At 45.0% G+C, this 68,425-nt stretch overlaps 1 long non-coding RNA gene across 1 annotated transcript; it reads right to left on the bottom strand.

Annotated features, from left to right (window-relative positions):
- Positions 1-51,260: 51,260 nt before the first annotated feature.
- On the bottom strand, positions 51,261-63,707 carry LOC131407067 (uncharacterized). Its single transcript, XR_009220442.1, has 5 exons — positions 63,453-63,707; positions 62,381-62,569; positions 60,828-60,884; positions 54,680-54,720; positions 51,261-51,991 (listed from the first exon to the last, which is right to left on the bottom strand). It is a non-coding gene; the product is annotated as an uncharacterized LOC131407067 (long non-coding RNA).
- Positions 63,708-68,425: the final 4,718 nt, after the last annotated feature.

The following is a 68,425-nucleotide window of genomic DNA, read 5'->3' as shown; positions in this document are numbered from 1 at the left end:
CTCTTTTCTTATTAGGCGGCAGCTCGTTAATAATGTATAATCAGCCCCCTCCGCCCGGACGCCCCCGCGCCAGCCCTCCTCCCCTGGCTGCGCTCGGCTCCCGCTCGTCGACCCCGTGCGCGCCGGGCCGCGGCAGGTTCGCCGCGTCCGGCTCCCTGGCCGCCGCCGCCGCCGCTAGCCCACGCTCCCGGGATCCCTGAGCCGCGTCGCCACGCCGCTGAGCCTCCTCGGCCTCCGCTCTCGTTCTTCCTCCTCGCCTCCTCCGGCTCCTCCTCGTCCTGGTCCTCGCCGCCCGAGCCTCTCCGGCGCGCGCCCCACGCTCCCCGCAGCCGCCAGCAGCAGCAGCTGCAGCAACTGGAGCGGGCGCGGGCTCAGGCCAGCCGGGCGGGAGGGGAGGAGGCTCGCCACGCTGGCTCGCCTCTCCTCGGTGCTGGGCAGGGAGCAGGCAGACCCCTTGGCGGCGGCCTGGCACACACCCCTGACCCCCAGTGCGCCAGGTAGAGCGCCCCAAGCCCAGGCGCGGGACCTGGCACCTCTCTCCAAGGTGCTGCGCCCCCAGCCGAGCGCCCTGAGGGACCCGAGGAGGATAGCGGGGCGCCCGTGGCAGGCCGTTTTTCCCAAAGGAGTCCCCAGTGGGGAGGGGAGGAGTGCCCAGCTGTAGACTCGATTCCACTGGCCAGACACCCCACGATCCTTGGGCTTCCTGAGTAAGGAGGACCCTTCTTCAGGATCTACACCCCTTTAGGATCAACCCCTACTGACCCCTAATTCGCTCTTCCCTCTCCCTTTCCTAGGTGCCCCAGTGCCCCTTGCATGGCTGGAAGGCAGGACCACCCGGGAGGCTGGCAGGTGGTCTGTGACTTTTGACAGCAGCAGGTGACTTCTCTTCCTTTTCCTTATGAAGCACAGAGGCTACCTAAGAGAACAGGCAGAGATGGGCAGGAGGGACCTGGCCTCAGGAAGGGACAATAAAGTTCCCTTAAGCCTCCTCTTTTATCTAGCCTCAGACTCCATTGTGTGAGGAGGGCGGCTGGGAGAAGGGAGGCTCCATTCAAGCCCGCCTTTCCCCATTTAGGGTCTTCCCTCCTCCCCCGTTAAATATGAGGGAGGAGTCTGGGTTTGTTCTGCAGCCTCTATCCCTACACCACCAGGGGAATCCCCCTTCTGATACTCAGAAACTTTGCTCCCTCTGGACGCTGTCCACCCTCCTACTACCAGCTGGACCACAAGCTTTTCCAATGCAAATTAAAAGGAAGATGAGCACACTCTCCCCTCATTGCCCACAGTGGTTTCCCCGAAGTTTCCAGCTCATTAGTTTAAGCCTAATTGGAATTCTCAGGCTCCTCTCAGCCCTTCCAGTGGTGACAGCCAAGTTAGCATCCTCCACTGTACAGGCCCGTTGCTCTTTCTGCCTGAGGGGCAGCTCAGCCCTTCCCTTCACCCTCAGAGGCCCTAGGATGCAGGGGAGGACCTGGCAAAGGAGGCGGAGCTGGGCAGAAAGGCGGAAGGGGATGTTTGCGTCCTTGATTCGTGCTTGATTCAGAAGACATTCACTGGGCTCAGGACACACATCCATTAGAAAAGAGTCAAGGCCAATGGAATGAGGCAAGAGTTCCTTGAGTATTTGGTACTTAAAAAGCAGTATGTAAAAGGGAGCTACAAACAGTATTTTCCAGAAAGTGAAATTATCTGTCACTAGGATGGTATCGCCTGCCTCTATCTTCCATGTTCAGCAGCCACTCTGAACACCTCCCTGTTGAATCAGTCCCATGTATGCAAAAGCCCTGGGTCCTTTCTGCCATCTTGAGGTTCCCTGACTTATTAGCCTTCTAAATGGCTATGTTTTGCTGCCTTTGGGCCTCTGCCTATGCCAGGAAAGTTAAGGACTTTCCTTAAATCAAGTCCAAGATTTGAAATTTAAAAACAAAACACCCATAACATACAAAGAGCAGCAAAGGATAGGACTGTCTCCCAGTAGGATGTGAAACCCCCAGGATGGATTCCCTCCCCCACGAAATTGAGCTTTGCAAACCAATAAATCCCCTCCAGGCCTTCCTGGACTTCCCCCACAGCCTGGGTTCCTCTGAAACGCCGGTCTGGGGCTAGTAGCAAGAGGCCACTGGTTGATTTCCCAATTGCAGAATCCCCAGCTGTGTTTCTCCTCCACCATCACCTTTATCATCTCACCAGAGGGTGCTGGGCGACCCCAGACATCACCTCCTTCTGCCTTCTTTATTACCCAGCCTTTGCTGATTGAAACCTTTAGCAACTTCCGTGTTATCCAAAACCTCAGCTTAGTTGGGATTCGTCAGAGACCCTCATTGTCAAAGTCGAGAGCGTACCGTTCCTGCAATCCCCAATCCCTCACCACCTCCCCGAATGGCCTGACTGGTAGGCACTGAATGAGACAGTGCCATCACCCACCACCACCCACCAGAAATAGGCCTCATCGGGCCTTTGCCCAGCTCTCTCCTGGAACTTCCTTATCATCCACCGACTTCTACAACAGGTTCAGAACACCTGGCATGTGGCCTTATCAATCGAGGAAGAGATTCTACACACATAGGACGGAACCTCAAACTTAAAAGGAACCCTAGATATCTTTCATTCATTGTGTTTCCTCATTTGTAAATTGGAATAAAAACAGGAATTGCCCTGCCTACTTCAAAGTGCTATTTGTAAGGATGAAAAAGAAGGCATACAGATCTTATTTGTAATGACTGTGACCCAGAAACAGACAGCCAAACTAGGACGAGATCTTCTGACCCCAAGCCAGTACTCATGTGTGTGCACGCACGTGAGGTGAGTGAGGGAGGCGAGTGCAGACAGGATTGTTGCTCCCTGTCCCCACTTCACTGTTCTGCACCCCACAAGGCCCCTCACTAGAATGAGAACAGAGGCAAGTTGCCCCAGCCCTCTGCTGCAGCCGTTACACTACAGCCCACAGACAGCCCGATATGGACAGTCCCCAGGGCCTGGCAGAGCCGCTCCAGCCTGAATGGGCTATCTCAACCCTGACACGCACGTCCACTCATTGCCTCCCTGGGACAGCCTTGGAAATGTGAGGAGTGTAGAGAAGCACCTACGAATAGCCCTGGTGCATTTCAGCTCCTGTCGCTGTGTCTGCAGGCCAGGAATTGAGGGCTATTGCACAAGAATGGAAAGCCTCAACAAAAATAGAAATTTCAACCTCCTCTGTTCTGAAAACAATATGGGCCACTTATTTATTTCCAAATACATTTACAAGCTTCTCAGAGAGGAAGTCAGCCTATTTATCATGTGAACACGTGCCTGTGGCGGCTTTCAAAGTCAACCAGGGTTTCAGATTTCTAAAGAATTCTAATCTGAACAATCTCGACTGATTTAAGAGAAATAAATAAAAGTAAGTGCATAAACATACAAACCAAAAAAGTAAAGCAACTAAAGTAATAGCCAAGGAGAACAGTTAAACATATTTACTTAAATGTTGGCTCAACATCGTAATCAATGTACAATGGATTTCATTTTTCTGGGTCCTGGACCCAGGTCCAGTATTCTTGACATAATCTTGGTGCTTTTGCTGTGGAGGAGCCAGGTGGCTTCTATCAGTGATCTAGCGCCCTCTGGTGACTCTTTCTGGTACATAATATTATTTTGTGACTGTTCGGAAAAGGGGCTTATTAAAACAGTCAGAAATTTGAGATAGGAAAATTCCAAAGTCGTGCTGCAAAAATATGCAACCACAATAATATTAATTACCCACTTGCCAGTCCTACCAGCTATTGTGATAAAGGTAGCTAACATGGTTCAGATTGTTACCATGATTTCATGTCAGATCTTCCAAGCTATAACTGCTGTTGGTAACCTACCACTCCTTAAATTACCACTGTGTTCTCTTCTAACAAGCTAATAGTACTCTCCCCTTCCTTATTTTCTTTTGTCTTTATATGTAATCTCTTTATTGTGTAAGAAAGAGCAGTAGGTATTCTCCCACTTTACAAGTAAGGGAGCTGAGGCTTGGATCTGCTGAGTTACATGGCATGACAAGAGAGCCTGTACCTTTGGAGTAATTTATCTCTTTGTGCTTTATAGTGAAGGAGGAAGACCACAGTAGCCCAGCCCTTGAAATCATGCCCAAGGGCCTTTGAGTCCCAGAAGGGAGTACTGGTCTCCAGAATGGAGAAAGGGACTCAGAGCAAGCTTTAAGGAGTTTTTTTTATTATAAATATTAATTTTATATTTATTTCTGTTTATAAGAATAATTCAGACTCGTAAAGAATTTAGGAAAGTTTTGTAAAAGAACATAAAATCCCACTACCCACAGATAAACCATTATTAATATTTTAATATATTTCTTTCACACTTTTTTCTTGGGTGTGTATTTTTGCAAAATTGGGGTTAGATTGAACATCTAATTTTTATCCTATTTTCCCTTTCCGTTAAATTGTAAGCATTTTTCTCCATGTCATTAAATATCATGAAAAACACTTTTTAAAAAATAATTGAATAATATCCCATTAGATGGGGTAGTACTGATATCTAGGTTATTCCAAAATTTAATGTGTTTTAAATTAGTCTTAAAACTGTGTGTAAGTGATTCATGGTAGTCAAAAAGATGTCCTGAAGAAGATTTCCACTGATATTCTGACGTCCTAGACCCAGGCCTGTCTACCACGGAGGGTGCCTGTGAGAGCTTTCCCCGCATCACTGGCTTCTGTCAGACAATTCCGAGTGAAGAATTAGTGGGCCAGGACAAGGCACCTACAGAAAAATTCTCCCCTTTTCTAACACATTAAAGCCAGTGCCTTTGGGGAAAATGATATCGTCCCCCATCATTGTCCCCAGTGCCAGGATACACTTGCAGAGACATAGTCTTCATTACCCTAAACTACATCCATGGCTGGGTCAAATGAGACCCAACTCATGGACCGTGCCTGGTTAGAACTCATCCCCCACTTCTCTATTCTGAATAACAGTTCTGCAAATTCCCACCTCCCTTTCATCTCAGTGATCACTGTCGTCCCACCAGAACACCAGTACTGTGGACCTTGCCTCTGGGAAGTAGGTGGGGCAAAAATGAGTCCACCCATTTTTACTTTTGGGAAAAGGAGGTGCCAAAGGGAAAGAGATTCTTCTCAGTACTCCCCACTTGTTCTTCTGACTTCCAGACCAACAGACCTCCTAACCCTTTTCTGAGAGGGCCCCTGATTTGATCTTTGCAAAAACTCTGGTTCAAGATCTGGGCAGTCTAGGACTCAACTCCTCCCTCATGCTCCAAGGTGCTCTAATGACTCCATCACAAAAGACACTGTGCAGATGAGCCAAAATCCCGCCCCTGCCTAGTAGTTCTTGCCACATTAGCAAATAAAGACAACGCTGAGCTCACCCTTCCCACTTATTAACCCACTAGAGAATAAGACTAGACGAGTCAAAAGTCAGACATCTCTGTGGGTTTCATCACCTTCTGACTCCAGCTTGCTCCCTTGGTGTCTGCTTTTGGCACAATGTCGTCCAAAGCAGGATCCCTTTATTTCACACTGACAGCTGGGCTCCCTGAAGTCGCGTCCCTTCTTCAATTTTAGTATCTATTCCCACAGTTGCCAAGCTTCCTGCTTCCCAAAGATGAGGTCATAATTTAATGGCTTAAAAAATTATAAACCATGGTATTCTTGTGAGAGGTAAAGCTCTCTATGTGAAACCAAGAAATTCTGCTTTTTCAATATTTTTGCAAAAACAAACAAGAGAAGGCAAACCGCAATCTGGCAATGTCCTGGGAATTTCAGAAGAATAAGCCGTAAAGGAATCATGGCCCAATAAACTGGCCACCGAGTTCAAGAGACAAGTTCATTGAAAGTCTTTAAGAAGGGGCTTGCCATGTTTCAGCAGAAGGTCACTGTTAGATTTCCAGAATGTATGAAACAGCATTCTAGGAATACTTCCTGAGGACAAGAAGGAGCAGTAGATCCTTACCGTTGGCCAGGACCTGAGTCCTTAAGTCTACCACCAAGGGGATTTTTCCCTGTGGACTTTGCATGGCTGTCCTACCAATCCACAAGGAGAGCTGTGCCAATTGCCCGGCCATTCTAGCAAGTCCAAACACAGAGAAGGGCGACCTCTGGTTTCTCTAGGTGCCAAAGCCACTGCTGTTTGGGGACATCCACTGAGTGCCTCACCAGCTCTTCCTCCCTGGGAACTTCTCACATGGGCTTATATGACCACAAACTCTAGATATGTTAGACGCTTCCAGAAAGACACCTTGCACTATGCAGCTGGGACAGAGCAGACTGTTTGAGGCAGACACTGTGGGGCACGTGGCTGAGTCTTCACTTTCAGAATTCCTCCAGGAGCCCCAGGACACTGTGCTAAGTGCATCTTCTGCAAGCTGCTGCACTGGATTGGAGGCTTGCAAAAAACATCCTCTTAGTTATCTATTTTGTTCTTCCCTCCTTAGAACAAAATTAAAAGCTGTAAGTTGAGCAAAGTAACCCACAAGCTGCCCTTAACAGTCCTGAGAACTCCCTGGTGATGATAGTCATGGACTTGAAGATTTTATGTGACTTGCTCTTGGCTCTTCCGTCAAGATCTTTCTTGGTGACACTATACTGAGATAGATTGGTTGGTATGTATAAGTGGCTTTTATTTCAGAAGGTAATACATATTCTGTTTAAAATACAATGGCTCAGATGGGGACTCCAGCCCCTTTATCATTAGTGTAGAAATTCAGTGGTTCATAATGTGGCGGCCATTGCAACGACTGTCCATTAAATTCAATGGGGGAGACCATTGGAGCCAGAACCAATGTAAAGACTGAACAGAACTTATCCCCATGTTGCACTGCCCAGAAGGCTGGCTCTGCTCTCTCACTCCTGGATCCTCCAGGGAGACTGGTGGCATCAGCACCACCAGAGTTGAGGTGACAGGCAGAGAAATGGCATGCAGGCAGCACATGCCCTTCCTCCCAGGGCAGATATAGTCATGATTACCCACTGAAGAGCTCGGGGACCAGAGAGGGCACTTTACTTGTCCCCAAATTTAGTGCAAACATTTCCCCAATTCTTAGACTGCCTTCACAGTTTTTACCAGATGGTCATGCTGCCTTTACTGTTACTTGCTTAATATTTGTCTCCAGTTGACTTCTTTTATTTACTCAAATTTGTCTCAGAAGGAGATTTGGTAACACTACCTTCATGGAAAACCAGCATCGCCATAAATAGAAGGTAAATAAATGATAATAAATAAAATCAAAATAAATAAGGTAACAATATGAATAAATAAATAATAAATAGAAGGAAATTGTAAAAATAGACATTATGAATAAAAATTGATGTTATTAAATCAGAGCTTGGTGTTGTCAACTGAAGGCCCTTACCCTAAGGCCTGACTCCCTTTGCTAAAAGGAGAAATTGGTAAGTGTTATAGAGGCGTCAGAGGCCACACCAGCTGTCTCCGTGGCAGTCGGGGTGGAGAAAGAATTGCACAGGGCACGACCTTCTCAGTGAGTTCCTGGATCAAGTATGAGTTAAAATCGTCGTTGAAATCAAGCTATGCTTTTCTACATGGTTTAGTTCTCATAGGGTCCCATAGAGTATGTATTACTTGCACTAGACAGGTGTGGAAACTGAGGCTCAGATAGGTCAAGTATCCGGTCCAAAGTCACACACAGAGCTGGTGTTTGTTCTGAGGCTTTCCCACAGGCCAGTGGACAACAGTCACCCAGCCTCTGCCCCCTCCCTGGACCATCATAATTCTAGGGCTGGGAGGACTTTAGAGATCATTTTGTCTGACTTTTTCTCTTGAGCGGGGAGGGAGGTAAGGCTTAGAGATGATAAGTAACCTGCCCAAACTGCTCGCCGGTGTCTGAGCTGAAGTTAGAATCCACCTCTCCCCCTTCCTTTTCTGGTGCCTATCTGCCCTGTCGAATGCCACCTGGTCAGCAGATGGGCCTGTTGGGAGCCTGGGGGTGGTGAACTTTCCTCACCATCATGCCTTCTGCTCCCGGCAGGTCTCAGAAATCCTTTCTTGCTGACCTTTCTTTAAAATGCTAATCTGGGTCTCTGAGCCCCATGGTGCTCGTTGCCCCATTGGGAGCCCACTGCCAGGTCAGCACAAAGGACCTCAGAAGTCCCCCAGGCTGACAGCAGGCACCCAGGGAGTTCGCCCCCACAGCGTCTGTGCCTCTGTGCACCCTGCAGGGGCCCGGTGTCCCAGTTGGCCCAGGAAATGCACCCGGAGTAGGGGACTTTAAACTCAGCAGGTGCATCTGGCAGCCCAGCTCCTCGGCCTCTCTCCGGAACCCAGGCGCAGTCTGAGGCAGGACGGGGGCTTTGAAGAACCTCTGTGGGATGAGCCCTGGGGGTGCAGGCAAGCCAGGACCTTTTCAGGCCTGGTGGGGGTGAGGGAGAATGACAGGACTGGGGGTCGTGCTGCGCCTTTGGAGAGAAGGAAGGCATTGGGAGGTGGGTAGAGCTGTGGAAAAGTACACACAAACAGAGGTGTGAGGCGTGGGAGAGGAGTTGTGGGGGCAGAGAAGGAGAGGGAAGAAAGGCAATGAAAAGTTAAAGCGAGAAAGGAAGGAAGGAAGAAAAAGAAAGAAAGAAAGAAAGAGAGAGAGAGAGAGAGAGGGAGGGAGGGAGGGAGGGAGGGGGAGAGAGAGAGAGAGAGAGAGAGAGAAAGAGAAAGAAAGAAAGAAAGAAAGAAAGAAAGAAAGAAAGAAAGAAAGAAAGAAAGAAAGAAAGAAAGAAAGAAAGAAAGAAAGAAAGAAAGAAAGAAAGAAAGGAAAGAAAAAAGAAAGAAAAAGACAGAGAAACAAGGAGACCCAAGACACAAGGAAGGCAAAGAGACACACAGCTGTCGCAGTTGATGGCCTCTTCTGGGAGCTCCACTTCCCTGGCAAACACAGACAGGTTGCAGCTGTAATATAAGGAGGTTCCAAAGCTTCAGCAGTAAGAAACAAGTCATTTCCCTTACAAAGGAAGGATAGGAATCGTGGTGGCAAATTCCTGGCAGGTGAACTTTCCCCCCACCCCCCACCCCCCCAAATTCCCGTCACTCTGGGCTGTATCCTTTCTCAGGGAGAATAGATACTTGAGATGCTGGGTCTGCCTGCACAGCACATGTCGGGGGAGACCCTACAGCATGGACATTCCAGCCCTATAAAGTCTTGGGGTTTGCACTGGCTGGGGGTGAGCCTGGGCTGTGTGTGCAGAAGGTGGGACAAGGGAGGAATCCCTTCATTATGTATTCTGTTCTCATCACCAAGATGAGGATTGACAATAACAGAGCTCAGAAGGACCAGTACCTAGAAATTGCCACCCAGCCAGGAAAGGATCCAAACAGCCAGGCAGTGACTCCTAGTCACTGTTATCAGCCTACAGTGTGACATGCCTCTTGAGAATCCCACTCGCCCAGCGTCCTTGCCAGGGAAAGTGACCAGGACATTGGTCTCTCCATCTGACTGTGCAGTTCTTTAAACCCAAGGGAAGAATAGGAAGGAAAGTCCTAAAATGTCCTAGTCTACTTCTCCAGGACTCAGCTCCTCAACTCTACAAAGGAAAAAACATTTATTTATTAGGCAAATATTTATTAAGCACTCACCATGTGCCATGTGCTTTGTACTATTAACAATTTCAATAAATGGAGTCTTCCCATCCGCAGCAGCTCTCCCCACCACCATGTGAGGAGTCCCTGGAGCAGCTACCACATGCATTAAAGTGTTTTACATCATAACCCAGTGGAAGAGCTAGTTCAGCCCTGAACTGGCTACATGTTCCTGCTCTGGAGTTCGACAGAGCTGGGTTCAAATCTTAGCTCTACTCCTCTCTCTGGCTGTGGGGTATGGTTAAGTTTCTTAGCTTCTCAAATTTCAGTTTTCTCATCTGTATATTAGGGAGAATGAAAGTGCTTCCTCAATGAGTTGTATGAAGATCAAATGAAAGAATCCAAATAAAGCTCTTACCACAGTACCTGGCACATGGCAAGTCTTGGCCTTTTACTGTCCTTTGCTATTATTAATAAAAGCAGAAAAGCGGTTATATAAACTTGTTTCCACTTTCCTGGAGTCTCCATCCTCTGAAGCACACAATGAGATACCTCCCTCCACCTCTTTGGTCCATTGCCATGTTATTCTTGTCTTTGCTCCCCTAGCTCAACTCAGGCATGATAGTATTCTTGTTTACTCATCTTTGTTTGCTGTTCAGTGTTGTCATTCCTCCTGTGACTGAAGCATTGTTCCATTCTCTTTTCCTCCTTTCCAGAACCTTTGCTCATTTCTCTTCTCCCAAGGTCAGCTGCATTCTCTTGTCCCAAGAATGTATGTCTCAACAACAATGAAAATCTCACAGACTCAAGCAAAAACGCTTAGACGGAATGTGGTAGAGAGATAGGTCTCCTTCCAATAAAGGGAGTAAGGAGATTTAGTTATCTTTTTGTAGGTTGCCCATATCATGAACAAGAGCTTATTGGGCATCTAAGATGCACATGAAAGTATATTAATTGCCAAGAATAAAAAAATTTTAAAAAAGAAGATACACATCCTCAACTCAAGATGGGAAAGATTCCCAAGGATAAAGCCTCATTGAATATGAATTCACAATTGAAAATTGAAAAATCCATGAAAAACAATCTCATCATGAGCAAATGTCAATAGATAGAAGGAAAGCAAGAACAAATCAGACTGCCAAGAACTTCACGTAAATGAATAATACGAGTGAGAACATAAAATTAGCAACTTTAAATTATTAAAGGTGTAAAAGAAGGAAATGGAAAAAAAAACACAATAGAACAAAAAACAAGCAGATTTGGAAAAGAACCAAAAAGAACTTATGGAAGAAAATTCTTAATGGACACTGAAAATTTAAAACTCAGTGAGTAGGATAAATAGCAGATTAGACTTGATTGGACTATAAGAATTAGGCAAATAAAAATAGATCTGAGAAATATGCCCGGAACGTAGTATACAAAAGGAAAAATAAATAAGACCATTGACACAGAGGGACAGCAGATAGAATGAGAATGTCTATCATATAGTATATCTAATGGGAGTTCCAGTAAAAGATCATAGACAATAGGGAGAGATAATATTCAAAGAGATAATGGCTGAGAATTGATGAAAAATAAGAATTCATAAATTCAGAAAGCACAAGTTCTAAGCAGGATAATAAAAACCACCTATAGATGCCTTGTAGAGAAACTGAAATTCACCAAAGTCAGAGTGAAATATTAAAAGCAACACGAGAGAAAAGAGAAATTACCTACAGAGGAAGGGCAATTAGCAGACTTCTCAACAGCAAAACTGAAGCCAGGGACGCTGGAACAAAATCTTCAAAGAACTGAATGAAAATAACTGTCAGCCTAGAATTCTGTGCTGAGCTACATTGTGACTCACTGTGAGGCTGAAATAAAATGTTTTTAGACAAACAAAAACAGAGAATCTGTCACCAACAGACTTCCTGAAAGAATTTCTGAAGGATAAACTTCAGGGGATAGAAAGTGAACCCAGAAGGGAGGCATGAGGAAGCACTGACCAGCAAAGATACCCATTACCAAATGGGTACCACTAAACAAGCATTGATTTCTGAAACAACAGCCATAATATTCATGATAAATTTGGGCAGTTCCAAACAAGATGGAACCAAAATACTAGACACAATAGCATGTTAGACAGAGACAGTGCATCAGGGCATCTCAAGAGCCTTTGTTTGTAAGAGGGTAGAGGTATGAACTAACTTGATATTGTTAAGTCTAGTAAACATGTTAAAATTTTAGGGGTAACCACTGAAAGAATGAAAACGGAATGAATGGATAGCTCCCAAATCAAAGAGGGATAAAAAGGGAAACAAAGATGCCAGAAAAGAGGAGGGTGGGGGGGAAGCAGCTAAAGTAAACAGAAATAATAAAATAAAATGTCAGAATGTACTTAAACATATCTAAAATTACAGTAAGTGTAAATAGATTCAACCCACCAATTAAAAGAAAGTACTTATTGGATTTAAATTGTTTAGGAATGTGTGATTTCCCAGAAACACATATATAATTTAAGAAGCCAGAAAAGTTGAAAGTAAAGGACTGGGGAAAGATGCACCAGACAAATCTAACCCAACAAAAGCTGTTTAGCTGTTTTATTATCAGACAAAATAGACTTGAGAATAAGAATAAGCAGAACTGACATAGTGTAATGGCAAGTGGAGAGGGGAGCCATTGCAAGCAGAGAAACCTGCATGAGCAAAGACACGAAGGGAGGGTGTGCCTAACACATTTCAGTAGCCCAAATTCAAATATGGGGTAAATAGCAATCCTTCTTAATTGTAACATTTTGTTCTGTTATTTTTTAAAATGTATGTTTTCAAGCATCTAGGTGCCAGGCACCACACTAACTATTCTATATACATTATTTATACTTCTTCAATAAATCTCACAATGAAGGTGCTTTGTTAGTCACTACAATTTTGGTTGCAGAAAACAGCCCCAATTTAAACCACTCTAACCTAAAAGTAAGGACAGAGATGGATCTCCCACTAGAAAAACCCCAAGAAAGGCTCTGACTGGCCAAGTTTGAATCACAGCCCCACTCCCAGCCCATCAGTGGCCCTGGAGAATAGGCCATTGTGATTGGACAAGTGCCAATCAAGTGTGTCTATCCAGCCTGGAGTATGGGGTATTATAATCAAAACCCCCAACTGGAACCTCATGATGGAGGTAGGGAAGGAGTACTTCTCCAACACAAGGGAACTGACAAAACGATCAGTTCCACAAGAGTAGATTTTATTATCATCATTTCACAAATGAGGTTCTGAGACTCCGAGGCTGAGTGACTTGTCCAAGCCCCAAGCTCCTACATGGCAGAGCTGATGGGAAACCAGGCTTTTTTTCCCTCTAAAAGGCTGCACTTTTTCTTCAAGCAATGGACACAGAACTTCGGATAGAGCAGGTTTTCAAGATATACACTAATTGATTTTAAAGAAGGTATTGTATATAGTGACAATTGACTGCTTTTCTTCATAGTCACTGAAAGTTTTAGACCAAAGAACCTGAGAGCCAACAACCCTAAAGCACATGGGCCCTCCCAGAACCTGGCATCGTAACTGATCCTCCTGTTTAGAACCCCTTTGCACTGATCATTTGTACTGTGCAGTCCAGCTCTGAAACCAATCTTTAATTGTTTCATAGCTAGTCTGAGTCTAACACCTCCCTGTCTCCCCCACAGCACTCAGCTGAGCCAGCAGTAGGTGTTTAGACTGTAGGCTCTAGGTTATTCAACTAAAGCAATTATTCTTAACAGCTTTTAACTCATGGATCCATTTGGAAAATTGATGAAATCTGGGGGATCTGACCCCACCCCCCCCCCAGGGGTCAAGAAATCAACGCCTGTTTGCACATATATACAAAACTTTCAGCGATGTTGCAGACCCCCTGAAGTGCATCCACGAATCCCTGGGGATTGAGAACTGCCTCAGTGAGAGTAGAAAAGAACTTATTACCCCCAAGAGATAGTACTGGCAGGCTATTTAAGCAACTTGAAAAGATTGGGGCCAATTCACGAGTGACCATCTTAAGTGGCCAGGATGTTCCAGCCCTCAAGAGAGGACACACCTCATAGTCTGCTGTTGGCTGCGTGGATCCCACTCAGCTGAGTGCCTGCTATGTGCCAGGTACGCTACAACCTAGAGTAAGATCCTGTCCTGGATCCCTAGGAGCTCAAGAGAGATGCATAAGCAATGACCACTCCAACGTGGTCAAAGCTATGGCAGAGGCACGCAGAGGTCCTCTGAGAACACTGGCAAGAGGGGGAGGTAACGGAAGGTTTCCCGGAGAGAAAGTCTCAGTGGAAAGAGGATCAGGTGTTTGCTGGCAAAGAACTGGGGAGGAGGGAAGCATCCCTGATGGTAGGAATATGAGCAAACACCCAAATGCATGTGGAGTGACACGTGCAGGGAACTCTAAGCAGGTTGGTATCGCTAGAGCAGTGGTTCTCAATCAGGGTGACTTTGCCACCCCACTCCCGACCCCCCCCCCAGCGACATTTGGCAATGTCTGGAGACGTTTTTGGTTGTCAATTCTAGGGGAGAGGGGTTTTGCTACTGGCATCTATTAGCTGGAATCCAGGACTGCTGCTATACATACTTCAATGCACAGAACAGCCTCCGACAACAAAGAATTATGTGGTCCAAAATGCCAATAGTGTTGAGAAAGCCTGCATTAGAGGATTGAGTGTGAATGGTGGAGTGGTTGCCTTTGTGGGAAACCAATATTCCTATATCCGTGGAGCTACTACCATCAGGGCCTGCCTTCCCTAAAGCAGAGATACAAGACCTACACCACTTCAGCAGAAGGGTGGGAGAGGTCTGCCTGTGTACAGTGAACATATAAATAAATTCTTGGAGCCAGCTTGACGTCTCCACTCATACCTCACTTGTGTTTGTGGAACAAGACTCTCCTGTACCCGACCCCAGCTGAAAGTAACCTCGGGGTCACGTTGGAGATGATTTGCATGACCATCCCAAGGAGCAGCAGGAACCCCAGTTATAGGGTTCCCTATAGGATTTGGTTTTCCAGGTTAGCCCACAGTGGGACACAGGAAGGAGAATTTGGAGCTGTCACCAATGGCCATCTGAGGTCAGAGACGACCACCAAGGACTAGTGAATTCTTTCTGCAATCCCAGGAACATTTCTTTAGGGAGTAAGAAACTCCAGGTGTAACTATGTCTCTACAGTGACTTTCCAACTCCAGGAATATGGGAACAAGTTCCTTAGAAGAGGTGCCAGGAAGCAGGCTGAGAATTCTAAAGCAAAATCCACAAAATCGCAGGAGCAGCATCTTGCTGAGGGGCTTACTGAAGCTTGCTACAGGAAAGAGAAACTACCCACAGCATAGGCCAACCACTCTGCTGAGCCACCACTACCAAATGTGTCACTAACTAGGGAAGACCTCCAGGCTCACCAACAGCCCATAGCTGGGGCAGCGTCCAAGACCTGCACAGGAGCCAGTGCTTCCAAAGCTTCTGACGGAAACCCCATGGAGATGGTCAGACAGTGTGTAGATTCAGGGGCTAGTTTGTCAGAGTTCTCTCTCCCCATCATAGTATGTGCCACCCTTGACATCTTCGTAGAAAGCATCATTGGTTTTCAACATATCCATCACCGGGAGGAAATGCCAGTTCCCCGCCAACAAACTTTACCAGGAAGAGGTCTAGAAACCCTGAGAGGGAACTTGATTTAGCCAGGGAGGCTTCAACTGTAACCTCATGCTCGGATCCTCGGTGGAGGAGATGGCCTGAGGGGAGATGATATTCTAGGATACCTTGGCTGCAGATTATGGCAAAAAACAAAAAAATGCTACTGTTTCTTCTTCCTACCCAGTGCTACACCTAACTGCCACAGGCTGGCTGTGGGAAACCAGCTGAGATAAGAAAAACAGAACACAATAAGGCCATTTATCCTGAAACAAGCTGGTCCTTCAGTTTCCACAAGACATCCCATAACTCATCCCTCCAGGGAAGCACTTGCACGTCCGTTGCCTCACTCTCTGGGCACAGAGCACCGTTAACTTAAAAAATGTATAAACTGTTGTAGGAGAGACAAGTCATCAAGCATGGTGCTGGGAAATGGTGGTTTGGGCTCCATTTATGGAAACACACTGGGCACTGGCAGGCTGCGAACTTCCCCAGTGGAATCTTTCGAAAAGGCTTCTTCTTCCATCTGGCAATCCCACCAGCAGCAGACATGTGCCCTGGGAAATGTAGCCTGGAATTTCAATCTGCAAAATACCAGCACTTTGCTTCTCTACTTGGGGTCCCTTCTCTGAAGTCAGATGAAGGTGAAGCCAGCAGCTCTACTTCTGGACCCTATTTTTAAATATCCTGCGATCCAATTATTTTTATGACCAAATTTTCGTTTGACTGTTGGACCTCCTCTGGGACCATGTAATTACCGGGCCCTATTTGCAGGTTTAAGTGCATGGCTCCAAGGTTCTCTGAACACAGGAAACAATTTTGTCGTGCATACGTGTGCATATTGCCTTTGTTGCCAAGTTTTTCCTAAATTGGTAACCAATTTAAAGACGTGTTCCACAAAAACCTTCTTCTGGGCTCCATCCAAGGCAGTGGAGCCAGCATGGTCCTGGATGGATATTTCAGGAAGGCTAGGAATAACTGCAAGGAAGCGTTGTGTCTAATCATGGCACTTGCCCAGATATTGCAGGAAAATTGCGACCAAAAATACCTCCTGAAGACAGAATGACCACATGCACGGCCTGAGGCAGACGGTGGTGTCAAGGTGTTCGGTTTTTTCCAAGAATGGCACATGGAACAAGACTACTAAAGAGTTGAGCTTTCCTTGGAAAATGGCCCTGTCAATGCCAAGGGACGCCCTGGCAGTGTAGAAAATAAAGAAAGCTCCCCGTATAAGAAAATCTACCACAGGGCAATGGCATGAAGGGAAGAGCGGCATAGAGTCAAATGGATCTGGCTTCAAATTCCCCAGCTCCGCGCCTTTCTAGAAGTGTAGCCTTGGACAATCTAATTAACTCCTCTGATTGCCAGTTTCCCCATGTAGAAAAATGAAGATCATTATGCCCTTAAGATTGTGTGAGGATCAGAGAAGATCATAGATACAAAGTATTTAGCAAGCATCTGGTACCTTGAGAAATGGTAGCAATTAGAGTATTATTATTATCAGTATTGTTTTCTCATTAACTCCTTATATCTGTACAGTGTGTTAGAATTTGCAAAGACTCCTCCAGGCCATTCTTTTTTTTTTTTTTTTAAAGAAAATCTGACTAGATAATTTATTCATACAGTTAAAAAATCAAAACAATATCCAATGAGAGTGCAGCTCCCACCCCTGTCTCTGCCTACCCACTCCCTTCCTCACTGCTGCCCCCTCAGGGAGCCACATTTTTAGTTTCTTATGTATCCTCCAGTGTTCTTTTAGGCATGTACAATATGCATATATTCAGATTTTCCCCTCTTTTCTTACACAAAGGTAGCATTCTATTTACACTATTCTGTTCTTTGATGTTTTTACCTTATAATAAATCTTTACTATGGACAGATCCTACTGGAGATGCTTCCACATTAGCACATAGGAAGCGCTCTCTCTCTCTCTCTCTCTCTCTCTCACACACACACACACACACACACACACACACACACACACACAGAGCTACACTGCATACCATAGTGTGGCTCCATCATAGTTTCCTTGACCAGCCCCCTCTGGGTGGACACTGGGCTATTTCCGATGCCAGTCTTCCATTGTTCCTGACACTGCTGCAGTGAAGACCCTCGTCCATCATGATTGTGTGCAAGGGCAGGCACACCCCTAGAATGAATTCCGAGTAGTGAGATTGTTGACTCCAAGGGCATGAGCACCTGTGATTCTGATCGATATTGCCAATTGCTCCCCATTGGGGTTGTACCATTTTGCACCTCCTCTAGCAATGTACAAGAGGAAGCAATCCTTATTAACTCTTTTCATTGTTTCTTCTGCTAGCTACCACCCATGTCTCCAAACACTAAGCCTAGCCGCTGTTTGTTTTTTTTTTCTTTGACCATTTTAACCATTTTTAAGTGTGTGATTCAATGGCATTAAGTACATTCACGATGTTGTGCAACCATCACCAGTATCCATCTCTAGAATTTTTTCGTCATTGCAAACTAAAGCTCTGTACCCATTAAACAAAAACTCTTCATCCCCCTTCTATCCATCCTTATCTGTCCCCTTTATCTTTCCATGTAACATGGTTGGAGGGGAACCAAGCCTCCTGCCAAGCCCCTTGAAATGCTCCCACTGGCTCTCAGAGCCACAACATTCTTTTAATAATAAGACAACAAAAACTTTCATTGTATTATAAAAGATCAGCTTTAGTAGAAAAAATTGCCCTGGAAAAAGAAACAAAAGTCTTTAAATTACACATAAACTTGTGAATAACTCATTTCTCTCTGCAGCTTTCCACACAGGGTGGGATGGGGGGTGGTGAGGGTATATCTCATGGCATGTGAGGTTAAGGGGCTCAGAAAGGGAGGGCTGGGCCAAGGGATACATTTATCTGCTTACTTGATTAAGGACGAGGCTTAGTTGTCAGATACATAAGGGTGAATTTATTTCTGCATCTGGCAAGGACTTTGTTTTCTAAGCCATGCAGTTCTGTAGGCACATGCCTACCGGGACCACCCTCTCTCCAGACTCTCCAGCCTCGTCGAGACTCCTGGTCTCATGTTCTGAACCTGGTGAGGACCAAAGCCAGGGGAGTTAGGGGATAGGGAGGATGAGGATCCGAGAGAAAAGAAGGTGGCAGTAGGTAGAAGGGACACTAAGTGAACTCATGCAGGTTAAGTGCTTAGCAGAGGGCCTGGCGCCCAGTAAGTGCTCAGTAAATGGTGATGATCATGAAGACGATGATAATGTTGATAATAGATAAAACCCAATAGTATCAGCTGCTCGAATGGTGGCTTAACTCCTCTTAGAGCTGCTAACTTCCTTATATGACCTGGAATCTGTCCCCCTCCAGCTCCCACCCACGGATCTTAATTCTACCTCTTGGGCCACCTGAATCTGATTCCTCTTCCAGATATACACACACATGTCAGTAGGTTTAAGAGAGGGGTGATGCTTCTTTCTGGCATCTCCTCTTCTCCTATCTAAGCATCCCATCATTCTTCAGACATCTTTCATAAAACTTTGTTTCTAGAGCCTCATCAAGCATTTTGACAGATTGAAACAAGGGAGGCAAGGAGAGAGTGGCTCCTGCCCCATGACAGGGAGATGGAACGCAGCTGAGGTGCAGGTAGAATTTGATGGACCCAGAGACTGAGAGAACAGGATGAAAAATGAGGGACTTTTGGGTCAGAGGCTCAAAGAAATAGTTCCTGACGTCTCACTCCAGAGTAGAGATCCGTGAGGACATCAATGCTGGACTATCCACTGGGTTAGCCTGGGGACAAGGGATGCCAGGAGTTGATAGGGCTCTGTGGCTGAATCCCTGGAGATTCTGTTATTTGACTGGTATTTCTGAGGTTTACCTCATGCGAGCCCATCTAAGTAAGGTATAAGGAGGCTCACAACGCCCTCTCAGTCACCCTGTTTATCTTTAGGTGGAGAATTAAACTGGGCTATGACAACTTTCAGCTCCACATTCCAGGGGCCAAGTCCCATCTTGACCAGATCTCTCTCTCTCACTTCCCTGTGATAATCTGGCTACAGTGCAGGACAGCGTGGAGGGGCAACGTGCTGCCCAATGGGGAGGAGACACTGAGTACAGCATTACTCGCTTCCTCTGGAAATCCCCGCAGACTCCTGTGGGGGAACTTCCGCATCAACATCAAGATCTACTGATTGATAGTGGTTACTGGGTTGGCAGACCCCTGGTGTAGAACTCCAATTCAATTATGTGTGTATGCACATTTTTTTTGGTCCTATGTGATTTTTCAGCTCAAATTATCCAGTACTCTGTTTACTGCTGCAACTCAACAGCTTAATTTCCTAAACATTCATTCATTCCTTTCCATTGAGAAAACCTCCTCCATCCATTATCCCTCCTCCTCACATCACTCTTTAGAAACCTCCCCAGAGCAAATACAACAACAACACTCCTTTCTCTGTTAGGCCCAGCAGCAATTTCAAGAAGGAAGACAGAAGGGGTCTTTGATACATAGAACACAGTGCCAAGCAAGAAAGTTCATGGCCTCTGCTGCCCCCTCTAAGGGTATCACCATATAACCGTGAGCAGAATAGCAATCATTGGCTCCCTACTTCCCAGTTCACTGACCACAGGGCTGCACAGCCAGTTGCAAGATGCCTGGTCAGTGTGAACAGTCCCCCGTTATATCACCAGCCTGGTTACTTTTCTGCAGGCCAGGATAGATGGGACCTGGGGGAATTCACCTTCACAGTGTATGGATGTGGAAGTCAAGGTCAGACTCCATTTCTTGCCTGGGCCCCAGCTGGAGGATATGTGTGGCTGCACGTACCCCGCCTTGTCCCCTCCCAGGCATGGCTGAAAGTTCTTCCCAGCAAAGTACCATCTTCATTGATGCTGACCAATTTCCTCCCCATCCAACTTCTCCTTTCTTTTTTGGATGGTAGTGACTGTCTGAGTTGGCTCTTATGAGTCAATTCCACCGACTTTTGGTCAAACTCCATTCCTGGCTTGGTGATCTTCCAAGACAAATGCAGAAGCCACAGGGGGCTGGAGAGTTGCCCTCGCGGAGAGCTGCCCAACAGAACTTCAATTAATTTCTCAGGTTGCCATCAGGACCTCCAACATGGGAGCAGAGCTCAGCGTCCAAGCCTGGCAGGGCACTTGGCTGGCATCCAGGTAGACCTATAGGATGTCGAGGCCTCTGTACCTCTGCCTTTCAATATGAGAATCAGTTCCTGATTCCAACACTCACACACACACAATAGGAACAAAGCTTTTGAATTCCACATATTTCCTGAAGTCAAGAGTCAGAATGAAAGGAAGGAAAGAGAGGCAGTGAGGCAGGCAGAGACGAAGCAGAGAGAAAGCTGAGCGAGGGTGACACAGAAGCAGAGAGAACACCGTTCCACGTCTGGCTCTGGTCCATCTCTCACACTCAGGCCTTTAACTGTGCTCACCCCACCTCTTTAAACTCACAGCCTCCTTGCCCCACAACTGTGGTGGCTATAGAATTTTTATGTAAGAAGTTGACAATCTGGTTGGAAGAGGGGCTAGGGAACTTGTTTCGAGGCTGCAGTTGCATACTATGTACATTGTTTTGATTTTGAATAAATAGTTATTTGCGGTGACTACGGGAATGATCAGGGTGTCCCCACTGCCCAGTACAATCTCTGTTCCAGTCAGTAAGTGATTCTCCTTCCCCTCAACTCATGATGTCCAGCAGCTTTGCCTAGCTTTGCTTCTCTCCCTTTCTTCCTCTTCCCCAGGGGAAAACTGCACAGCCCTTCCCAGGCTCTGCTTCTCAATGAGACTCAATTAAATACCATTCAATCAATATTGCTCACGTACTCGCCAACTGGGTATGGTATCTGGACAGATGCCAGGCACTGCCTAACAAACCCTGAATCTATTCAAAACTTTGCAGTTTGGAAAGTTTTCACATCCAGTCTCTCATTCAATTCTCACAGCAACTATTCATGGCAGCCAGGCGAGAAAGGGTCACCATCCCATCTTAAAGATGAGGACAGATACAGGCGTGGCAGCATGTACACAGATTTGAGACACACAGACCTGAATTAAAATTCCACCTCTAATAGCTACTGCTTTGCATGAGTCTTGGTTTTTCATCTATAAAATGGGATTATAGTTACTCACCTTGCAAGACTTTTGTTAGATCTAGAGATAACATATTTAAGATGCCTACCAAAGTATGTAGAATGGAGTATAAACTCCTAAATGGTAGCAATTTTGATAGTAATGATGATAATGATGGTTGGCAATAATAGTGACTATGCTAACCAAGATGTTGGTAGTGGTTTTGTTGTTTATCTATATTTTCCTGTCTTTTTTTTTTTTTTTTGCTGAGGAAGACAGCCCTGAGCTAACATCTATTACCAATCTTCCTCTTTTTTTTTTTGCTTGAGGAAGATTAGCTCTGAGCTAATATCTGTGCCAATCTTCTTCTACTTTATATGTGGGCCACCACCACAGCATGGCCGACAAGGAGTGTAGGTCCATGCCTAGGATCTGAACCCATGAACTTGGGCCGCTGAAGCAGAATGCACCAAGCTTAACCACTATGCCACGGAACCAGCCCCTATCTATATTTTCCAATTTTTCTACAGATAATCATGACTAGTATCATTTAACAACAACAACAAAATGATTCAAGTCCTTTCAAATCCTCCTGATGAGCGCTTTATTTTTCTCCTCTGGGGCAACATGTTAGTTCTGTAGAAAACCCACCAAGAAGCCAGCGGCCATGGGCGGGTGCTATCTGCATGCCTGGCCTCATTCCCCTCCATTGGTCTCACTCACTACGTATTCAAGTCCAGGTAATTGTGCCCAGCAGCCACTGGTTCCCACATAATTGTCCTCGAATTGCTCCAGCGGCCTTTCTAGGCAGGAGCTCTTCCCAATTAGTCCTTGCATCAAGATGTTGAAAGACAAGTGATTATTTTGGGGAATTACTTGTCAGCAAGAAGATGCAGTTCTGATAAGACATAATAGAGGCCGCGTGTTAATTACAATCTGCAAGATGCTATCACATCATTTCTTAATCCACAGCTCATTAGGCATTCCAGCCTCAGCTCCCTGTCATTACTGAGGGCTTGTTGCAATGTGTGAAGAAAAAGGCATCTCAAATGAGGACAATTTAAGGACTGTGGGGATGCACCCATATGCAGGTGGTCAGCAAGAATCTTCTTAATGAGCCTAATTTTGCCTTGGATCCAAAGCACCACATGTATACCTATGGGGGGCAAGCACACCCATGTACACACACACACATGCACACATGTGGACACGTGCACACACACGCACAGAAGGAGGCACACTTAGAACATCTTGTGAAAAATATCCAAATGTTTCCTGATTATATTTCTTCTACCTCACTTTCTTTGGGTTTTTTTTTTTAAACAACTAGGAATTATTCCTTGAGATTGAAAACCAAAATTCTCAATCAATTATTCAATATTTCCTGAGGGCCAACTGTGTGCCAAGCCTGTGGTAGGCACAGGGGGGTAACAGAGGAGGAGATGTGTCCTCATGGAGTTTGCAAAAGAGGTAGGGAGAAAGGCTCTGTGCCTGTAAAACAAGGAGCTAAAAGAGTGACAGAGAAGGAAAGTGGGGTATAATCACATTCTAAATGCTCCCGGCATTCTGAGAACAGAAGGAACTGTGCATCAGAGGAGACCTGAGGCAACAGAAGACACCAGGCTTAGCCTGGAGGTATGGGTCCCATGGCACAAGCAGAGGGCAGACACGGGGAGGCAGGTCTTTCGTAAGGAGAGGGAAAGTAAAGGGATGAGAGGGAGAGACAGTTTGTGCGCACACACATTGGGGGGCGGTGGGGGGAACTGCAGAGCAATGGAGACCCAGAGAAGGATCTTGAATATTAGATCAGATGTGGGGTGTTGAAGGGGTCACTGTTCTAGCTTCTTAAGCAAAGAGTATAAGGTGGTAACAGGAGTTCGTTTAAGCATTTTTGAAAGTCAATCAGGGGCTGTATCCAGATTGTTTGGAATCTGGTTCTTTCAGAGAAACTTTGCTGAGCTAGTTTAGCCTCACAGAGTCTTAATTCCTTTTAGAAGTAAAAGGGAGTTAACCGGGGAAGTGAGAGGCAAGGATGTACGTGTGTGTGTGCGTGTGTGTAAATCTTGATGAGAAATGTGATAGGTCTTCATATCTGAAGTCCTTGTTCTTTAGGGTAGATTAAAGAATTGGGTGTCAAACAGACTGGGGTTAGGAAGCTAGTGACGCCCTTGACCTCAGGAAAGTTTCAGGGGAATTGACTCCTATCTTGTTTTATAACTTAGAACCTCATCTTCTAATTTGGCAGGACCCTTGCACGTCAATATTATCCTTGACTAAGGATTTTTCATGCTTGCTCAGGGTGTACATATTTGTGGATTACTTGTTACCTACCATTTATGGCAGCCCAAATTCCTAAGGGCAGTGCCTCAGATTAAGTCTCTCATTGTCCCTCCATACATATGAGCCTCCGCTTTCATTCCATCCTGCCTCCCAAGCCAAGTCATGTTAGGATCTAGCCGCAGGGGGCCAGTGAAGAGTCAGCCCTGAGTGCTGGGCAGGAGGCATACAGGGATTAAGGCGAGGCAGAGGACACCATATTTGGTTTCAAAGTGATATTCACCAGGATATTGGATTGCATTTTAAGAAGCCACTAATAGAGATGGGGGTGGGAGGCGGCCAGCCCTTTGGAAAATAATAACCCCTGAAGATTTTCCGTCCTGATAGTGAAATCGAGTCGACCAACAGCGGACTGCCACTGGGGATCACTGCTCCACTTTGCTTCTTTAGAGGGGACTCGATGACACTGGAAGGCCTTGTACCAGGGCCAGGGAAGGGGAAAGCCACCAGCAGTGCTCTCTCCGAGTCAGCATCAAGGTGGGAAAAAAAGTCGTTCACTGAGCTCCCCAAATTGCTGAACCTGTGGACCATCAAGGTGGGCTTGGCAGCAGGCAGAGAGTGGTCCCGCAGACAGTAAGGGGTGCCAGGAGGTCCTCCTGCAGCCTGTACACCGCCCGAACGCCCACGGTAGAAATTCCTTCTCCACAGACAGCCTGGAAGGCTTTCAGGTCTCCGAGAACCCCTTAAGTGGCATAAATATCTGCAGACATACAGGAGAGGAGCTTGACATGGTGGGCGGGAGGCGGGGTGGGGGACAGAGAGTTGACATGTAGCTGATTGAAGGGCCTCGTGGGATCAGAATCCAGTCTGGGCTCAGGGAGGGGAGTGGAAAAGTAACTAAACTTTATTGACATCACCATCTCGCCAAGGTCAGCCATTCAGGGGAACGTGGCCTTCAGTATTGCTGACTCAGAAGTTACCCTTTAACGCAGAGCCTGGGTCTAATCCCTCTCGTCTCTCCTTACTGCCAGACCAAACTGTTTACCCATCTCTCTCAGAGCCTGCTGCCTTCCCCCGGGGCCATTCACCTGCCTCCTCCAATTCACCTTCCAGGCAGCCTCCTTGATTCCATCCCGATGGGACCCTGCTCTGCCGCCCCACATTTCTCTGTGTGCATCAGCCCACGCCTTCCTGGGGGAGGGCGGCGAGGCGCAATGGAAAGAGTGTGGGCACTGCAGACCTGGGGCTGGAATTCCAGCTCTGACACTGCGAGTGGGGGGACTTTGTGACCCTCACTCTCTGAGACTGTTTATGGACATCATTAGAGCTCCCTCTTGAGTTGTGGCGAGGACTAAGTGAAATATGATGCCTGTGAGATGGCCTGCATCTGGCATGGTGTGATAGGTGTTAAATTCCTCTGTCCCTTCAGAATGTGGGCCCCTGAGGGTTAAGGTGCTATTGTTCTCTCCTTTGGGCCATCCCAAAGTGGCTAGAAGAGGATTGTGTGCGCAGGGAGGGCCACAAAGTACCAGAGGTCTGTGTTACCCTCCACAGGACCACTAACCAAGAGGCCCAAACTCAGCCCCAAGGGGCCAACGTTGCGTCACTGTGCCCAGGGGCTCCCAGACACCGCAGTTTAGGTCTGCTCATCTGAATAACGAGTTGAGGAAAGTCTAGGCTGCCACCCCTCTCACACCCACCTCCCCGCCGCTACAGTCCTATCCCACCTTCCCAGAATCCCACACAAACATACCTTTGCTGCTAGGAACACAGTCAACAGCAACTTCTTGGGGGCACAACTTTCTTCCTTCACTCTCCAACTCCCCCTCAGCTGATAGCTTTAAAAAAAGTCACATTTCATTCTCAGGATGGAAAATCTTCAGAGCTACCTTCCAAAGGATGGTTGACTAAGCAGCAGCACAGCCCAATGGAAAGACCAGAAGGCTACAATGGAATCCCGCTCTGCCCCTTATTAGCTGAGCCATCTTGAGCCAGTCGCTGAATGTCTCTGAACCTCTTCCACACCTGTAAAAGGAGAATTAAGAAGGAAAAATTTGCAGGGTTTTTGATGAGAGGGTCAAGCAAGATAATGTCTATGAAAGGGCTTTGTTACCAGAAAGGGCTGTAGAAATGTGAGAGGCGGCTATCAGCAAGGACATTTTTGATAGGATACAGCCTAAGTCTATCAGTGATTGTGTCATTTCATTGACCACGTATCAATTGCATGTTTCCTATGTGACAGGCTGGGCACTAGGCTGGGGGAACAGCAGTAAACAAAAGGACCTGCTTCTGCCCTGGAAGAGCTTACGTTCTCGTGGAGAGACAGTGTTTCCTGTGCCACGTCATCAGTGCTAGGAGGGGTCGAGCAGGAGGTTAGGTGGCTGAGGTGGTGGGGTTACTATCGCCCAGAGCGTGGTCAAGGAGGGCCTGTCTAGCAAGAAATGTCTGTCCTCAGAGGCCTCCCATGCCAAACTCCCCTCTTCCTCTGACAGAGTTTGATGGCAGCCAACAGATGACAAAAGAATCTGCCACCAACATCATGGTTGAATATTGTTCTGGAAGTATAAGCCAAAGCAATTAGATAAGGAGAAAAGCAAGAAGTAGATACATTAGAAAGGAGGAAGTAGATTGAATATGATTTGCAGATGATATGATTATAAATTCAAATCAACTGAAAAAATTTAGAAACAAAAACAGAATTGAGTTGAGTGGTTTCCTCTTATACAAACAACAGCCAGCTAGAGAATATGCTTGAAGAAAAGATCTCATTTATAGTAAGAAAAAAGATGAAACACCTAAGAATAAATTTCACAAGAACTGTGCAGGATCTGTATGAAAAAAACTTGAACCCTCCACTGAGGAATTTTAATAGTATTTGAATGAATTAAATGACATATTCTTGAACACAAGTTTCAGTCTTTTAAAAATTTCACTTTTCCTCATTCAAAGCAATCCCGGTGAACATATCCACATAATTTCTTTGGACTAGACAAATTTATTCTAAAGTTTATCTGGAGAAACTAATAGAGGAAAACGATGGGGAAAAAATGAAGATATACTTCCTCACTGGATATTTAAAAGTATTTGTTGTAAATCTACAATAACTAAAACACTTTGGGACAGTCCATTAATAGACAAACAAATTCACAAAACAGGAAAGAGTCCATATGTAAACCCAAATGCATGTTTGAATTTGGTATACGATAAAAGTGTAATTCAAATCAGTGATAAAGAATAGATTATTCCATAAATGGAATGGTAACAACTGCCTAACCATTTAGGGGGAAAAAAAATTAAGCTGAAAACCCACTTTATACCTTACCCTGAACTGAACTACAGATGGAGCAAAAATTTTAATGAAAAATGTAAAACTTAAAACTTCTAGGAAGACACATAGATAACTCAAAAAATCATCTTGGGGTAGAGAGATTCTCTCCAAGCATAACACAAAACCCAAGTCATTTTTTTAAAAAGTGACCATGTAAAACATTTTTAAAATCTGTATTGTTAAGAAATAAATAGCATGGAAAAGGTCAAAAACCAATTACTGCACATATTTAATATATAAGTTAGAATAACTTACTTAGGTATTTTGTGTACTAGCTAGTGGAGGCTAACTACTATTTAAAAAGAGATAGACCTTAAAATGCATAATGGTTCAAGCCCAGTGGTTTCAACTAACAGTACAGAACAGGGCAGCTCCACTTCTCTAAATCATCCACAGAGCAGGCTGACAGAGGTCTTGCCAGCTGTGACCCTTGGCATCCAGGAAAGCTGCTGGAAATTCTAACAGGCTAAGCCTGGCAGTAGTATGTATCATCCATGCTTGTAGCCACTGGCTGGAACTCAGTCACACGGCTCCACCTACCCTAAAACGGGCTGGGAAATGTAGTCCCCAGCTGGTAACTTCTTCCCAGGGATGACGCCACACACAAGAAGGAAGAGTACACCTTTTTGATGAAAGTCAGCCATCTCAGCCCCTTTGTGAATTTATGACACACATAGAAAAGCAAAGGGCGAATATTGTTAAATTAAATGGAGTTTCACAAATCTGTTTTAAAAGACCAGCAGAGTAAAGGATATGAACTCATAGTTCATAGAAAAATAAGTGCAAATACCCATTAAACACATGAAAAATGCGAAAGTTCATTCAAAATTAAAGCAATTTAAATAGAAACAACAGGAAGATATCACTTTTTATTTATAAGGCTGGTAAGGACGAAAAAGTTTGGTAATAGTTGGTGAGTGGGTATGCAATACACACTTTTAAATACTGTTGGTGGGAGTATAAATTAGTGCAACAATTTTGCAGAACAATTTGCCATATCAATTAAAAATTTAAATACATATATCTTTTGTTTGACCCAACAATTCCACACTAAGAAATGTATCCTGCAGATATATACTTGTTAAAGTACATCAAGGTATATGAGTACGGGGCCGGCCCTGTGGCTTAGTGGTTAAGTGCACGTGCTCCGCTGCTGGCAGCCGCGGTTCGGATCCCGGGCGCACACCAACGCACTGCTTCTCCGGCCATGCTGAGGCCACATCCCACGTACAGCAACTAGAAGGATGTGCAGCTATGACGTACAACTAACCTGGGGCTTTAGGGGGAAAAATAAATAAATAAATAAAATTATAAGGTATATGAGTACAGAGCCTCAATGAAGCATTTTATATGTTGGCAAAAAAGCAAAATGAACGGACAGAAACTAGAAACAATTTCTATATCTACCAATAAAAAACATACGGGTTAAGACATATGGTACTTCTATACAATGGATATTATATAGTATATGAAAAGAATGATGTGGTGCTAATAAAAAAGATCCCCAAAATACCCATAAGAAGCTCATTTATTCAGTCTCCACCTAAAAGGCTTACCAAATTATTTGATGCTCCTAGTTCCTCCATAAAACACACTGTGCGATAACCCACTCTCCAGTATACCAAGGCCCTTCTACAAGTAGTTGAGTTAACAGGAATCAATTGTGTTTATTCCCAAACCTATTTATGCCAGCTCTACTTGTTATTGTTAATTCATAACTAAATATTACAAATCAACTAATTAAGTATGAGTACAAAAATGAGAGTCATTTCTGTGAAAGCTAAGGTAAATGCTTTGGAAATGCTCAATAAAAGTGAGTTTCTAAAAAAAAAAATAATGTCAAAATAGGTGTGAGTGAAACAACCATAAAAGATGGTAGGGGAGAGTAATAACTATCTGGGAGGATCCTGTTCTCATATCTTCAAAAATATCTTTAAGTTCTCTTTCCACATTAAAAAACTATAACTGCACATTGTAGATCATGCATCACAGATGTGGTTTTTGCTGAAAGGCAATGCAGGACTCCAATGAGCTGATGCACACTCTAGAGAAGAGCCGTAGCCCCACATCATAAGTTCACCTGCTGATATCTGACGAAATGAAGGATTCAGTGATACATTTTGTAGGTCCAATAGTGTTATTGTTGTTATGTTTGTTTGTTTTAAAGAATCCTTATCTTTTAAAGATGCTGTTTTAGCTAGCATGGGCTGCCATAACAAAATACCGTGGACTGGGTGGCTGAAACAACAGGAATTTATTTCTCATGGTTCAGGAGCCTGGAAGTCCAAGGTCAAGTTGCCAGCAAGGTCAGTGCCTGATGAGGGCTCTCTCCTGGGGTTGCAGAGGGCCACCTTCTCGCTGTGTCCTCAGGTGGCCTTTCCTCAGTGGGTGCTGGTGGAGAGAGAGGAAGCAAGCTCTTTGGTGTCTCTTCTTTTGAGGGCTAGGGCTTCAGTATATGAATTTTGGAGGAATACAGTTCAGTCCATAGCAGATGCAGACTGAAATATAAGGGATGAAGTAAGATCACATCTGAGATTTGCTTCAAAGTAACAGCATGTTGGGGGGACCGATACAGAAACACGCTTGGCCATGATTCGATAATTTTTGAAGCTGGCTGATGGGTGCATGACAGTTCCTTATACTATTCTGTCTATTCTGTATATGTTTAAAATTTTCCATAACAAAGAGTAAAAATAAAGCCAAATTAATGTATGCTTATGTATTGTAAATTAGAATAAAATGTTTAAAGTATGTATATATAATTTTTATAATTACTCTCTTAACCTACTGTGGTTTAACCAGCCGTGACAGTATCAGGGCTTTGGCCATATCATTAAAGGAAACACAAAAGGGCATAGATCCATATTGTTATATTACACTTAAATATGCTAGCAATATGCATCTGTAGCATATGTAAATTTTATCCCAACACTCAGGCACAAGAAACATTACCCTTTTTAGCACTTTTCTGAAACCAAACTTAATCTGCTCTGAGTCCCCATCCTACAAGGGTTAATCTCAGGCATTCTGGGACTCTGTTCACCCCATCTGTGGACATTCGATGAGGATAATTATCATTGTTGTCCTCCTCCCACCTGTCGAGATGGTGATAAGACACTGCAACACTCTCATAATAGCAGACCCTAGTCCCTTACCCGGTGCCAGAGGTCACCAGTGTCGTTCCTCAGTTCCAACTCCCCAGCGGCAGCCTCCACTGCCCATTTCTCCCGTCCCCAGCCTCCATGCAGAGCACACGCAGGGCGTACTGAGCCCCGAGAGGTTGACACGGGCAGGTCAGGGCTTTGGTTCAGCTGCTGCACAGGTATCTCCCAGACCTCATCCTCCCTGCACAGGTGGCTGGCCCTGCTGCAGAGAGAGCAGCCCAGAAAAAGATGCAGCGATGAAACTTGCCTGAGTCTTGAAGGAGTCTCCAAGGCCCGTCAGGGACTACCTGGGGAAAGCCCCTTTGCCCCTACCTGTCTCTCCCAATTAGTTTTTGGTTTTTTTTTTACCAAATTTTGTTTGTCACTGATAGTTTAGAAAAGTTCCCTTCAGTTTCACAACTTATTATTGGTAATGTCATGTACATCTTCAGAACTGTTACCAAATTTGGGAAAACCTCTATCAAGTTTCTTTCATATATCAGCTGAAAAATGTCAGGACATTTCGATTTTTCTGAAGGGTACAAGTCAGTGGTTATTTTTATGTTCTCAGTTACCTTTTGAAATACACTTCTTTGAGCCTCCAGACTGTGATTTCTAAGAGTCATCAGTTAAAATGCTGACTCCTTGGGGGAAGAGGATGCACGGCCATCGTCTTTCTTGGCAGTAGACATTGGTTTGCAGGTAGGAGAGAAAAGAGAACTAACAACCGCCAAGTGCCTACTATGTGGCATGTTATGGACTTGAGCTCTTTTCATCACACGTCTTTCATCCTCTCTACGATGCTGGGGGGTAGGCATTCTCACACACTTTTAGAACGTGAGTGGTTGCATGTGTTGGGCTTGGGCTGGAAGCCAAGACCTTGTGGCTGCGTATCTTGTGCTGTGGGCTGCAGGCCTCAGGACCGCGGCAGCCCACAATTCAGGTGGTGAGAGTTTAGCCTACTCCTCTGCTGGGCTGAGCACAAGACCCCTGAGCGTTTGTCTGGGGTACCTGGGCCCATCCATATTTTTTTCCATTGTGTTTAGAATTCCATCAATTTCTTTGTTTTAAGCAGCAACCAGGACCATCTGACCATGGGCAATAATATATTTTAGGACTGTCGAAGAATTAAAAATGATGCATGTAAAGAGGCCCGTTCACAGTGGCTGGCCCATAGTAGGTCTTTAACAAGTCATAGCCATTACTATTGTCATTATTCCCTTTTTCCCCTGTCCTTCTCTTCCTTCCCCTCCTCCCATGAAAATACTTCACACTGGGAAGGTTAACTGGCTCCTCCCTGCCTCCTGGCTATCCAATTTGGGCTGCTAATGAGCAGATGTTCCTGGAGATGGCAGGGAGTCGCTGGAGAGGAGAGGCAGGGACTCCGTGTATGGGCTCCCTCCAGGAGAGGCACCCCATAGACCTCGGCCACCTGGTGCCATGGAAAGAATACCTCTTCTAAAGTGCACATCCGGAGGCCTGGCCTGGTTCTCTGCTTCTGCTCTTTGCTAGCTATAAATATTGGCTTAGCTAAGCCACTTCCCCCAGCTGGGCCTCAGTTTCCTGTAAAATGAGAGGATTGGACTAGATAGGATTTACTTTCCTTTCAGCTGTTTCATTCAACAGATACTCCCTGAGTGCCTCCCCTGTGCCCCGCCCTGGCCTTGGCAGTGGAGTGAGCCGTGAACAAGACTCGGCGGGCCCCACCCGCTCGCTGCTTAGCAGAAAGCTCTTGTAGCCTACGTTCTTGGATTCTCAGGGTCCTTGGCACGTTTCTCCAACCCAAGACTCCTGCTTGGAGGCGCTTCCAAAGTCTGTTTTCAAGTAACAGAACCAAAGGTGCTGAGACCAGCCTTTGATGGACCACCCCACCCTCTGCAGGGAGAAACCTAGAGGACGTTCACAGCTCACCCGGGTCAGGGAGAAAATGGGAACACACCCCAGTTAGTCCCCTGCTCACTGCCCTCCTCCCTCCTGCAGCTTCCGGAAGGCTCTCTGCCCCGCCTGGGTACACTGACCAGGCCAGGTACAGGAAGCAAGGTTCTCGACTCTTAAGCCCTTGCCACAGCCATGAGGTCACTCAGTGACTGCCAGGAATGGGTGAGGATTCTTGCTAGGACTCTTGCTGGGAGAAGGGCAGCAGGCAGGCTGGAAGGAGCGAACTCTGGGCGGGTCAGCTTCAAGGGCATGAGGTCATGGGCCATGCAGGCTGAGGATGGCCCTGTGGGGACAGACAGGTGATAGAGTAGATCCTGAAGGACTTTCTTGCCTCCACTCTGATGACCCAGCTAGCTTGCCACCAACCCAAATATCCCAGGCCTGTGCAGGTTGGACCCAGTGAATAAAAACTGTGGCAACCAGGCCTCAGAGCACAGAAAGCCAGCTCAGACCAAATTCATGTCTGCTTCTCGTCCATGGAGAGGGGCCATAGCATAATGGTCAAGCACACAAGCACTATGGCCACATGCCTGCCTTCAAATCCCGCCTGTCCCACTTGCTGTGTGATCCCGGGCAAGTTACTTAACCTCTCTGTGCCTCAGTTTTCTCAATTATAAAGCAGAGATGGCAATAATAACTTCTACCTTACAAGGTTGTTGTGAGAATTAAATGGATTTTTACATATTTTTGTGCATATATATATAAAAAATATATATAATTCCATTTAATCCTCATACATATAATTCTCACATATATTATATATAATGCTCATATTATATAATGTATACACATATATATAATTTAGAACAGTGGCTGGCACATAGTCAATGCCTCCACATAACTGTTGCGTTGCTAGTATTATTGCTATTTCTTCGTGAATATAATCCTTTATGTAGCATGTAAAGCTTACAAATTCCCTTCTTATTCATTGTCTCAAACACAAATTTGTAAACTTTATTCACTCATCCACCAGAATTTAAGTCTCATGAGAGCAGGAATTTTTAGTTATTTTATTCATTGCTGTATCCTAGAAGCCTAGAACAGTGCCTCATACAAAGCAGATGCTGAATAAACATTTGATGAAGGGATGGATGAGTTCAACAAACATTTATCGAAAGCCTATTATATGCCTGACACTGAGGATTCAAAGGTTAAAAACTATGATAATTGCCCTCCGAACAAGACTTAATTTACTGATAATTCACTTGTAAAGTGATGAAATGCACTACCCTGTGAAATATCAGCCACGAGAGCAGTGGTTTTCAGTGTTAATTTTGCCCCAGCATCCCCAAGGGACCAGCCCCAGCCTGAGCAAAAATGGCGGCTCCACAGCTCAGGGAGCCTGCGGGAGGGGTTGGAGGGAGGGAAGGTGCAGTTGGCGCGGACCCTTGAGAATCTCTGTGTTTGTTGACTCTGTTGGCAGCGTGAACATCTATGGTCCAGTGGGTATCAACAGACTTGGGTTCAAATCCCAGGTGAGCATCAGGGAAACGCAAGTCAAAACCACAAGGAGATACTGCTTCACACCCACTAGGATGGCTAGAACAAAAAGACGGACCGTGATGAGTGTTGGTGAGGCTGTGGGGAAACCAGAACCCTCGTCCATTGCTGCTGGGAATGTAAAACGGTGCAGCTGCTGCGGAAAACAGTCTGGCAGTTCCTCAAAAATTAAACACAGAGTTACCATGTGATTCAGCAATTCCACTCGTAGGTATAGACCCAAGAGAAACAAAAACATATGTCCACACATGTTCATAGCAGCATCATTCACAATAGCCAAAGAGTGGAAACAATCCAAATGTCGATCAACTGACGAGTGGATGAATAAGAGTTGGTATATGCACACAATGGAGTATTATTATTCAGCCATAAAAAGGAATGAAGTTCTGACACATACTACTACATGGATGGACCTTGAAAACATGATGCTAAGTGAGAGAAGCTGGACACAAAAGGCCACGTACTATATGATTTCATTTTTGTGAAATGCCCAGATTAGGAAACTCCACAGAGACAGAAAGGAGTAGTTTCCAGGGGCAAATTCACCCCCAAAATGCATCTGGTTGAAACATGGTCATCTTATTAAGTCCTTACCACACTCTGGGAAGAAATAGAATTTTATTTAAAAGTCACCAGGGATTGCCTGTTTAAAGGATTCCTTATAGAAACCCTTCCTGTGTAAAGTGCATAATTACCTACTAATTTACCTTTCCTTCCTCCGGCCTGACTTTCACATGGTGAACTTGCTTCAAGCCAGGTGCTGCTGAATCCTGGCATGGGTGCTGTGCTTAACTGGGCATCACCCTGCCCACCGCCTGCTGGTGACATATTTCAGAGCACTTTTCCAAGTTATAAACAAAGCCCCAAATGAAACCTGCTTCTCTGTCTGGATCTCGGAGATAAATTGGCTCCCCCCACCTCCCACCACCCCTTCTTTTGAAAGTGCCGCTGAACCAAATCAAATAAGGACAGACTCCATCTCAGAGGCCCGAGTAAGGAGGCAGACAATAATCTTTTAATGGAATCCTATTTTTCAAACCGACATTTAGCCTACATGAAGCTCTCAATGCTGCCAGACTCCAAGCGGGGAGGATGGGGGTAGGGGGCACAGAGAGGCTCAGAGGAGAGTCTGGAGACAGAAGCCCAACACTGAAGCATGCTCCTCCTGCGGGGCTCGCAGCGGCTTACGGTGGAGCTGGTGAGGGGGTCGCCGCAGCCCTGACCCCATCTCTCCCCCTGGATGATGGCTGGGGCAAGCCCACCTGAGAAATCATACAGGAAAGGAATACTCCTATAGGAGGGAAGTTGGAAGGAATGTTAGAGCTGCACAGGACCCCAGCAAGTGTCTCCAATCAAACCCCTCATTTTTCAGATGGTGGAACGGGGTTGAGGGGTACCTTCCCCAGGCCACAGGAGGCTGCCGTGAGAAGGAAAGAACCAAGGGGCAGTTGGGGGGTCCTGGAGCGGGCATTAGATAGAATCACCCAGGGAGGAGGCTGTTCACTTTTCAATTCATTCCCAATCCTTCTGCCGATCTGAAGGAGGAAAGGCTTATTGGGAGCGGATCTCTCTTCAGCATCTCTCCAACGGCTGCTATCGCCATTTTGACCTAGACAACAGGGCAGGCAACGGTATCCAGCTAGGATTTGATAACACTGTTTCAGTTTGTGGTGGTGGTGGTGGCGATTTTAAGAGCTATCCTCTATTTATAACACGGTTCTGGCTTTCCTTTATGGTATTGATTTCAAGTTTTCTTAAACATATATTTATTTGTGTCCAAAACAGTGAATTATTTAAAGTAAAAAGTGTATAGAAATAATTAAATGGGTCACAGATATGCCAAAAATCCAAAATGTGCTACATGAATGGGAAACACTAACCTAGTCCAAACCCACAATAGTTGTGTGAATTGCCATTCCTCCTCTGAAACACACACACACACACACACACATACACACACACAGGATCCCTGCCAAGTGTTTATCCAGTCTCACCTTGGATATCGCCAGTGATGGAGAGCTCACTATCTTTCTAGTGAGTTTCTACCAATCTATGGTTGGACAGCTCCAACTACTCAAAATAAAAAAGTGTTTATTTAATGCTTCTCAGGAACGACACCCCATCTCCCCCAACAAATGGCCCTGTTCCTGCCCCTTGTTGAGTGGATAGGATTTGGCCATCCTGCCTGACATATCTAGGGCCGAGCTATGTGAGTCATTGGTGCTCAATACAGGTTTCAAACCCGAGTTTGGTGACAGGTGCTTGATAACTCTGAGGTCCCAGCTGGAGGGAAAGAATTTTTCTCTCTCTGAGTCTGTGTGTTTGGGCAGAGGGAGGGGAAAGGGCCAGGCAGGCCAGGTGGCCTCCTACATAGGTAGACCTTGCAGGTAGCAACCTGCCTGTGTGCTGTGACTTCTGGGGCCGCAGAAGGGGACAGGAAGGAGAGGCTGGGACCACTCTGAACACACCTCTGGGACTTCCTGATTTTCTGTGGAGGCCTCTGATACAGGGGCGCCTTGAAGCCCCTGGGTCAGACCCCAAGATTCTCACTGCCACACACACACACACACACACACACACACACACACACACTCATGGGGCCCTGCCTAAGGAGCACAAAAGTTCTCCTTTTCCACTCCTGACTCCTGGTCCATCATTTTCTTGCCAGGCCACCCTGAGTTTTCAGGGATACCTGTGGTCCCCCTGCTGCCAGGGAAGTCCTTGGTCACCTCACCATTCAGGCCTGCTTCCTTCCCAGCAGCTTCTGGAATCTGCCACCTCCAGCAGCTCCTCGGGGCAGCTCCCAGCTGCATCCTTCCTGACTTCTTTCCTCCCTGGACCCAGTGTCCCCAGCTGCCCTCCCTTCTCCTCCTGTGATCCAGGTCCCAAGGCCCTTTTCTTTCATCCTGTCCTAGCTGCCAGTCAGTACACACCGAAGTGAGCATGACCAACAGACAGTGGGAGGTGACAGTCTCAGGCTTTGCATAGAGGTCCCTCCTGCTGGGCACTGGAGCCAACCCCCAGCCCCTGTGATGGCTCAGGAAGTCTCCAGCACTGTGCTGTGACATTTTTCCCTGCACCCTCCTCCGAGCTCCACCCCTGTGGGGCCCCTTCCCTCACCCAGGAAAAGTCAATTAAGGTCATTTTCCGCCAGCTCAGGAGTCCCTGGAATCGCAGTTCCTGTCCTCCTGGCTGGCTCTCAGCGCACAGACGTCTTCTCTGGCCACCCCCGGCACCACAGGCACTGGGCAGGTTGACCTAGGGGCAGGCTAGAAATTTTCCAAGCCTTGGTGATAATATCCACGCAAAGACTCAGATTTAGTTTTCCCTTCTTGAGCCTTTTTTCAACTAATCTAAAGCAAAAAGGTAAAATGTGGCTCCTTGCCCAGAGTTTTAAACCAAAAATAATTTATAGCTTCTACTTTCCAGCTCAAACTTGATTCAAATGTCCTGTAATCCCCACTACAGGATCAGGGCCACCAGCAACCAACCAGCCCAGGTTGGGTATGGCCCAGAACAACGGCCTCTGGGCCAACCCCCTCTCTGACAGTCCTTAGAAGGTGACAACCTCTGCTCTCCTTGCCTACTCCCATCCAGCTGGCAGTCTTGCAAATGGTGGCAGAAAGCCCACATTGAGAAGGCCAATCAGACACTCCTAGAAAGGGACACAGTGGGAAATATGTTCAGCCCCATCCTAAGGGGTCAAATCTAAAACACAGGGAGGTAGAATGGAGTGGGTCCCTGAAGGCAGGCCATCTTCAAATTCCCAAAGACCAGCTCTGTTCTGTGTTGCCTGTTGGATGTAGGAGAAGCCAGTGAAGTAAGGAGGAGAGAAAATGGAAATCATTTGTCCCAAGACTATCTCATTCTCCTGAGAGGAGTGAAAAATGGTGCCAGCTTTCAGCAGACTCGTGGCAATGGCAATCAAAGTCTTTCATAAACAGGCAAGACTAATTTATGATTAAAAAGAATTATCAAAACAGCAGTTGCCTCTGGGGTTGGGGGTAGAGATTGACTGGGATGGGGCATGATGGAACTTTCTGGGGTGAAAAGATTCACTGCATGCAAGTTTTACCTCAAAAGAAAAAAAAAACTGTTAACAAATACTGAACTTGAGCAGCACTGTCCGATAGAATGTTCTGTGGTGATGGAAATGTTCTGTGTCTGTGTTGTGCAGTTCTGTCTCCTCTAGTCGCTGTGGCTGTGGAGTGCTGGAAACCTGGCAAGTGAATTAGGTGCTGTGAGGCACAGGCTCTCACAGAGCACCGGGGCAGGGCGATCTTCTCTTTAGAGACAGTCAGACTCGTGGATACAGAGTGGTGAAGGGACTTGTTCAAGGTCACACACAGCAACGAGACGGCCAAGGGCAGAAAGCTCTGAATCTCCCCGTCCTGGGGTGCGCTTGTTCCCCTCACATCCCAGAGGGAGAGAAAAGCCTTAGAGCTGGGTGAGGTGAGCACTGAAGGGTGGAAAAGCTCCCGGAGTCTCAGCCAGATGCCAGAGGTGCTGATGTCCCAGCTTAGAGAAGACAAACTTCCTTCTGAAGGGGACAACCTGTGATCTAACAATGACAACGCTCTCGTCCATTTTGGCACTTTAAATTTTATAAAGCACTTTCACACACACAGTCTCTCATTCCATCCTCATGACTTGGAAGATATCCATCCATCCTTCCTTCTTCTCTTTCCTTCCTTCCTTCCCTCTTTCCCTCCTTCCTTCCTTCCATCCCTTCTATCCAAGTGGTGGGCAGTAGTAAGGTGTAGGGGTAAAACGCATAGACTCTGGAGTTGGGCTACCAGGGTTTGAATCCTGATTTACCAGGCATAGGTTGTAACATGGTACATTTTAACCTCTCTGAGCCTCAGTTTCCAAACTTGTAAAATAGAAATAAGAATAATACTTGCCTTGCTGGGATGTCACAAGAATTAAATGAAACAATGCACGCAAAGCCCTCACTACTACGATGATTATTACTACTACTATTATTCATTGAGGATTGTACATGACAATGCCAGCACTGGAGTTGAGGCAGGGGCCAGTTCAGAAGCGCAGGGGAAGGCAGAGTCCTGACGAATCAGAGCTGAGCTGAAGCCGTCCAGACTCCACAGGAGGGCAGCATGGTGGAATCAGTAAGCTCTCTCCCCTCCCAGAGCAAATACCTGAGCTCCCTTCTGCCCCGGCGCAGAGGTGTTTGCTCTTAGAGGGGGATTGCCTTTATGCTCATGCATCTCCTGCCTGAAAAATGTCTCCTTCCTGAGCTGACTGGGGTGATGAACCCCTGGGACCATCACCACCATACTTAATGACCTGTCTCTTACTGCCCAGCAAGCAGTATGCTGGCCGCTTCCAGCTGGAGGCTGCAGTCAAGAAGGGAGCTTTATAGGACCAAACTAATGCATTCCCACTAGCCTGTCAGGGTGGGAAGATGGAAAAACCAATCGCTAGTAAACCGTGTGTGTGTGTGTGTGTGTGTGTGTGTGTGTGTGTGTGTGAGAGAGAGAGAGAGACAGACAGAGACAGAGACAGAGAGAGAGAGAGAGAGAAAGTCTTTACATCTATAGAGCATCACACTTAGGAGCTAATTTGATCCTTGATCTAAAAGGGCAGGTATTGTCTATTCGTGTTTTTTGAGACGAGAATTGAGTCAGAGAGGGGCTAAATGACCCACCTGGGGTCAGCTGTATTAAATCTTGCTGTGAGTTATCAGCATCCCATCAATTATTACATGTCTGGAAAGTTCTCAGGAAAGGCACCACCTTTAATCAGAATGGGCATTGCTGAAGTCACAGCCAGGTGTCTGTCCAACAGGGTCCTCCCAGCTTCATTTTACTTGGCCCCATACCCAGCCATTGCCATTATGCCATCCCTCTGGAACAACTTCCCCCAGCTGACGGATGGCATATTCAGTTCTAGCGCACAGACCATTACGGAGAACTTCACTGTGCTAAGCACTGCGCCTGGGGCAGGAAGTGGGGTAGGGGGGCGGGATATAGAGACACACAAGATGCAGAGGCTGGATTTGCCAAGGTAATAGGCATTCAGGGGCTTAGACACCAAGGCTCCGAACTGAGCTATCATTCATGTCCACAACTGGGGAGAACAATTGGTTGGTATTTTGGTTGCAAAGATAACGCTTTGTAAGTTTAAGTGAGATTCTGTGTCTTAATTATGGTCATAGCTATCGTTATGGAGCACCTCCTGTTTGCCAGGCCCTGTGCTAAGTGCCTTATGTAGCACAGCCTCAATTAAGCCTCATCTTAATGAACAGATACCTTGTGAAATAGACACGCTATCATCAACATCTTACACATGAGGAAGCTGCTGCTTGCCAAAAAGCCACCAGCTCAGCTAATAAGTGGCGGAGCCAGGACTTGATCTCAGGCAGTGTGATTCCTGAGCGTGAAGCCAAATTGTCAGTGTGGATCTCACACACAAAGGACCTTCCCTGAGCCTGTGACAATCTAACACAGACATAGAAATTCAAGTGCGTTTTCAGAGGCAGTACACAACAAGTGGAATATACCATTTAAAACCCATATGATTAGCTTTAGCTGCAAAGGTATAAATAAAGCTTCTCTTCATTAGTTTACTAACCCCCGTCCACCCCCAGCTGAAGACTTTGGCCCACTTTTGTCCATAGTGGTGACTTAATCAAATAAAACAAATCCTTGTCTATCCGAGTGTACAAGAGTCCCAGGCTGACCTCTGGGTCCTGAACTTGATTGTTGCATTTTGTGGTCAGTTCAGAGGGCCCCTAGCTGGACGTGACAGTGTGCGCTGGACGTATTACCCGGGGTAGAGGGCACTGGGGCTTGAAACAGGGCTCTGTCCTTTAGCAGCCATGTGTCCTGGGGCAGTCACCTCACCTGAGCTGAGGCTCAGAGGGACAAATGATTTGCACGGGATTAGGCAACTAGTTAGTGGCACGCCCATGTTCACTCTATACAAGGCCTTACTTTTGAACCACCCTCAGGTCTGGGGGTGCCCTATAGACTGCAGAGCCCTGCATAAGGTAAGGGCCCAGCAGATGAGTGGAAACGTGTCCCAGCTCCTAGCACCTGGTCTCACTGGGCAGCCTGGGTTCCTGCCTAGTCCTGTTCTCTTGGTCTTAGTCTGACTGATTCAGAGGTATAGAAGAATCCATCTCCTCCAGCTTTAAAAGCCGGCTTCTGCCTGAAGGTGCCCATCTCTGGAAAAATATACTCCTTGATTGATCAGCCAGCTGTGTGCAGACCTCAACACAGGGCAGGTGTTTGAGGAATGTTGATAGGGGAATCCATTAGTGTTCTGCTCCTGTGGCAGTGGAATCCTGCCGCTGGTGATGCATGGTGGGCCCAGATCAGACGCCGCTTCTCCAGGCACAGAGGCAGACTGCTCCGGCACTCCCTAGCTGGCTCTGGCAGGTCTGCACACCCGCCTGAAACGAAGCAAGTCCTGAAATACCTCAGACAGATCGATTGCTGAGCTGCAACAAGTGGGAGCTCGTTAAGGATTTGCTTCTTCCAAGGCTGCCAGAGAGCCCCCTCTCCCCAGCCCTCAGCCCGTTCTCATCCTCATTTAACCATCCTCACCCCACACGCCCTTACAGGTGCACTTAGGTGGCGTGAGGCCCTATTCTAAATGCTTGATGTGTATTAACTCATTCATCCTCACAACAACTCTTAATTACTATGCTAGGTTTGCTGGAAAAAGCCCTAGTTTATACTATTATATCACATCATATCGTTTGAATCAGTAATACAATTACATGGTGAAAAATACAAAAGTGATAAAAGGGTGTAAGTCAACCCACACCCAGGATGGGTTGCCCTGCAACAGCATTGAAATGGGAATCAGATGGGCCCCTCCTTTCTGCCTTCAGCCCCACGAGCTCTCCACTGACTCCCACAGTGACCAGACCAGGGCTGAGAACTTGGAGCCCTTGGGTGAGGACAGTGGAGGTTGAGTTAAGAGGAAGTTTCCCAAACTTGGATCTTTGGGGAACCACTGTCTCAATTTTTGCCCCATTCTCATAGTACCTCTACTTGAACTCTTAAGAATTATCTCTAAATTAGCTCACTTTAGTTTAAATGATTTTTAAAGGAAACTTAGTAGCATGACACAAGAGGACAAGAGTGGAGTAGTTGCTAAGAACATGGGCTCTGGATTGAATTCAGGCTTGGCCATTTCCTACCTCTGCCTCTCTAGGTAGTTTACTGAATTCTCCGAACCTCAGTTTCTAGATCTGTAAAATGGGGGTCCTAGAACCTCTCTCACAGGGTTGTTATGAGGATGAAATGAGCTGCTGATCAAAAAGCGTTCACAACACTGCTTGGAACCTGATAAGTGTTAGCTACTACTCACGGCATATCTCTTGCCATAGATAAGAGATAATTGCAAAAATAAACACAAAGAAAACCAAACAATTTATTAAATATTAACCAGAGACCACCTGCTGGAAGCCCAGTTTTCTCTTTGTTAAAAATAGAGATGGGGGCCGTCCGAGTGGCGCAAGCGGTTAAGTGCGCGCGTTCCTCTGCGGCGGCCCAGGGTTCGCAGGTTCGGATCCCGGGCGCGCACTGACGCACTGCTTGTTAAGCCACACTGTGGCGGTGTCCCATATAAAGTAGAGGAAGATGGGCATGGATGTTAGCTCAGAGCCAATCTTCCTCAAGAAAAAAGGGGAGTATTGGCATCAGATGTTAGCTCAGGTCTAGTCCTCCTCGCAAAAAAAAAAAAATAGAGATGAACAAAGGTAGGAGAAGTTTTGAAAACTTATAAACACCAAATGAGACTTTCTTCTTAATGCAGTCAGAAGTATTGAGGAGAACTGAAAGGGAAAAATTGTCTCACCTTGTGATACTATTATCACTTGCCATTGCTGTGTCTCCTCTACAATCACTTTGCACATTGTGTCACTCAGTCCACACTCTGGGAAATGCTGGGTCAAACACTAATTTTGGGGGGTGCGGGAAGGCACACCTCTCTAGCGGAGAAGCCGCTTGATTCTCCAAGAGGCTTCTTCAAACTACAGTCATGCATTGCTTAGTGACAGGGATATGTTCTAAGAAATGCATCATTAGGCGATTTCGTTGCTGTGTGAACATCATAGAGTGTACCTACAAAACCTGGAGGGTATAGCCTATCACACACGTAGACTATATGGTACTCATCTTAAGGGACCACCGTTGTATACGAGGTCCATTGTTGACCAAAACGTCGTTATGCGGCACATGATGGTAGTGGTCTCAGCTCCTTCTCCACCCCCACCCCACTCTGCTGTGTCTGTCTTCCCCGGGGGAGAATTACTGTGTCTAACGAAAGCTGTTATTCACGGGAGAGTGTTGCACATGTAAAAGTCTAGCAGTAATAAAAGGGGTTGAGACCAGTGTGTGAAGGGGCACCTCAGCTGGTTGGTGTTTACGTGGAGCCTTGGGGGTCCCTTGCACACACTGCAGCATTTCAGAGAGACTCAGATTCACTTTCTTAATGACGTCTTGACCAACCCAGTGAAAAATTCAGGCAGATGATGATAAAACCAAGACACACCACGACTGGCTTAAATTGGACAGGGTAGTAGATGACATTAAGGAATCAGTGTTAGTATTGCTGGCTGTGACGATTTTGTGGTTATGCTTAAAAAGAAAAGTCCATATCTGTTAGAGAAATATGCTAATGTCTTGGATTTGCTTTAAATCACTCCACTGAAGAAGGAGGAAGAGGAGAGGAAGAAGGCCGGCAGCAGCAGCAGGGGACAATATATTTTATAAAAGAATGAAAGAATATTGATATTTATTGAAGCAGAATGATGAGCACATAGGAACTCATTATACTATTTTTTTCCACTCTGTGTATGTTTGATATGCAGATCCATATATATACTAACGTCCATAATAAAAAGTTTTCCTTTAGAAGCCGGCCCAGCGGCATAGCGGTTAAGTTCATACGCTCTGCTTCGGTGGCCCGGGGTTCGCCGGTTCAGATCCTGGGTGCGGTAATGTTACTAATCTTTATAAGTCAAGGATGAATGTTGTAATTTCTAGGGTGAAAACTGAAAGAATATTTGTATAATATATGTATAATTCCCAAGCTAATAGTGTGAAAGGAATAATAATATACTCAATAAATCCAACAGAAAGCGAGACAGCAGAAAGGGGGGAACTAGAATAGGCAGGAAAAATAGAAAGAGCCTAGTAAAATGTTAAATCTAAACTCAAATATACTAGTAACTACATTAACTAATTAATTAGTATATTACTAATTTATTAATATAATATTTATACACTATTAATATTAAAATTTATACTACCTAATATAAAATTAATATATTAAAATATATGCATTTAAGGCTATATATTTCCCTATAAGCATACCTTTAGCTATAACCTACATATTTTGATATATAGTATTTTCATTATCATTCAGTTTAAAATAATTTACAATTTTCATTGTGATTACTTCTTTGGTTTATGTTTATTTAAAAGTGAAGTTTAGATTTCCAAATGTATGATAAATTTTTTATTTATCTTTTTCTAATTTTCAAATTGAATTCTAACTTAACAACATTGTGCGGGGAAGAAACCTCTGTGTTATTTTAATCTTTTTACATTTTTTTGATACTTGCTTATGGCCCAGGACATTGTCAAGTTTTGTAAATGTTTTTTTTGTTTGTTTTGTTTTGTTTATTGCAGTAACATTGGTTTATAACATTGTATAAATTTCAGGTGTACATCATTATACTTCTATTTCTGCATAGGTTACATCATGTTCACCACCCAAATACTAATTACAACCCATCACCACACACATGTGCCGAATTATCCCTTTCACCCTCCTCCCTCCCCTCTTCCCCTCCGGTAACCACCAATCCAATCTTTGTCTCTATGTGTTTGTTTATTGTTGTTATTATCTACTACTTACTGAAGGAAATCATACAGTATTCGACCTTCTCCCTCTGACTTATTTCACTTTGCATTATACCCTCAATGTCCATCCATGTTGTCACAAATGGCTAGATTTCATCGTTTCTTATGGCTGAGTAGTATTCCATTGTGTATATATACCACATCTACTTTATCCATTCGTCCCTTGGTGGGCACTTAGGTTGCTTCCAAGTCTTGGCTATTGTGAATAACGCTGCAATGAACACAGGGGTGCATGTATCTTTACGCATTGGTGTTGTCAAGTTCTTTGGATAAATACCCAGCAGCGGAATAGCTGGATCATATGGTAGTTGTATCCTTGATTTTTTGAGGAATCTCCATACTGTTTTCCATAGTGGCTACACCAGTTTGCACTCCCACCAGCAGTGTATGAGAGTTCTCTTCTCTCCACATCCTCTCCAACACATGTTGTTTCCTGTCTTGTTAATTATAGCCATTCTGACGGGCGTGAGGTGATATCTCATTGTAGTTTTGATTTGCATTTCCCTGATAGTTAATGATTTTGAACATCTTTTCATGTGTCTGTTGGCCATCTGTATATCTTCTTTGGAGAAATGTCTGTTCAGGTCTTTTGCCCATTTTTTAATTGGGTTGGTAGTTTTTTTGTTGTTGAGATGCATGAGTTCTTTATATATTTTGGAGGTTAAGCCCTTATCAGATGTGTGGTTTGCAAATATCTCCTCCCAATTGTTAGGTTGTCTTTTCGTTTTGTTGATGGTTTCCTTTGCTGTGCAGAAGCTTTTTAGTTTGATGTAGTCCCATTTGTTTATTTTTTCTATTGTTTCTCTTGCCCGGTCAGACATGGTGCTTGAAAATATGTTGCTAAGACCAATGTCGAAGAGCGTACTGCCTATGTTTTCTTCTAGAAGTTTCATAGTTTCAGGTCTTACATTCAAGTCTTTAATCCATTTGGAGTTAATTTTTGTGTATGGTGTAAGGTAAGGGTCTACTTTCATTTTTTTGCATGTGGCTATCCAGTTTTCCCAACACCATTTATTGAAAAGACTTTCTTTTCTCCATTGTATGTTCTTGGCTCCTTTGTCAAAGATTAGCTGTCCATAGATGTGTGGGTTTATTTCTGGGCTTTCAATTCTATTCCATTGATCTGTGTGCCTGTTTTTGTGCCAGTACCATGCTGTTTTGGTTACTATAGCTTTGTAGTATATTTTGAAATCAGGGAGTGTGATACCTCCAGCTTTGTTCTTTTTTCTCAGGATTCCTTTACCTATTTGGGGTCTTTTGTTGTTCCATATAAATTTTAGGATTCTTTGTTCTATTTCTGTGAAAAGTGTTGTTGGAACTTTGATAGGGATTGCATTGAATCTATAGATTGCTTTAGGAAGTGTGGACATCTTAACTATGTTAATTCTTCCAATCCAAGAGCACGGAATATCTTTCCATTTCTTCGTGTCTTCTTCAATTTCTTTCAGCAATGTTTTATAGTTTTCCGTGTACAGCTCTTTCACCTCTTTGGTTAAGTTTATTCCTAGGTATTTTATTCTTTTTGTTGCAATTGTAAACGGGATGGTATTCTTAATTTCTCTTTCTGCTACTTCGTTGTTTGTGTATAGAAATGCAACTGATTTTTGTATGTCGATTTTGTATCCTGCAACTTTACCATATTCGTTTATTACTTCTAAAAGTTTTCTGGTGGATTCTTTAGGGTTTTCTATATATAAAATCATGTCATCTGCAAATAGTGACAGTTTCACTTCTTCCTTTCCAATTTGGATCCCTTTTATTTTTTTCTCTTGCCTGATGCTCTGGCTAGGACTTCCAGTACTATGTTAAATAGGAGTGGTGACAGTGGGCATCCTTGTCTGGTTCCTGTTCTTAGAGGGATAGCTTTCAGTTTTTCACCATTGAGGATGATATTAGCTGTGGGTTTCTCATATATGGTCTTTATTATGTTGAGGTACTTTCCTACTATACCCATTTTATTCAGAGTTTTTATCATAAATGGATGCTGTATCTTGTCAAATGCTTTCTCTGCATCTATTGAGATGATCATGTGATTTTTATTCTTCATTTTATTAATGTGGTGTATCACGTTGATTGATTTGCAAATGTTAAACCATCCCTGCATACCTGGAATAAATCCCACTTGATCATGGTGTATAATCTTTTTAACGTATTGTTGTATGCGATTTGCTAGTATTTTGTTGAGGATTTTTGCTTCGATGTTCATCAGTGTTATTGGCCTGTAATTTTCTTTTTTTGTGTTGTCTTTGTCTGGTTTTGGTACCAGGGTAATGTCAGCTTCGTAGAATGAGTTAGGGAGCTTCCCCCCCTCCTCAATTTTTTGGAAGAGTTTGAGAAGGATAGGTATTAAGTATTCTTTGAATGTTTGGTAGAATTCACCAGGGAAGCCATCTGGTCCTGGACTTTTATTTTGGGGGAGGTTTTTCATTACTGTTTCGATCTCCTTACTGGTGATTAGTCTATTCAAATTCTCTACTTCTTCTTGATCCAGTTTTGGAAGGTTGTATGATTCTAAGAATTTATCCATTTCTTCCAGATTGTCGAATTGGTTGGCATATAGCTTTTCATAGTAGTCTCTTATAATCTTTTGTATCTCTGAAGTGTTTGTTGTAGTTTCTCCTCTTTCATTTCTGATTTTACTTATTTGTGCCTTCTCTTTTTTTCTTGGTGAGTCTAGCTAAAGGTTTGTCAATTTTGTTTATCTTTTCAAAGAACCAGCTCTTGGTTTTATTAATTTTTTCTATTGTTTTTTTGGTCTCTATTTCATTTATTTCTGCTCTGATTTTTATTATTTCCCTTCTTCTACTGATTTTGGGCTTGGTTTGTTCTTCTTTTTTCAGTTCCTTTAGGTGCATTGTTAGATTGTTTATTTGAGATTTTTCTTGTTTCTTGAGATAGGCCTGTATTGCTATAAACTTCCCCCTTAGAACCGCTTTTGCTGTATCCCATAAATTCTGGCATGTCATATTTTCATTTTCATTTGTCTCCAGGTATTTTTTGATTTCTTCTTTGATTTCTTCGTTGACCCAGTCATTGTTCAGTAGCATTTTGTTTATTCTCCACGTATTTGTGGCTTTTCTGATTTTCTTCCTATAGTTGATTTCTAGTTTTATACCGTTGTGGTCAGAAAAGATGCTTGGTATTATTTCAATCTTCTTAAATTTATGGAGACTTGTTTTGTGGCCTAATATGTGATCAATCCTGGAGAATGTTCCATGTGCATTTGAAAAGAACGTGTATTCTTCAGTTTTTGGATGGAATGCTCTGTATATATCTACTAGGTCCATCTGTTCTAGTGCGTCATTTAAGGCCAATGTTTTCTTATTGATCTTCTGTTTGGATGATCTATCCGTTGGTGTAAGTGGAGTGTTAAAGTCCTCTACTATTATTGTGTTACTTTCTATTTCTGTTTTTATGTCTGTTAATAATTGCTTTATATATTTAGGTGCACCTACATTGGGTGCGTAGATATTTACAAGTGTTATATCCTCTTGTTGGATTGTTCCCTTGATGATTATGTAATGCCCTTCTTTGTCTCTTTTTACAGTTTTTGTTTTAAAGTCTATTTTGTCTGATATGAGGACTGCTACCCCAGCTTTCTTTTCATTGCCATTTGCGTGGAGTATCTTTTTCCATCCCTTCACTTTCAGTTTGTGAGTGTCTTTAGGTCTGAAGTGTGTCTCTTGTATGCAGCATATATATGGGTCTTGTTTTTTTATCCAATCAGCCACCCTATGCCTTTTAATTGGAGCATTTAGTCCATTGACGTTTAAACTAGCTATTGATAAGTATGTACTTACTGCCATTTTTTAACTTTTTTTTCCTCAGTGTTTTAGTAGTCCTTCTCTGTTCCTTTCTTCTTCTATACAGAATTGATGTCTCTTTAGTTTGACCTCTGTCTGAAAGGTCTACTCTTTAACTCCCCTCCTCCCTCCTTTTATGTTTTTGATATCATATCTAACCTCTTTTTTGTGCATTTGTATCCATTACCCTCTTATCATGGAAATAGAGAATTTTTCCTATTTGCGGTCTTCTTTTTTCGCCTTAAATCAGTCCCTTTAACATTTCTTGTAGCACTGGTTTCTTGGTGACAAACTCCTTTAATTTTTGCTTGTCTGGGAAATTTTTTATCTCTCCTTCCATTTTGAATGATAACCTTGCTGCGTAGAGTATTCTTGGCTGTAAGTTTTTTCCTTTTAGCACTTTAAATATATCGTGCCACTCTCTTCTAGCCTGTAAGGTTTCCGCTGAGAAGTCAGCTGATAGCCTTATGGGGTTTCCTTTGTATGTAACTTGTCTTCTCTTGCGGCTTTTAGGATTCTCTCTTTATCTTTAATTCTGGACATTTTGATTATGATGTGTCTTGATGTGGGCCTCTTTGGGTTTATCTTGTTTGGGGCTCTCTGTGCTTCCTGCACCTGGATGTCTGTTTCCTTCCTTAGGTTAGGGAAGTTTTCACCTATTATTTCTTGAAATAGATTCTCTGCCCCCTTGTCTCGCTCTTCTCCTTCCGGGACACCTATAACACGGATGTTAGTGCGCTTGATGTTGTCCCAGAGGTCCCTTAGACTGTCCTCACTCTTTTTAATTCTTTTCTCTTTTACCTGTTCAGCTTGGGTAATTTCTTCTAGTCTTTTGTCTAGCTCACAGATCCGTTCTTCTGTATCCTCTACTCTGCTTTTGAGTCCCTCTAGTGAATTTTTCATTTCCAGTATTGTATTCTTCATTTCTGATTGGTTCCTTTTTATATCTTCCATTTCTTTGTTGACATTCTCACTGAGTTCATCTATTCTTCTCCCCAGATCAGTGAGCATCCTTAACACTTTTAGTTTGAACTCTGTGTCGGGTAGGTTGCTCATTTCTGTTTCACTTAGTTCCTTTTCTGGGGTTTTGTCCTGTTCCCTTACTTGGAATGTATTCCTTTGCCTCCTCATTTTGCCTCTTTCCCTGTGCTTGTGTCTACGTATTAGGTAGGTCAGCTACGTCTCCTGCTCTTGGATAAGTGACCTTATGTAGGTGATGGCTTAGGAGGCCTGCAGTGTGCTTCCCTCAGTTCTCAATGTTCCAGGGGTGACCCCTATGTGGGCTACGTGTGTCCTTCTGTTGTGGCCTGTTTGCTCTCCCTGTAGGCACCCAGGGAGGCCAAGTTATGCTCCTGGCCAGGTGTTGTAATGCTCAGCTGCTTGTAGTTGTTGTGGGCCCTTCAGTCTCTTTATCAGGTGTGAGGAGCCCCAGCACAGTTGGCTGCAAGTTCTAATACCACGTTTGTGTTGCAGTATTTCTTTTGAGTGAGTAGTCCCCCAGCGTGGCAGGTTGTTAGGCTCAGGGCCTTACAATTGCTATAAGCCTCCAGCCTTTAGGTCTCTTGTCAGGTCTCTGAGGATTGCAGCTGGGTGGGGCTGGCCTCAGGCACGGGAGCACCCAATTGTTTCAGGCTTTGGAAGGTGGGCTAAACCCCCTATGTGGGTCTTTGAGAAGCACAAGTCTTCTGCAGCTGACAAGCCCACAGGTCCACACACACAGTCAACACAGTCCTGCCCTGTGTGCATGCCCTGACCTCCCGAAGTGGACCCAGTCTCTCCATGGAGGGAGCCCCACACACTCCACCACCACTCCACACTCTCCACTGGCTCCTTGTGCACGCCCTGCCCCACTGAAGTCGGCTCAGTTGTCACGCTGCAGAGAATCCAGTCACCAATCTATGCAGGCCCACAAGTTGCCTGAGGGCTTGTTGGGTGGGGCCAGTCTCTAGGGTGGGCTGCCTGCCCTGGCTGAGCTGGATTAAATCGGTGCTCTAGCAGGTGGGGCAGCCCTGGGCTAGCAGGCCCCAGGGAGAACTCCAATGGCGTCTGTGTCAGCACGTCCACACCAGGCCACAATGGCTGTGGCCACTGTCCCAGTCCCTGGAGAGGTCTCACCTCTCACTGAGATGCACTCAGGGCCTATCAGGTGAGTGAGTCTCTTTTCACCAAAGCACTATGCACCTTTCTTTCTGGTGATTTTAGGATGCTTTCTGAAACAGGTGAGTTTGCACGCGGGCCCTTTAAGAGCCGGTTTTACTTTCTTTGTGAACCAGCTTTTCTGGGGGTACTCCCCAACGTTTTAGTAGCAGGCAAAGTCAGATATTATGCCGCTTGTCTTGATTGCGCTGGGTCCACAAAATGCCCACAGTGGGGGCACTCCCCGGCTCAGGGCCCTGCTCCTCCAGGGAGGACTGCGTAACTTTGGGCTGTTCCCAGGTGGCCATGAGGCACTGCGGCTTGTGAAGGCGGCGTTTTTTCTCTCCAGAAGGGAGTTTCTGCCTCTTCTAACTCAGTTAAGATTGTCTGTTGTTGCAGGAGTTCCTCTAATCCAGTTTTCAGTTCTGTCTCAGGGGTAATTTTTCCACGAGTAGTTGTAAATTGGCTGTGTCCGCGGGAGTCTGCCTACGCCGCCATCTTGACTTCCTCCTGTAAAGGTTCAATGTAAGCTTGAAAACAATGTGTGTTCTGCAGTTATTGGGTTCTGTGTTCCATAATGTCACTGGGCCTGGCTTGCTAATTGTGTTGTTTAAATCTTTTTTATTTTTGTGTACTTACTTCATCAGTTACAGAGATAAGTATGTTAAAATCTGTTTGTGATTTTGTCTATTTTTTATTTTAGTTTGTCAATTTTTACTTTATATATTCGACGTTATGTTATCAAGTGCATATAAATTTGAATTGCTTCAATTTTCTGGTTCATTTGCCTTTTACATGGAGTTTAACCAAAGCTTTAAAAAGAAAATGCCAATCTTAACAAAATTTTCCAGATATTAGAAAAAGAAGAAACACAATTCAACTCATATTATGAGGCCTACAGAATATTGATACCAACACTGACAAAAAACACTGTGAGAAAGGAAAACTACAGGCCAAATCTTGTTCTTGAGATTTAATATTTTATTAAGTCAAAATTCATTAACAAAATACTAGCAAGTTAATTTCAAGTCTATAAAAATGATAGTACACCATTGAGTGTATTAATAAACCACATTGAGTTTATTCCAAGAATACAAGGATGGTGTAACATTGTGCCATATACCACATTAATGAAATAAAGGATAAAAATCATATTATCATCTCAACAGATTCATAAAAAGCACGTGATAAAACTCAACATTGATTCACACTTTTTTAAAAAACTCAGCTAAATAGAAATAGAGGGAAACTTCCTTATCTGATAAAGGCAACCTACATAAAAATGTGCAGTAAACTTTAATTATTCTAGAGACTCAGCAGAAAGCAGATGGCACCCACAGATGGGGTGATTTGAAAAGAGTTTAATACAGTAACTGTTTATGAAGGTGGGGTAGAGGTTAAAGAAACTGACAAGGGATAATGTAGTCTCCCAGGGCTAGTAATGGGCGGAAGGACCTGAAGGGCAAAGAGAAGGAAGCAATTACTAAAAGACGGAAAGAGTGGCTGCATGGAGAGGGCTACATGACACAAGCTGTGGCCTTTGGTAGAAGGACACATTTAATCTATGTGACATGGTAGTGAGGTAGTCTGGGGAACATATGCCCCAATTTAATTTTCCTCCCTACCCTATCTCACATCGCTGCCTCTGACTGGCCACAACCAATCTAAAGCAAAAGTGCAATGGAGCCCATTGGTTCAGGCCCTGCAAGTTGCCTCCTGGAGCACAGCGCAGGTGGAAAAGTGGGAGAATGAATCTGGGGAAGCAAACAAAAAGTATACACCATAATCTAATTTACTATTAAAACATGGGAAATTTCCCTTTTGAGATTCGGACAAAGACAAATATGTCCACTTCTATTCAGCATTGTACAGGAAGTAGCCAGTGCAATAAGGCAAGGAAAATAAATATAAGGCATAAGGATTAGAAAGAAAGAAATAAAACAATCAGTAACGGATATATTCGACTGTGCACAGAGAAAATCCAAATAACGTGTAAATAAATTGTCAGAATTAATAATGAGTTTAGCAAGGTTGCTCTATAGTAGATCAATATACAAGAATCAATTGCATTTGTGTATACTAGCAACAAACAGCCAAAAAATATCAAATACCTGGGAATTAATCCAACAAACTATAAGACCTTGCAGAAAACAATGAAACACTATGAAGAGAAATAAAAGAAGATGTAAATAAACAAAGCTGTATACCAGGTTCATGGGTTGGGTGACCTATATTTTAAAGATAACAATTCTTCCCAAGCTGATCTGTAGATTTCACGTAATCTTGGTCAAAGGGAAGCTTATAGGAGCTGTTCTCCAAACTTGTGTGGAGAAGAAGATCTGCCCATGACAAGGCGTAGACTGTGGCAGTCGTGAACATGAGACTTGCAGACGTCCTACTATAGGGAGAGTAAATGACCAAGGGCCCCAGCTACTGTACTTTGAGATTCATCACCAGATTTGTATTGAGGCCAGACCTCTCATGGGCTGCTCCCAGCCAATGACTGAATGCATTTAGGATACTAAAGCAGGCCTGTTTCTGAGAAACAAAGGACCCTTCTGATGGCCAGCTTTGGCTCTAGGAATCACCAATAACCTTGTCAAACCTGTCTTTGACTGCACAGCAGCCTAGAATGATTCCACCCAATCTTCTCTTCTCCCTTTCACTTGGAATCAGACTTGTGCTGCAGTCTGACAGCTCTCCCAACCTTAGCAAGTTCCCCTCCCTTATTTTTTCTCACATAAGTGTTTCCCTTAACAAAATTTATCTATTAATTTTTAATGTCATTTTGGTGTCTGCTTCTTGGAGGATCCAGACTAACATAACAACCAAGATGTTCAAGAAGAAGTGTTTTGTTATAAAAGCACAGTAATTAAAACAGTGTTGTTTTGACACAGGGTTGGACAAATAGACCAAAAGAATAGAAGAGAGCCGGGAAACCTTGCAATGCAACACAACACATGCACGCACGCACACACACACAAACTTGATGTCTAACAAATGTGGCTCTACTTGAGAGTGGGAAAGAGACAATATTTTAATAAATAAAGCTGAAATATTGGATATCTGTAGAGAGGGAAAAATAAAACAACCCCTATTTCACACTTCACACAAAAATCAGTTCCAGGTGTATTGTAAACCAGAAGGTAAAAGAAAACAATAAAGCTTCTAGAAGATAATATGGGAAACTATCTTCATGGCCCCAGTGCAGGAAAAAAAAGTCCTAATCAGAACACAATAAGCACCAACCAATAAGGAAAAGATTGTTATTCAGACCCATTAAATTAACAACTTCTGATTCATCAAAAACAACCAATTTAAAGGCTGGAAAGACAAACCACAGAGTTGGAGATCTTTGCAACATACATAACTGATGATGGGACCATATCCAAAATATAAAAAGAACTCCTACAAAACAGCAAGAAGCAAACATTCCAACAGAAGAATGGCGAGTCTTGAACAAACGATTCACAGGAAGAACTCAGCCCCATTCATTATCAGTAATGCAAATTAAAATCACAGTGCAATATCACTATGTACCTACCATGATGTACAAAAGTATAAAGACTGACAGATACACAGGAGTTACAAAGAATATACAAATGGATAGTGTTTGAGCTGATGAATCCCAGTGTGGGTGAGGATGCGAAGCAACAGGAACTCTCATATGGAGAGTAGGAGTGTAATTTTGGTACACCACTTTGGAAAACAGGCTGGCACTATATACTATAACTGAAGATAGGTTTACCCTAGAATTCAGCCATTCTACTTCTGCATATTCATAGCGACAGGATTCATTATAGTCCCAAACTGGAAATAACTCAAATGTCCATTAATAGCAGAATGGATAAGCACATTGTGGTAATTTCATAGGATAGGCAACTGTATCAAAATGAAAACACAGCACACTACTGCTATATATAAACATACACATGAATTTCTCGAACATAATATTTTAAGACACATATTTCAAAAAAACACACAGTAAGATGCTATTCATAAAAATTCAAAATTAAGCAAAACTGTATTGCTTAGGGACGAGTACATACATGGCAAAATTATAAGGAAGAAAAATGTGATTACCATAAAAGTCAGGATAGTAGTAACTTCTGGGAGAAAGGGAGGTGTGAGGCGGAAGGGGCACAAGGCGGGGCTTCTGGGATGCCGGCAAAGAGCGATAATTACACGTGTTTCCTTTTTTATTTACTGACCCGTAAAGGTTTGCTTAGTGAACTATCTGAATGTCTGTCATATTTCGAAATAAGTAAACTTGACTTGGCTAATTAGTTTGGCAATCAGAACGAGCTTTGCCATCTAGGATGTTTGGTGGACATTTTCCAAGGTTTGGATGAAAACGTATTTAAAGCTTGCAGAGAGACAAAAGCATTTCATCAAAACTATTATGTTGATAAGGGTAAATTGAAATTTATATTTGGACTTACCCCAACTCTTTTTGTGAATATCAGTTTAAACAAACGTCCCTCTGTAAAGGAATGAGAGGATAATTAACAGTCATTGGAAAGGTCTTGGTACATAGCCTTTTTGATATACTTACCAGAAACTGAGAAAGTGAATTAACTTTAATGATTGGTTACAAATCCTTTGCAAACCAATAGTTTCTAATTCTTTGCTTTCAACAAGACTAAAGGAGGACTTAGTCAAACTATAAGCTGATAGAATGTTAAAAATGGTTTTTGATGGTATCATGATATCATTATGTGATTTTTAGCATGTAACTCATAAAAAGTTCAGAGAATTGAATGACAATGCTATAATAAAACATGTTCCATTCCTATTTACTTGTTTATGTGAACAAGGTTTCCTAGCGCTTCCCGCTGTAAAAACAGTCCATAGGAAGGGAAATGAGCTGAACTCTGTCTCCCTCTAGCAATAAGTAATAGTCAACCATGGATAAATGAACCAATTAATTTGTAAAATGCTCAATTCATGTTGTTAAGAAATGGATTTCCATATTTTTTTACTTTTATATTTATTATTTATAAAAATTTTAATTGACATATTGTTTTGTTCAATTGTGTATTCATTAAGATATTTTTATAGCTCAATCCAGGACAAATTTTCAATCTTTGGAGATATAGGGTCACAAGAAATTTGAAAAATTTAACTTGTGTATATGTACGCGTGTGTGTGCACGTGTGTGTGATTTTATTGCAGAGACACAGGATAAAATAATCTGTAAAAGACTTTCAAGCATAAAAAATATGTTAGGATGAAATTCTGTAAGATACATGGAATGCAAATAAGAGTTCAAGAAGAAAGACGAATGATCTATAATTTGACTGTTAAAGATTTTGTTCACGTATCTTTAAACAGATGATGGTAAGTATCAGATTATTAGGAAATTTGTATTTCCTTAAATACACTTTAAAGTGATGTGACAGTTTTAGGATGTTAACAGTTTCAATAAGTCAGAATTACATCCTTTGCAACTATTTAAACATAAAATACTTTAGATGTCAACTTAAAAATGTGCACAGGGGTATGTAGTTTTTTAAGCCCAATGGCTTAAACAGAATAATGGTTTATTCTCTTAACATAAAAGAAGTTAGAGACAGACCATCCAAGCTGGTGTAGCAGTTCCTTGAAATCATTAGAGGCTCAGGATCCTTCAGTCCTTCTGTTCTGCTATCCTTGGAAGGTAGCTTCTACCCTCAAGGCCACAACTGGCTTCAGCCATCGTTTCCCATGATCTGGGTGTCCCCTGGGGAAGGGTCACAACAGCTTTCCCAGGAGCCCTACTAAGTCACATCCACTGGCCACTCACATCTACCAGGGAGCCTGGAAAAGGGAATTTGTCAACTGGGCATATTGCCCAGATTCCTGTTACTAAGGGAGAAGATGAGAAGATATATTGGACAGGCAATTAGCAGTCTTAGTTACATGGAAGATGACCCCGTGCCCATTAAATTATATACATACATGTGTATTTATGCATTGTTATATCTGGAAGGATATTTACCAGTGTATTAATGGTTTACCACTGGGTTGGGGGATTTCAGGCTATTTTTACTTACTTCTTAGCACTTTCACATATTAAACTTTTTTATAATAAATACGGTAATTCTTACAAAGCCATTACAGATATTCTCATAAGTTAAAAAGGGGCAAAACTGGGGAAAAGAAAGAAAAAAATCAGAGACTTTAGAGTCAACAGATCTGAGTTTAAATTCCACTTTGCAGTATGATTTAGGATTATATCTTAATCTCTATGAGCCACAGTTTCCTGGTTAGATTTGTTAGATTTTTCCATTATCTTCTGGCTTGCGTTGCCTCTGATAAGTAGTCCATAGTCATTTTTATTTTCATTCTACTATATGTAATTTCTTTTCCTCTGACTGCTTTTAAGATTTTTCTCTTTATCATTCGTTTTCAGCAATTCTCTGATGTGCCTGGTGTGGTTTTCTCTGTGTTTATTCTGCATGCAGTTTGTTGAAATTCCCATATCCATATATTTATGTTTTTCATCCTATTTGGAAAAACTTCAGTCATTATTTCTTCAAACAATTTTTCTCCCCCTGTCATCTTTCTGATAAACAAATTACATGTATGTTAGATCAGTTGATATCGTTCCATAGGTCAGTGAGTCTCTGCTAATTTCTTTCCCACGTTTTTTTCTCTGTATACTTCCGTTTGTGTAGTTTATATTCCTTGTTTGAAATTCACTGATCTTTCCTTCTACAGTGCCCACTCTAATCTGCTGTTACGTGTACCCATGAAATTTTGCATTTCAGATATTCTATTTTTCACTCTACAAGTTCTATTTTGATTTTTTTTATAGTTTCTGTCTTATTTATTGTGTTCATGTTTTCCTTTGAGTTCTTGAACATATTTTTTAAAAGTCATTTGAAAGTCTATGTCTGCTAGTTCTGTCGTCTCTGCCATTTCTAGGTCTGTTTATATTAACTGACTTTTTCTCATTTTTTTGATTAAAAAAATTTTTTTAGACACTGGACATTATGAATGATATATTTTCGAGTATTGGAACTTGTTCTCTTCCTTTAAAAAATGTTTTTTGTTCTGACAGACAATTAAGTTACTTGTGGATCTGCCTTTTTTTTAGGCAATTTTTAAAAAGTTTTGTTGAAGTACATCTAGAATAGCCTTTACTTTATGGATAGTTTAACTCTTCCTCTAAGATGAGGTCTTTCTGAAGTCACTACTAAATTCTCTCAGTTATTGAAATTTCCCTATTCTGTCTGGTCAGAACTCAAAAGTCTTCCAACCTTGTAAGTGCTCTGGTAGTTATTCAGCTCCCTGGTTGTTGTTCATTTTCCAGTATTTGTTCTTTGTCTGGCCTTCTGGGGTCTCACCTTACACATGTGCAGCTTAATATTCAGCCAAAGACTTAAGGGGGTCCTTTTTGTCCCTCGCTTATTTTTTATTGAGATATAATTCACATACCATAAAATCCACCCTTTTAAAGTGTATAATTCAGTGGTTTCTAGTATATTCACAAGGGTGTGCAATCATCACCACTATCTAATTCCAGAATATTTTCATCACTTCAAGGGGATCCTTTAGCAGATTTCTGGAGCTGTCTGCAGAGCTCTCTCTTCTCCGATTCTCTGCTACACGTATTCCAGATGCCTCAGCCTCCCTGAACTCAAGACTGTTTCACCAGCTCAGCGAGATTGCTCTGCTCTGCTTGGACCTCCCTCCCTGTGCTGGGTTCTGGCAAGTGCCTCCAGGCAGAAAGCCGGGGTGATCGTAGGGCTCTTCTCTCAGGGATCGCAGTCCTCCGCTGTCTGTTGTCCAATGTCTGAAAACACTTGTTTTATATATTTTTGTCCAGTTTTGTAGTTATTTAAGGAAAGATTAATCTGGTATAATTACCATCATGGCCCAAAGTGGAAATCTCAGTTTATTTGATTTTTGAGATTAAACTAGCTTGTCAGGGTGCTTGGCTATAATAAACACTAAACAAATCATAGTTGTTATTGACTTTTTTTATATCTATATTACTGAAGTGGACGTTGTAGTTATCTTCCCAATATCTCTTTTACCGTTCTCCCATTCTCTAGTAGCCACAGAATTGAGGGGAGGGGAGAAGTTACCTCAATTACAGCTTCAGACTGGCCCCATATTGTTCTAATCCAGTTCGTGTGATTCCATCCCCCCTGCCATACTGATTAGTTCAGTTAAACCGGGCGTAAGCTAATTAGTGCATGATATTCTCCTGACCGTGTGGATGGTTCTGGAAGGGGGATTTTAGGGGCGAGGAGGAGGAGAATGTCTCTTCCCCTCTCCTAATGTTTCCTTCCCTTGAAGGAAAATCCATTAATGTGGTTTCTGACCTCTCTCTATCCCTTTCCTCACTTTGCCCCAGGAGAGGCAACATAATCTATCTAGAAGGAAATCAGGGAAGAATAAAGTGGGCATGCTCAGCCTGCTCATCCCTCCTTTCTCTTAGGAGTGAGCTGCCCACAGAGAGCACACAGTCACCTCTGCTCCTCCAGGCTGGGAGTCTTACTTACACGGCAGGTTTCCCACCACAGGAGACCTCAAATGGGTTGTCCTAATTTGGGGGTTCTGGAAGCAGATCAGCTGTGTTCTTACCCTAGGTTATAGCCTCCAACAGTATCAGGACTAAAGGTAATATTTTACTCTTTTGTTTTATATATAAAAATTTTTCTAACTCAGATAGACACAAGGAGTGCTTCTTACTGGGGGCCTTCTCTGAGACCATAACAGATATAAGACCCCTGAGATACAAGGGCAGGTTTAGTGGGTGATTTGGAGAACATTTTCCCTCCTTCTCAAGAACCTCTCTTTTATTGTGATTGCAGTGAGAACATGTGCGCCCTGCAGCCACCTCAGCCAAGCCTCAGGATGAAGCCAACCCCGAGAGGAGGACAGAGCAGAGAGAAGCACAGAGAAACCATGGAGCCAATGCCTGCCCAGTCTTGGGACTTTCCAGTTAAAGGAACCATATATCTCCTTTATTATTTAAGTCATTTTGAGTCTTGTTTTCTTTTACTTGGTCACTGAAAGCACTTTAGCAGACACAATCTCTATGCACATTAAAAGTACTTTTACTTGTATTATCTGGTTCGATCCTCTCAAAGTGGTCAAGAGTTATAGCAGATGAGGAAATTGAGAGCCGGAAATGTAAAGTGACTTGCTCAAGATCACATGACAGAAAAATGGCAGGCAGGGCTGGGACTCCAACCGGGCTTCCGACTCTGAGCTCAGGGCTCTTCCCACTGGACCACACTGCCGTGTGATTGCCAGAAGAAGGTGTTCTGATGACTTAGAGGGGTTGTCCACACTATAGATGTCATACTCAGGATGCACCCAAGCTTTGGGGCTGACATCAAAGAAAGCAGTGGCCATGGTCTCCCCAAGTCACACCCCTCAGTCCCCATCAAGCCTGGAATCTCACACTGGGTGGCCCCCAGAACTGAGCCCCTAACAATGGGGATTTGGAGGGGGATCCTGCTTGTTAATGGAGAGACCCCTGGAGGAGCCAAGGAAGTATTTCCAGAGCACAGGGATCTCAGAAGACAGTCATCAAGGAGACTGGGAGTGAGTCTGGTGAGAATCCGTTGAGCACGGACCTGAAGGTAGGCGTTTGTAAATTAAGCTTAAAAACTAAAAAAAAGTTTTGAGAACACCAGCATCCAGCCTCAGGATACCCCTCCCCCAAACCACTCACTGACATCTGAAATTCCACCAGTGGAGGCCATTCCTTTAACTTTATAGTCGAAATGCAACTCCCACCTCACCCCTCACCACCTCTGGGGAGCAGTGAGCTGCACTGACTGTCATTTATTCTTTTTTGTGATTGGGTTATCACTCCTTTCCTGAAAGACAGAGTGAGTGTGAGTCTTGGGCAAGATAGGAAGGATTCTCAAAAGAAAGAGTAATGTCTCCATGGCATTGGGAACACCTGCTCTCTGGGTATCCTTGGGCCCCCCTCTTGTCTGACGAGGCACAGGGCAATCACCATGGGCCTGGAGAAGTGGCAAACAAGCTCATCAAACTAGTCTGATGCTAGAAGGAATTACTCCTTCCCCACCTATGGTTCCTCCTCCTCCTCATCTCTCCCCAACCCAGAACAAAATGCAACAAGAAGAAACATTTCCATTTCCGCCTATTGTTCTCCGAGTCTATTTCATCCCCAGGTCTGCTTTGATGTCAGGGGCTGCAGCTGGGTGGGCTGAGTCCTGCCGCCATCCCCCAAAACTGGAGGCCATAAGCAGTTGACTTGCCTGTGGCTCACTTGGAGACACTTAGGTTTCCCAAGTTTCATTAGGCAGAAGGGCAGGAGCAGAAGGTACACCATGTGAACTCCAGTCTTCTGGGGAGGATGTGACTGTCAACCCAAAGTTGGGCGAACAACTCTGGCCACATCGGATCAATACAAGGAACAATAAAAACTAAAAAAACCTCTCCCGTGGAGTCTAACTGCCCTGGTTTTGCATCTGGGCTCCGCCACTCCCCAAGTGTGACCTCAGAAAAGCTACTTAAACTCCCTGTGTCTCAGATTCCTTGTTTATAGAGAGGAGGAGATGACAAGGACCTGTCTCACAGAGCTCTCTTCAATGAGACGAGACATAAAGCACTTACCACAGCGCCGGATGCAGAGTGGGTGCCCGTTAGATGGTGGCTTTTACGTTCATACGTCTTGGGTCAGGGAGAAGGGGGGGAGATGGGAAATATTGCAAAGAGAAGGAAAATGAAATTGTGAGTGGGGAATATTGCAACAGGCATTTTGTGAACGTTAATAATATTGCAAGCACTGAGTAAATGGTCACCAGATCTAGGTTTGGGCAGGCGAGGTGTTTAATAAGGCTTTTTGATTGGCTCCGGGGCTTTCACAGAGTTTGGGGCTGATTCTATCTTTATTGCTTCTGATATCTGTGGCTGACTCCCCAAGGCAGAGCATCCCACCACCGAGTGGCGAAGAGTGTGCTCGTTTCCAAAAGCCCCTCACTGATTCTGAGTCACTGCCACCAAGGACACACTCTCTTGGGGCTGAGAACAATTGCCAAAGAAGATCAGTGGGATCTGGGTCCTTTGGGGAGTCAGATCTTGGTCCCACCAGGTCCCCATCTTCCCCGTCATCAATAACTTTACTTTCCTCCTTTTTCTCTGCATCTCCGCAGACCGCTTCACCGGATGGACCCTTAGGGTCATCCAGCCCAACCTCCTCGTTAACAAAGCATTGAGGACCAGAGAAGACCCAGACCCACCCAGGTTTGCACAGGAGGCCTGGGGTTGCTATAGGGCTCACCCAGGTCTAGGGAGCCCAGGCCACTGTTTGTCCCCTCCCTCCAGTAACCATGTCCTCTTCCATGTGTAGAGGGCTCACAAAGGCTCACATACGTGTCCCATGCACGGGTCACATATGTAAAGCCCCTGACGGAAGCTGGCATAGACAGCATTGATAAATGATAGCTATTATTATCGCTGTTGTGTCGTGTCTCCTATCTTTACACCATCCCCAGGTCATGGCGGGTACCAGCATCTTGTTTTACAAGGGTAACTAGGTTCATACAGTTACTTGAAGGGCTTTTTCCAGACCCTGCAGTTAGCAATAGCACAGCAAGGCCAGCACCCCAGCCTTCTCACTCCAAGCCCCAAACCTCCTTCTGTTCCAAGGTGCTGTCTCCCACCATCCTCTGGTCTGGGACACAGACCCACAGAGGAGGAGATGCTGTGGGTCTGGCAGTGACAACTGTGCTTCTCTGCTGTTAAGACCTTCATCCTCAGCACTCTGCCAAGGTGAGCTGCCAGGCCCTTAAACAAACAGCGGGACAAAGAGAGCCAAGACAGTCCCCCAGTGGCCCGGGGATATGAGCGCTGGGAAGCCATCCCGCTGAGTCCCTGAAGGAAGAAGGCAGGGATGCCGGCCCAGCCATGCCCAGCTCACCCCATCCTGGCTGAGAAAACCAGTTGCACCCACTGCACTTTGCCAGTGGTGTTTCACCAGGCATCCTGTGGGTGCTTATTGTGAGCCAAGAACGGGGCCCGTCTGTCTCCATCAAAACCAGAAGTGTGTCCTGTAGGGGAGTAGGCCCACTCCAGCAGAGCCACGCCAGAAGGGAGCAAGGAGAGAAGCCTGAGCAGAGCCCACCCTCAGGAAGGGAGGCACTTCCCAAAGGGGAGCATGGCATCACCTCTTCCGCCTCGAATCCAGGGGTTCTCACCCCAGGTTCCTCCGTGCGCCTGTGGAACCCCTGCAGCTGTGGGCATAACTGGAGAGGACTCATATGGATATATTCTTCCTGTGAAGAGGGTTGATAGCTTGTATAAGATTCTCGATCCTTCTTCCCAGGACACTTCCTGCCTCCCCAGGTCATAGGTCCCTGCAAGAGAGCCACCAAGAAGGGAGGGGATAGAGCCAGGCCCTCCCTCCAGTAAACAAAGAGTCTCTGAGGCCCAGTGTCCAGCTCCACCTCCCCCTTCTCAAGCCGGGCTAACTCCCCCTCCCCTTAGGTGCCTCTTCCTCCAGGAAGCCGTCTTTGACCTTCCATGTGTCCTTCCCCTGCTGGGGCACTTTTCATACCTTTTGCCAGTTGCCTTCTCAATTGTCTATTTCCCCCACTAAACCTCAGATCCCCCTGAAGCAGTGAGCGGTGTCTCTGGGGTTCTCAGCCCTCCCTTCAGCCCCCTGCCAGGGTGCCTGGCACAGGGGTGCCCAGTCTATCCCGAATGAGTGAATGAGTGAATGAATGAATGAAGAGTAGTTCTAAATTAGGTGGCTCTCAGACGCCCGACATCTGTGAGGAGGGTTCTACATTTTATTTTTTATAAAAATAGAACTTGGACTCGTACAGTTTGCTCCTGCCAGTTCACAGGTGTGGGAAGGAGCTGGAGTCCGAGGGAGGAGCAATCGGGCAAGGGCCCAGGGCCTCTGCTTCCTTTTGCCGAATGAGGGAGGGGCAGGAGGCACCACACCGGGCTCTGAGTGGCGCGGGAGGCCCAGGCCTCTCCCATTTTCTGAGGGCCTGGGCGTGTACAAAAAGGAGGAAATGCGGTAACTTACTTACAAAAATGATGGTCCATCTTAAATGTTCACATTGAACAATTGGAGAGGTTTTGGCCTTGTGTCGTGTACGCTCTCAGGGGCATTCCCTCGCCTACCCATGCTCTGCTTTGGTTACGTCCCAAGTCTAAATTCGGGCCCTTTCCCTACCCCCCCATACCCCCAGCCCGGGGCTGTGATAGGGCTCAGCTATTATTTCTTACCGTCCACGTTCAGGGTGCAGGCCGTGCTCTGCGCATCTCAGGCTCAGGAAAGCCCCGACGCCCAGCCCAGGGTGGCCCAGCTCCGGGAGCGCTGCAGGGCTGGGGCTGCGCGAAAGCAGGAACCCTGCGCCCTCGGTGCACTTCAGGACGGGGCTCACGAATGGCCACCCTCTGCTCCAGTCTCACTGCTCCGCTGGGCCTCTCTCCTTGCCACCCACCCACAGAGAACGCCAAGAACTGGTGCTTCTCCAGGTGGGCCCCCCGAGGAGGCCCGAGGCTGCGCCGCCTGCTCCGAGCCGGAGCCGGGGCCGGCCGCTCCGGGAGCCCGGCCTGGCTGCAGACTGGCGCCACCGCCTGGTGGGGAGCGGGACTGACGTGCTCCTTCTCATCCCTTTCCTCCACCCAAATCTGCAGTCGGGGAGCTTTTCCAGAGCGCTGGCTGTGCTCTCTGCCCCCGGGAGAGACGTGACGGGCAGAGACACTTAAGGCACAACATCCACTACACAGAGCTTATCGTCTAGTTGGGGAAACGTGTCAGGGCAAAGGAGCACAAAGGTGAAAAAACCGAAACACAGTGGGCAGAGGATAAGCTTGTATGCAAACAAGCCCACCTGACTCAGGGAGGAGCGGAGGGAGGCAGATGGGGAGGCCTGGCTGGGGCCTCCAGGATGCCCAGACTCAGCCTCCAGTAGAAGCTGCCTCCAAGCCTGGGGTGGAGCGTACGGGCTTTGCAGCTGGACGAGCTGGTTTGAAGCTCGGCTCCTCCATGAGCCAGGAGTGTGACCTTTAGCAAGTTACCGTTCTCCGCGTGAGCCGCGTTTCCTGAGTCTGTAAAAAAGGGGTAAGAACACTTGCCTCGCTGTGTTGTTATGACGATTAAAATAGATAACGGACGTGAAGCACTTGACACAGTGCTCAGAATAGAATCTAGCCATTAATAATAGGGCTTGCTTCTCCTGCCCCCAGTCTGCCCTGGGTCTGCCCCCAAACAGCCATGAAAACATCGTGAACTGGCGCTTTTGAACACTTCCTCTTCTAAATGCATGTGAGTTTCACAGCTCTTCTGAATTCCATGTAGACACTCATTTATACCAATTTCTCCTTAGAAAACGCTCACTTCCGATAAATCCTCACACCAGCTGGAAAAACTCCCCATCCTCCAGAACCCCTGTGTACTCTCCCTAAATGCCTGCTCCTCCTGCCCCCCCACTCCGCTGCCCCACCCCAGCAGGGTGCTCACGGGAAGGCAGATGGGATTAGCTCAGAGCTGACCCCCAGCACCCCCTCAGGAAGGCAGAGCTGTTGGTGAGTCAGCAGGGTCTGCGTTGAAGCATCTGGCCCAAATTACCACGAGGAAGACTTCATCAAATCGCTCACAGCCCAACAGGCAGAGCTCCAGGCAGGCCTCCCTGAGGCTACTGGTAGTCACCCGTGCATTTTAATTCAGCTACAGAAGAGGAAGGAGCAACCAGCACAGAATAATCCTCTCCTTGAGAGAGAGAAAATTGGGACCTAAGGAAGTGACATGACTTCCTTAAGGTCACCCAGCCAGTCAACAGAGAAGCTGGCAGTGGGCAGGCTTCCTGGGGCTCATTCTGATCCTGGTCCAGACAAAACTCTAGCCATTCCAGCTGGAACCAGTATCAAGACACACTCCTCGCCTTTCCCCCACCCCTTACCCTAATTCTACTTTCTCTCGGAGCTCAAACTAGAGATGTGGTTTCATTCCATCAATCGGTCGTTTATTGACGCCTTCATTCAGAGCGTGCTGGGCTGGAAGGGGTGTCTGGGTCATCTGACCAAATCCTTCCCATCCGGTGTCAATTGGGCTCTTGATTCTAAGAAACAGAAATTGACTCTAGCTAACCGAAGCAAAACTAAAAAAATAAAAACTTAATTGGAGAAGATGGGGAAGCTCATAGAGTTGAAGAAAAGCTGAAGACTTGGGTCCCTACAGGACAGGCTCCAGGGATCTTGGGAACAAGAGCCTCTGGCCGGTCCTGAGGGTCACACACTCCATCTCCCACCTCACCCCTACTCCCAGCCAGCAGGCATTAGGGGCAGAGTGTTTTCAATGTTTGGTGGGCTCAAGAGTCAAACCCTGAGATCATGCTGAGACCCCCTTTAGCATCAGAATGCCCAGGAGGGCTTGCTAAAACACAGATCGCTGGGCCCCATCCCCAAAGCTTCTGATTCTGAGATAGTATTCAAGGATTTTGCATTTCTAACAAGTTCCTAGGCAAGGCTGGTGCTCCAGGGACCATACTGTGAGAGCCACCACTCTGGGAACCTAGCTTGGGTCATGTGCCACTCTTAGCCAGGGAGCCCAGGGCGCCGTGAGAAATAGTCCCACCAAGGCTGTACTCAATGGGATCAGCAAGTCCCACAGGGCTGCACTCAATTCAATGTCCAAAATAAAATTAGGATACTATGACTAAAAGGGGGAATGGATGTTAGTTGGGCAGGAGAAAAAACAGACGTGCATTATTCCAATGTTTGGGGAAGACTCTCAGGCTTCTCTGGGTTGGTGGGTTAGATATCCCCCAGTAACTTCTGCTGCTCTCCACAAGGCGCATTGATGACCCTCCCTGCAATCTCAAAGGATAACAGGCAACATGTTTATTGCAAACCTGGTATCTGACAATGCTTTTACTGGCAATACAGTAGCAAAAAAAGGCAAACATTGTCCCAGTTCTCATGGAGCTTTAGGGGGAAATTAAAATAAAATTTAGTTCTACAGATGAGGTCTCTATAGTGAGGCTATCACCTCCCTCATTCTAGTTAACATGCTTCTATTAATGCAGCCTGAGATGACATTAGGTTTTCCAGGGGCTACAGCCTACCATAGATTTATTACCATTATTCAGAAATATTTCGTGAACATTTACAGTGCACCCAGCCCTATGCTGCACACCACGGGGGTACAAGAGAAGCAAGAGGCTGGTCTCAGCCTCTTATGAGCTGCGTTTAGTCTTACTGAAATGTTGGTTACCTGGCAACTGGACAAGATCTCCAGATCCCAAATTGAACTCCCAAGGAGTCATCATCACCTATCCCATTAGGAACACTTGGCTCCTTTGCATCAGCAGAGCCCATGTTGAGAGGTAGGACCCACAGGCTGAGCCATCTGGCATCATATCTCTATGGTGCAATATGTAGCCTGGCACTCGTGAGCCTCCTCCAGCTGCAGGATGGGGGTGCCCCTGCCACTCCCCTTAGGGGGGTTATGAGTGCTCAGCTCTGAGTCAGGAGTGGGGAGACGAGCTGAAGCATCAAAGAATTTCGAGCTGGAAGGATCCTTAGCAGTCACTCTAGTCCAACCATCTCATTTAACAGAAGACCCTGGGCCCCAAGAGGTAAAAGGACTGCTCATGTTCACACAGTGGATAGATGACAGGAGGGATCCAGAACCCAGGTCCCCTCCTGCCATAAAACCCAGAGCTCTCTCTGCTATACCACCAGAAGAAGAGGTGAGGCAAGGGATAGAGAGAGAAAAGGGGACACATTTTGCTCATGAACTAGTCCACCCAGGAGACACTAATGGAAAAGTGCTAGAAAATGCCTTCTATATATCGTTAAGCAATTGATGCGATTTAAGCAATGTATCAGGGGAAAACCTTCCGTGCCTGTAATGGAAGAGCCCAAGACAGAACATTCTTCAGTACGGCTGGGCAACAGAAACCGTGGGCAGACATAACTCAAAGCTCAGACAGCTTTTGTTTTTAAATTTGCAGTGCCAAGGGAGCGAGACAAGGGAGCTACTTCTCAGGGAGGCAGGGCACTGGGGCCAGATGCATTCAGCTGATCTATTGGTCAGATGGTCTGGATTCGATTCCTCTGAGAGGAAAGACGGCTCGTCAACCCGCTCTGTGGGAGAGAGGAGATGGGGACTGCCTCTTTTCAAGGCCAGAGGTACACCTAATGTGTGCAAAAGAACAAGAGAGATGATGTGTGCACGGGGGTGGGGCACCTGGGGGGTGAAGGGAAGGAAGACCCTTCTGCCCTGGAGCCCGTGATTTTATGGTGCTCAGTTTTCAGAGTAGGATAATAACAAGAGCGAGACCACGTGTGGCGCTTACTACTCGCCACTGTTTGAAGCACTCTGTAGGGCTGAACTCCTCATATGACACTATGAGGGTGGGGGGCCTCCACTATCCCCATTCACGTATGAGTAACCTTTGTCACAGAGAGGCTGAGGAGGTTGTCCAAGGTCACACAGCAAGTGCAGAACAGCTAGGATCAGATCCAGGGAGCCTGGTTAGCAGCACCAAACCTCTCTGCTGTCCCACCATCGACCAGAAGAATTGAGGAGTTGCTGCTGATGCCCCCAACATGCCCACAAGAAACCTGCAGAGTACCCCAGACTCTGGCTTCTGACCTGCCACTTGGGACCTGCCGAAGCTTTCCAACTTGAGCTGTTGCTCACCGGTATCACCGCAAAGTTCCTCAATAAGATCTGGCAATAATAATTTTTTTCCTTTGCTTGTTGATTAGAGAGCTCTTAGGTATAGCCAAACTGCAATGTTTTAGGTTTCTTAAAAGATATATAATTGGTACATCAATATAGTGTCTAATGGCCATTTATTTTCTTTCATCTGTTTCATACTACCCATGATGCAATGAGGGGTTGCATTTGACCCTAACTCAAGAAGTGGCCGCCTCTGTATCCTAAATGAGCCCCCAGGATGATCTGTCCTGTTTGTCAACAACTCCCAGCCTGGCACCGTGCTAGTCACTAAGGGGACACCAGTGAGTCAGATATGATCTCTGCCTTCAGTGAACTCACAGTCTCCTGAAAAGACTGAATGCAAACGACAGTTACAATCCAACGTGATGATTGATACTGTAGAAGTGTCCAAATGTTTTGGGAACAGAAAGAAAGAGAACCTAGCTCCTGGGAGAACAGCAGGAGGAGCGAGCTCAGCAGGAGACTGGGCTCCGACTGTATACAGCTAAGCAGGCTGGGCAGTCTC

This window comes from Diceros bicornis, chromosome 6, assembly GCF_020826845.1.
Source record: "Diceros bicornis minor isolate mBicDic1 chromosome 6, mDicBic1.mat.cur, whole genome shotgun sequence".
Taxonomy (NCBI): Eukaryota; Metazoa; Chordata; class Mammalia; order Perissodactyla; family Rhinocerotidae; genus Diceros; species Diceros bicornis.
Note: the sequence above shows the minus strand (reverse complement) of the source record. Positions and strands in the feature narration are given on the sequence as shown.